This window comes from Mytilus trossulus, chromosome 4, assembly GCF_036588685.1.
Source record: "Mytilus trossulus isolate FHL-02 chromosome 4, PNRI_Mtr1.1.1.hap1, whole genome shotgun sequence".
NCBI lineage: Eukaryota > Metazoa > Mollusca > Bivalvia > Mytilida > Mytilidae > Mytilus > Mytilus trossulus.
In genome coordinates, this window is record NC_086376.1 from 49,234,582 (window position 1) to 49,306,670 (window position 72,089).

General features: G+C 32.2%; 1 protein-coding gene, 1 long non-coding RNA gene and 1 pseudogene across 2 annotated transcripts; 1 reads left to right on the forward strand and 2 right to left on the reverse strand.

The window, feature by feature from the left end:
* Positions 1–2,992: 2,992 nt before the first annotated feature.
* On the reverse strand, positions 2,993–48,680 carry LOC134716660 (cilia- and flagella-associated protein 206-like; annotated as a pseudogene).
* LOC134713987 (uncharacterized) lies at positions 28,931–30,355 on the forward strand. Its single transcript, XM_063575247.1, has 2 exons — positions 28,931–29,112; positions 29,859–30,355. Exons 1-2 carry the CDS (start codon positions 28,955–28,957, stop codon positions 30,004–30,006), a joined length of 306 nt encoding a protein of 101 aa, XP_063431317.1. The 5' UTR covers positions 28,931–28,954; the 3' UTR covers positions 30,007–30,355.
* An 11,626-nt stretch (positions 48,681–60,306) lies between the features above and the next one.
* LOC134713988 (uncharacterized) lies at positions 60,307–69,840 on the reverse strand. The gene is made up of 5 exons (XR_010106454.1): positions 69,756–69,840; positions 65,001–65,057; positions 64,189–64,494; positions 61,537–61,652; positions 60,307–60,407 (listed from the first exon to the last, which is right to left on the reverse strand). It is a non-coding gene; the product is annotated as an uncharacterized LOC134713988 (long non-coding RNA).
* Positions 69,841–72,089: the final 2,249 nt, after the last annotated feature.

The following is a 72,089-nucleotide window of genomic DNA, read 5'->3' on the forward strand; positions in this document are numbered from 1 at the left end:
TTATATTTTATAACAAGTACAACGACTTTTCAGTTTGAATTATTTGTCCAATTTTCACAATATTTCTTTTACTATTTTTTTAACTTTCTGTTTTGCAAATTTACATATTTAATACTTTGGTTTACCAATAACATCTTGGTGATGAGCCTCTCTGGAATCATGGATACCAGTAGAGTAGTACTATAATGAAACGCTTATTGTGGCTTGAACAATTTAGAACAATGACGATAAAACCTTAAAAGACCAGGACAAATACAGATATACATATTTAGAATGAGAAAAATCACGATTTGAATTAGTTTGATATTATTTGGCTCCTTGACAAGTTACATGGTATGGCACCTTGCATAAAGGATGTTAATAATAAAATAAAATCAATATTAAAAAATCAATAGTCATGGCCTTGTTTTTGTAGAAATACCTGTTCAAGGTATGAAAATAGATGATGTGACATATTTTCATGTACTATAATTAGCATCTATCGGGCTATTTAAAACATGATTTACCTATCTTATCGAATGAAACAAATTGCGGCAAATTGGCTCTACCTCTTTGTAAATTTTTTGAAATGTGTGGGATTTTCTCACGTTTTATCACCATTAACATTTGTTGAACCTAATGAAAAGAACAGAAAAGTCTGTAAGTGAAGCAAAGCATGCATTCATATTCCAATTTGAAAAAAACACCCTCTTTTTATGTATTTTTTACAAAAAAATCTATTTATGCAATTGCAGAGTGGATGTTGCTATGGATAACATGTGTTTCTGTGGTAACAATTGAAGTCAACAACACTTGATGATAGTTATTTAAAGTTTGTGTAAGCTTTTATGTATTTTCTTATCGGTTATACAACAATGCAGGACATTTAAGCTCTTAAACTGCAATATTCTGCAAATAAAAATTTCCAAGGAAAAAATCGGTTGCTTTGGTGATAAAACTCTAGAAAATCCAACGCATTTCCCTATTTAATTTGGTAAAGAAGTATCCAAACTTCATAACTACAGTGCTAACTATCCTGTACACATTTGCACTTTTCTAAAAAAACACCAGAGAAAATTTGATAATTTCGCAAAAATCCCAATTTCAGAAAAGTTGAAAATATGCATTTTTTCGCAAAATTTACAATTTTTTGACATGCAATCTTCACTAAAATGAAGCTTAAATCAAGTTCTATCAATGTTACATATGAAAATTAATGAAAAATGCATGATTCTATTCATAATCAGGCTCTGAAATGTGGTGATTGAGCTGATTTTTGAAAGATTTTACTACGCTTAACAACCAAAAAAGTGTGTCCGTTACCATGGCAACCTCTCACATTTTCCCATTCAAAATTATTTTTGGAGCAGAATTTATTTATTGTTTCTACTAGGCAAATTATAAAGAAAATCTGAAACCCCCCATGTATCACATGTATATGGCACTCTGTCTGGTTCTTATAAAGAGCGGTACTTTATTGACATATTTTGTTACAGCAAGTGCCATTTTTGTAAATATATTTTTTTCCTGATGGGTTATGTTATTTTTATGTTGAACTATACTTTTAGTACATTTTGATTTTCATTCTACTCTTTGATAGAATTGTGTAACTGTTTAACATATGGTTAAGAGCACCAATTATGAATACATCTATTTTTGTGAAAGATGTATATGTATTTCAGATTTGGTATCTTGTATTGTTTATTTCTATATATGTAAAGAAGTGAAGATAATGTTCCAGTAGTCTAATGTATTCAAATCAAATCAAATCAAATCAAATCAAATCAAGTTTATTGTACAAAAACAGGCCTCCAGCCCATGGTACATTTATAAATTCACAATTTAATATCAACTACAGTTCAATAATAACATATATTAAACAATACAACACACACATATTACCAACATATATATATATATATCTATTAATTTTCAAAAAGTTTTATAAACTTGTATTTTTAATAACTTTATTTATTTATTTATTAAGTATATTATTCATTTGATCAAGTCATAGTGACAAGACTTTTCAAAGTAATTAAATTTTCTGATCTAAAAAGACTAGTTAAAGTGTCTCTGTTACAATTACTTTGACACCATATTGGTAAAAAATTTCTCCTTATATCAGCCAAAATTGGACAAACTAGTACAAAATGGAATTCATCTTCTATTTCATTTGTATTACAAATTTTACACAACCTATTTTCCCTTGGTTGGTTTTCATGTCCACCTTGTTCAATAGCTAGTTTATGGTTTGAACATAAAATTGAAAAAAATTCATATCTAAGATTATATGACAGTTTCTGTATATTTTCATTTATACAAATATAATCCTCAACTTTTGAATAAAAAGCACACTTTGATGAGTTGCCAATATAATCTGACCAAGATTGTAAGTTTATATCTGTAAGTCTCTGTTTAAATAAATGTAAAAACAATTTTGCATCTCCAACACTTTGACCTTCCCATACAACACCAAATCCATTTGAAAATAATAGTCTTTGCACTTTAGAACACCAATTTAAACGTCCATTTTCATTCATTTTAAACATCATACGATAGCATAGTTTTGGAAGTCTGTTATCATCCATGCATTGTAAGTGTAGAAAATACTTAATAGGTTTACACACATAATTTATATATAGTTCATGACGGCCACATTCACCTCTTGCTATGTGATTATTAGTCTTTTGGCCCATTCCAAGTAGCCATTTACAAAATATATTTTGAACAGTTTCAATGTCTTTCACTTTCTCTGTTCCCCATAATTCTGCACCATAATAAAGAATTGGAGCAACAATAGAGTCAAATAACTTAAATCCAAGATTTATATCTCTAGTTCCAAGTTTACACATACAATGTTTTATCATGTTCAGAGCCTTTTCACACTGCATTCGTAATGTTTTGCAACAGTAAGTCCATTTCAGTCTATTGGAAAATATATTCCTAAATATTTATAATAACTGACAACTTTTAAAGGTTCATTATTGAAGTACCACTTCTCGTTTTTAGATAATTAACCTCCATTTTTAAATACAACAATATTTGATATGTCCATGTTTATAGTCATATTCCACTTTTCTAAATTGTTCAATCTTCTCTGTAGATCAACTGGTGTATCGGCTATAAGTGCAAGATCGTCTGCAAAGAGTAGTAGCATAACGTTATGAAAGTTCTCATGTATAAAGATGCCATTTCCACCACTGTTCTCAATTTCAGTTGCAAGTTCATTTATATATATTGCAAATAACCAAGGACTTAAAGTACAACCTTGTCTCACACCAGAATTACATGTAAAAGTTTCTGATATTCCATCAGTTGTTTTAACTTTTGCTTTGACATTGCCATAAATATTTTGCAATAGCTTTATCATTCTACCATGTAAATATTTACTTAACAATATATAAAAAAGTTTTGAACGATTGATGCCATCAAAGGCTTTGCTAAAATCAATGAATGCACAGTACAGAACACCCTTTTTCTTTGATAAATATTTCATCATAATACTACACAGTATGAAAATATTATCTATTGTGGAATAGCCACTGCGAAAACCAGCTTGTTCCTCTATTAAATGCTCGTTCAAATCTGACCATACTTTTAATCTATTACAAATAATACCCATAAAAATTTTACTTATAACACATAAAAGTGATATACCACGTTAGTTACCACAATCATTTCTATCGCCTTTTTTGAACAATGTAATAATAATAGCAGTAGACCAACATTCTGGAAAATCTCCAGTGTGAAATATTTCATTAAATAATTTTAATAACACTGGCAGTAGTGTTGAAGATAAACATTTATAAAATTCTCCTGATAAACCATCTTCACCTGGTGATTTATTATTTTTAAGCTTTTTTATTTCACTTAAAATTTCTTCACTAGTAATATCACTGTCTAAATATGAAAAATTTTCATCAATACATAAATCACATTCAGTATTATGAGCCTGTACAAAATTATCAACAAATTCAGAAAAATTTACATCTTTATCTATCATTTCAGGGTTCAAAAGGTCAGAAAAATAAGTTTTCCATTCTTCACTAGAAATATTTGACCTAGGTATATTAGATTTACTAATAACTGATTTGATCAATTTCCAAAATTTACAAGAATCTCCAGTTTTAGCAATATTACATAATTCAGTTTTCTTATTCTCTTTGTGTTGTTTTTGTTTAGTTTCACACAACTTGTTAAAATTTTGTTTCGTTTTAACATATTCTTGTAGTATGTCAGCATTGCTAGTTGCTCGAAAATCATTTAATAATTTACACTTTTTTCTTTTCATAGACACACATTCTGAGTCAAACCATTCCTGATTGTTAATAGCACGTTCACTGCTTTTATTATGACATGATAATAAACCTGCTTCTGTACAAATATTTGGCAAGTGAGATATTAATGCCTTGGCAGCGTCATTTGTATTGCTGTCTATTAAGTCTAGTTTAGTCTAATGTATTCTTAACCGTCTCTCCCAATATCTAGTAGCATTTAATTAACAGATAATGCCAAAATTACCTATTAAAATGAAATACTTGAAATTAGTAAAGCAAATTTCACGTTAACTTATGTGAACCATGAACATGCATGAAATACTTTTTAACTAGAACTTAATCAATCAAACAGCAGTCAATACCATATCCATTAATATATGGAAAGTTTTTAAATGTCAATAATATCACTCAAAGAAAAACCCACAATGTCTGGGATAGCTGTGGAACAGAGCCGTTTACTTCAACTATGACCAGTATAAAAGCTAAAATCATGTGTGGAACTTATACCTTATAGCATGACAGAGCTAAGTTTGACAGATCTGGTGGAACTAATTCATTATGTAAATTATGTGGCAAAGGAAGCGAGGACATTAAACATTTCCTTTTATATTGTGAAAAATTGAGAGACATACAGGAGCATTTCCTAAACATTAAACTAGTAAAGTTATATGACTGTGTTGATGTTGAAGTGTATAATGAAATATTATCATCAGATGACTTACTACTCAAAGTTATTATTGACTGTTCATCCTTTGAATTCCTAGACGTATTCTAATATTGAATGTGTATCTAGAGGTTATTGTTATAAACTACATCAAAGAAGAGCTTCGCTACTTCAAATAACCTTGTCTTCATTATTCAATTGACAATCTTGAAACTGTGATTAATTCTATGTGAAGAACTGTTTTGAACTGTGCTAGAAGAAGTATGAATAAGATAGGAGAGGAGTCATGTACATATTTGTTTTAAAGTATATATAGTAAAAATCCCATGATTTAAAGTATATTCAACTTCCCATTTATGGTCATTATTTGTTTATACCCAGTTAACATAAAGTTCATGATAAAACCCATAATAAATCATGTAGTTAAGGTGTGATTGAGCCCCTGTATATAGCAACACCCAAGTTACACCATATGGTGGTGCGCCTGACAGAGGTGGAAATTACAGATAAGGTAACAGGAAAGAAACAACATACCAGAAAAATAGATATATATTTTAAATAATTTGACAATTATTTTTTTTACTGAATACTACCTGGATGCTACTACATGTACCATCAAACAATAGTTGAATGCTTTTGGGAAATTCATGAGAAGATGAAAAAATTCATATGTTTTTGGATGAAGATGTCAAAACTTGTCCTGTATGTTGTCTGTCCGAGATCTTAATGACCTTAATCTCTTGGCTCTAGAAAACTGCTCTCTTGTCAACTGATCACCACCTATTTATGAGGTACATAAAGAAACCAGACATCTTTCATACTTTGTTGAAACAAATGCTCTGCAACAGATTAAGCTAAGTTGGCAAGGTAATAAAAAAAACACCTTGTCAAGTAGCTGAGTCTATTGACAGAACTGAATAAAATCCCCATAGTTTTGCATTACATGGTATAAATCTCCTCCAAATCCCATTATTGGCTATTCCTTCTCAATTACACAAACCAAAAATCTGGAAAACATAAATATTGCAGCGTTGAAATTATCTTTCTAATTAGCCATTAGTTAATCCCAGACCAATTTATGCACCAATTTCTCTTGGAAAATAATCTTTTAACTACTAAAAAATCAGCATAACATGGACAACCTGCAAAAGAAAAGAAAGAAATTAAGAAGAAACTTATTCATACTTTCTCAATAATGAGTGATTAACTAGGAATACTGTAAACATACCAATATGGAAACAATCTTCATCTTTGATGAAGTTCATCAATAACATTTTCATCATGCTCCAAAATTTTCACAACATCTTCATACTTCTGTTCATTCAAGGGTTTTGTTTCAAGTGGTTTAACTGGTTTTTTTTTGAAAAATTCGATGAAAATTAATAATAATTGCATGTATAACATACCAAAACTAGAGGCTCTCAAGAGCCTGTATCGCTCACCTGATTCTACTTGGGGTTTAGAAAATCATAAAAAAAAATATAAAATTTGGTTGAAAGTAACTACACAACCTCATAAGGAAAGGAACATTCAGGCTATGTTTGATTTCATTCAATTCAGTGGTTCTCTAGAAGAAGACTTTTGTATGCATTTCCCATAGGATTCTATTTTAAACTAAGTCCCCCCACTGGCAGCCATCTTGGATGATGGATCGGCTAAAAAGTTACAACACTTGGTCAGCACCTCAAAAAGAACATTCATGCCATGTTTGGTGTCATTCAATTCAGTGGTTCTCTAAAAGAAGACATTTGTATATATTTCCCATAGGGTCCTTTGTTAAACTAAGTCCCCTGCTGGCAGCCATCTTGGATGATGGATTGGCTATAAAGTAACAACACTTGGTCAGCACCTCATAAAGAACATTCGTGCCATGTTTGGTTTCATTCCATTCAGTGGTTCTCTAAAAGAAGTCATTTGTATGCATTTCCCATAGGGTCCTATGTTAAACTAAGTCCCCCTGCTGGCGGCCATCTCGGATGATGGATTGGCTACAAAGTTATAACACTTGGTCAGCATCTCATAAGGAACATTCATGCCATGTTTGGTTTCATTCCATTCAGTGGTTCTCTAAAAGAAGTCATTTGTATGCATTTCCCATAGGGTCCCATGTTAAACTAAGTCCCCCACTTGTGGCCATCTTGGATAATGGATCGGCTACAAAGTAAGAACACTTGGTCAGCACCTCATAAGAAACATTCATGCCATGTTTGGTTGCATTCAATTCAGTGGTTCTCTAAAAGAAGTCATTTGTATGCATTTCCCTTAGGGTCCTATGTTAAACTAAGCCCCCCACTAGCGGCCATCTTGGATGATGGATGGGCTACTTAGTAACAACACTTGGTCAGCACCTCATAAAAAACATTCATGCCATGTTTGGTTGCATTCCATTCAGTGGTTCTCTAAAAGAAGTCATTTTTATGCATTTCCCATAGGGTCCTATGTTAAACGAAGTCCCTTGCTGGCGGCCATCTTGGATGATGGATCGGCTACAAAATAACAACATTTGGTCAGCACCTCATAAGGAACATTCATAAAATGTTTTGGTTCATCCCATTCAGTGGTTCTCTAGAAGAAGTTCAAAATGTAAAAAGTTAACGACGACAACGACGGACGCCAAGTGCTGAGAAAAGCTCACTTCGCCCTTCGGGCCAGGTGAGCTAAAAATGACTTATTGTCATGATTATTTGCAACAGTTTGAATAGCTGAAATTAGTTTTTATCTGTAATGTATAATGAAAAAAATTACTAATTGAAATAAATCATAATCATGCATTGCTCATACATAATTGTTTACTAGTACTTGTAAGAAGGAGGTATTACAGAATTTAATCTCTAATTATTGTATAAAAAAAGCTGCTTTATTCTTGTTAATGCATGTAAAACTTATAAAGATTATGTTGAGATCTAAAGACAAAACATAGACTATGCCTAAGAACCATGGACAATGCCTATAGACTACACATAAGAATCAGACAATGAAATTGAGAAAGGAAATGGGGAATGTGTCAAAGCAACAACCTGACCATAGAGCAGACACCAACCCAACCATATAATGCATACCTTATAGATGACACTTTACAACCATAGACAACGCATATAGGCTATAATGGTTTACCTTTATAAATTGTTATTTGGATGCAGAGTTGTCTCATTTATGAGGCTGACTTCATGTGGAACTTCTTAGGAAGAAAGATAAGAAGTTAGCAATATTATCCTTTAACTCTACTTTCTGCTATATAGATGACGTTCTTTCACTAAACAATTCAAAATTTGGTGACTATGTGGATGCAGAGTTGTCTCATTGAAGACTTTCATAGCTAATATTTACAATTTTCAAGATAGAAATTAAAACCCTAGTTGTTTTTTTTTTTAAACTATTATAAGTGTTCAAAACAAATGTGTAACCATAAAATAGTTTAAGATTGTTTTCAACTATATTTCATTTTTTAAAATAATATATGGTTAAATGCAAATATTGCTTAGGTATTTCGGTATTCTGATTATAGTATACATGTACCAAAGACCAAATACTTCTGTCCCTAAAATGCATATTTACTAATTTACATTTGCTTTTTATTTATTTTGCTATTTTCTATTTTAAAAGTTTGTGCAATATAGAGACAGAAAGCAGTGCCCATTCAAAACAGGAGATCGCAGACAATTTGTTTGCGCTTACTTTGTACTTGTCAGACATCCATACCTGTATACACTTATAGATAAAAAGTTTTTTTCTAAATTTTTGTGTGCTGTTCTAGGATTAATGACCTTTCAGAGTCCAGATAATCCACTTTTTTCAACATTCAATACATTCTATTTTCACTCTCGACAAGTTTGACGTAATATTTCGACCAATCAACATTGATTTTCCCGGTAACTAGGATCCTCTACTTTCTTGCATTTGAATGACAAAATTTGAATAATAATTAGTTATCTCTTGTAACCAAAGACTTCCCCTTGGAACCACAGTCAATAAACATAAGACTATATCTCAGAACCACAAACATTACATAAAGATTATGTTATGATCTATAGACAAAACATAGACTATGCTTAAGAACCATGGACAATGCCTATAGACTACACATAAGAATCAGACAATGAAATTGAGAAAGGAAATGGGGAATGTGTCAAAGCAACAACCCGACCATAGAGCAGACAGCAACCCAACCATATAATGCATACCTTATAGATGACACTTTACAACCATAGACAATGCATATAGGCTATAATGGTTTACCTTTATAAATTGTTATTTGGATGCAGAGTTGTCTCATTGGCACTCATACCACATCTTCCCATATCTATGTATCTAATAAGAACCATAGAAAATACATATAGACTATACTTGAACCACAGACAATACATATAGAATATAGACTATAGACTTTATCTAACAACCACAGACAATACTTATAATGAAAATGTATGTGAAAAACACATCAATTTGCCACAGACAAGTATTACTTAACCACTTTGAAGCAGAAGTAGATAAGACAAGAAATTCTCACAACTGCTGTGACATCTGAAGGAGAACATGTCGAATTCCTTCATAGAATATCATTATTTATTTAAATTGTACATCTTAACAAAATGTGTGAAAAACACCAGAAACAAGGGGCTTCAATACTTAAAAACGCACCAGATCAAATTGTTGTTAAAAGTTTTGTAGTGGAATTTACATTAAGATCGCATAATTAAGAATCTTGTGTATGAGGTTCTTCAGCATTTCTTTTTAAAGTTCATTTTCTTCATCATAATTCTCAATCAGCTGATCCAGCGTTCCATCTAATGATCTCATTATGTCACTTCCTTCAAAAAAATAGTTCAGGCTTATTTCCCGGGGAATCTAGAACTAGAGGCTCTAAAGAGCCTGTGTCACTCACCTTGGTCTATGTGATATTAAACAAAGGAAGCAGATGGATTCATGACAAAATTGTGTTTTTGGTGATGGTGATGTGTTTGTTCAACTTACTTAACTAAACATTCTTGCTGCTTACAATTATCTCTATCTATAATGAATTTGGCCCAGGAGTTTCAGTGGAAAATGTTAGTAAAAATTTACAAATTTTATGAAAATTATTAAAAATTTACTAAAAAGGACAATAACTCCTTAGGGGGTCAATTAACCATTTTGGTCATGTTGACTTTAATTTGTAAAACTTACTTTGCTGAACATTATTGCTGTTTACAGTTTATCTCTATCTATAATAATATTCAAGATAATAACCAAAAACAGCAAAATTTCCTTAAAATTGCCAATTCAGGGGCAGCAACCCAACAACGGGTTGTCTGATTCATCTGAAAATATCAGGGCAGATAGGTCTTGACCTGATTAACAATTTTACCACATGTCAGATTTGCTCTAAAGGCTTTGGTTTTTGAGTTAAAAGCCAAAAACTGCATTTTACCCCTATGTTCTATTTTTCGCCCAGTGGCCATCTTGATTTAATGGCGGAACACCAGACACATTTTTTAAACTAAATACTCCAAAGATGATTGTGGCCAAGTTTGGATTAATTTGGCCCAGTAGTTTCAGAGGAGAAGATTTTTGTAAAAGTTAAAGACGCCAGACGCAAAGTGATGGGGGAAATATCACTTGGCCCTTTGGGCCAGGTCAGCTAATAAAAGGAGTAAGAGTTATCTACCTTATACCAGTAACTGATACAATCCAGCAGTGAATGAAAACTGGTGAAAACAGGCGACGGCAAGGATTGATTGCCGGGTTCTTGAGCTTCCGTCCTTGCTTGAAAGTTAGCTGTGGTACATTTGTGTAGGAATCTGTCTTGGTCTGTGTTGTATGATCTCTGAAAGAAGAAAATGAGGTATGTTGCCAATGATACTTTATTCCATATATTGAAACAAAATCAAATGCACGGAAATGAATGAAATACTTGAACTCAATATTTGAAAGAAATCTGCCATACTCTTTTCCATTGGTAAAGGGTTCTCAAATATATAAAAGAAAATTTAAACTCATATATCATTACAGTAAGGTATTATTTTCTCATTTTTTTCTCTCTCACTTCAATAGTAAACCTTTTTAGCTACAATTTAGCAATATATGTTACAAAATAAAGAAATAGACAAGCTTTTTTAAAATCTACAGGTTAATAATAGAACATTTTAAAATTTGCATTTGCATAGCTTTTTCAAAAACATTTAAATAATATTTTTACTTGTCTATTAGACTTCAATACTGTGAATATTACTAACTAACCACTATCAAATTTTAAATAATAAAATATTGGTTAAAAACTAATAAAGAAGCATTACTATTCTTATGTTTGCATATACATACTTTGGAGGCCAGACTTGAATGGTTGTGTCTCTTCTCATTTTACTGAGATTAGTTTGTTCTGAGTGGGTTATTCTTGTTCGCAGGTTAGCCTGATATAAAACAAACAATACATGCATAATGACATTTTTGGTGTATATTGTAATGTCCATTTTGTGGTTTTATTGGGCTATTTGATTGTCATTTTATTGGCATGTCTGCATCTCCGTTTATACATGTGTACCCAATCTTTCATATGTAAATTTTCCCCATATTGTATTACTGCTTAAACCAACAAAAAATGTACCAAAAGCTTCTAGAAATCATTTGTGCCTTTGGGAAAGACTGTATGGAACCTCTAGTGTTTGGTGGATGTGCTTGTTGGTCTACTGTCCCACTGACTTTTACCACACATGTTCTTTTTTGGGTAAATTATTTCAAGATCATACTACAAATAAAACAAAAATTGTAATATTTGGAACTCGTTCTGTTCTTAGCTCATGATTTGTTCCTCACCAGTTTAATTGCTTTCCGCCGAAGTTCCCTTCCATTCAATTCATAAGATTTGACAATATTTGTCTCCATGAAATGTGTGTCTGTGTGTCTGCATGCCACTGTCACGCTTGGTGATGGTTTCTCTATCATCCAACCAACATCTTTGCTCTATAATAGAATCAGGAATATTGCATAGTTTTAAGTTATATTTTCTTTCTTTGATTTATATGACATATGGTATAGATCTTTGTTTAGAAAAGATAAAATTTGGAATCAAGATCAATTTTTAAATCAGATTTGCTCTAATAGATACCAGAAACTTTTTCAGGAAGTCATACCTTCAAGTTTTCAACAGTCTGGTAACATTTACATTTAACTAATACTGTAGGTTTTTAATGATAAAAACTACTATGAACAAGAATGTGTCCATAGTACACGGATGCCCCACTCACTCTATCATTTTCCATGTTCAATGGACCGAGAAATTGGGTAAAAAATCTAATTTGGCATTAAAATTAGAAAGATCATATCATAGGAAACATGTGTACTAAGTTTCAGGTTGACTGGACTTCAACTTCATCAAAAAACTACCTTGACCAAAAACTTTAACCTGAAACTTGCACTTTCATTTTCAATGTTCAGTGGGGTCAAAAGTCTTATTTGGCTTTATAATTAGAAAGATCCTATCATAAGGAACATGTTTACTAAATTTCAAGTTGATTGGACTTCAGCTTCATCAAAAACAACCTTGATCAAAAACTTTAACCTCAAGCGGGACGAACAGACAGACAGAGGGACGAACAGACCAGAAAACATAATGCCCCTCTACTCTTGTAGGTGGGGCAAAAAAATATATATTTCAACTTTAATTATTTACTATAAATTTTGGTGATTGTATTCCTTAATATTTTTTTAAAGGTTTAAGGATGAAAGCTACTGAAAAATCAGATATTATTGCATACATTTATTATTGCGATTTTGTAATTTTAGACTAAAATGCGATTTTAATTTTTGCAATATTAAGGAAAATCCTGTTAAATTCATATATTTTTTTTTAATGTGAGTCTAAATTATTATAACCCTGTTGCAATTTTCACAATGATAAAAGCATTGCAATCATACCTGTCAACCTCTGAAAATGAAAAGTCAGGTCATGACCTGCATTGAGAAAAAAAATCTCAGGTCATAACGCGTACGACATTTTGCGGGCTCAATTGAAGAACAAAAATATGTTTACATATAATTTATATAGTCAATATGTATATGAAACAGTTAGAACATGTATACAAGTTTATTTCAGACTATTGTTATATTCCATAGTAGCAGACTTGGCATTCTTTAAAAGAACTGCACTTGGTTTCAGTTCATAGCAATGCAAATGTGTATTCATTTTACAAGAAAGAAGAGCACACAGTGTATCCTTATTAAGATCAGCCCTAAACTCTGTAGCTATTTTCTTTACTAAAGAAAATGCCCTCTCACTGTCTGCATTGCTGTTTGGCAAAACCAGTAATGTTTTAGCAAGTTTTGACAAAACAAAAAATCTTGGCTTGTTAAGAAAAATGTCATGCAACTTGGACATTTCTCCCCAAAATGTACCAATGTCAGTTTCAGGGGAAGTGCAAAGTGGAAGTTCATCTAATGGGGTCAACTGATAGTCACTGAACTCATCTTGTAGCTTGTTGAAAATATCGTTACGTAGCTCAGGTAAACAGTCCTACATTTTGACTTTTGGTTACATTGAAAAAGACCGATAAAACCGAAGGTCGTATTACTTCTAAATACCGGAAACAATTCCGGTCAGAAATCCCGGTGAAACGGGTAATGTTAGAAATTCCCGGGACCCGCCGGGTAAAGAAAAACTCCCGGGTGAGAGGTGAAAAAAACGGGTGTCACCCGCAAAAAACGGGTGAGTTGACAGGTATGATTGCAATAATTTCTGAATTTACAGTACTTTAATGGTTTATATGTCTTCTAACATGCATGTTACAGAATAAGTGTGACCCATTTTATCAAGCATTCATAGGAATATGAAACTTTCCTTTGAAATATGAATATTAGTTAACTATTAATTTCATTCAATATGACAAAATCTTGTGAATTATTTTTTTTATCTCAATATAAATACTTATCTTAACAAGTGTTGATGTGGTAATTTGATTATCATATAAGTATTACATGTACTATCATAACTTATACCTGTGAGCGAGGTGTTATACTGGCAAATTGTGTATGAAGTTCTAATAGCTGTATTAATTCTGGATTTCTTTTGGCACCATCAGCTATCAGACAAATAAATCTAAAACAGATATCAAACAAGTTGTTAAGATTCAATCATGGACTCGATCAAGCAATATCCTGAACATGACCATTTTACATTTGACTTCTGAAGAAATTTTAACTATGGTATTTTGATAGATAATCAGGAACTGCTAAATTCATATATAAGAAATATATATCCACAATTCTTTTTTTTCAAATAATGGCTACTGTGATGTTAAACTAGAGGCTCTCAAGAGCCTGTATCGCTCACCTGATTCTACTTGGGTTTTTGAAATCATATGAAAAATACAAAATTTGGCTAAAAGTAACAACACAACCTCATAAAGAAAGGAACATTCAGGCTATGTTTGATTTCATTCCATTCAGTGGTTCTCTAAAAGAAGTCATGTGTATGCATTTCCCATAGGGTCCTATGTTAAACTAAGTCCCCCGCTAGCGGCCATCTTGGATGATGGATCAGCTACAAAGTAACAACACTTGGTCAGCAACTCATAAGGAACATTCATGCCATGTTTGGTTTCATTCCATTCAGTGGTTCTCTAAAAGAAGTCATTTGTATGCATTTCCCATAGGGTCCTATGTTAAACTAAGTCCCCAGCTGGCGGCCATCTTGGATGATGGATCAGCTACAAAGTAACAACACTTGGTCAACACCTCATAAGGAACATTCATGCCATGTTTGGTTTCATTCCATTCAGTGGTTCTCTAAAAGAAGTCATTTGTATGCATTTCCAATAGGGTCCTATGTTAAACTAAGTCCCCCGTTGGCGGCCATCTTGGATGATGGATTGGCTACAAAGTAACAACACTTAGTCAGCACCTCATAAGGAACATTCATGCCATGTTTGGTTTCATTCCATTCAGTGGTTCTCTAAAAGAAGTCATTTGTATGCATTTCCCTTAGGGTCCTATGTTAAACTAAGTCTCCCGCTGACGGCCATCTTGGATGATGGATTGGCTACAAAGTAACAACACTTGGTCAGCACCTCATAAGGAAAATTCAAGCAATGTTTGGTTTCATTCCATTCAGTGGTTCTCTAGAAGAAGTTCAAAATGTAAAAAGTTAACGACGACGACGACGGACGCCAAGTGGTGAGAAAAGCTCACTTGGCCCTTCGGGCCAGGTGAGCTAAAAAGTAACAATCAATCCTTAATAATGTAATAATGATATATTAGCTTTGTTTCTTAATAAAAGATAATCCATTTTGTATTGTTTTACTATCTATGATTCTTGTTTTGTGATTCATGATTGAATGTTGCTAAGAATAACGGACTATAACCTTAAATGTAACATAACAAAACTTACCCATCTGGTTTTTGGGGAAATTCTGTTGCTGCTTGTTTATTTCTGAATCCATAATAACGATCTTTGTATCTAAGTACACCAATATCAGGGTTGCTAGGTAACAGTAATCTGTCAAACTTTGCTAAAGCCCAAGCACAGTAATCCTGTAAATGAAAAAACATATTAATGACCTTTGTAAACAAGAAAAATAATGTCAAGGTTCCTACGAAAATTTTTCAGTAAAGCTGCCTCATTATCCAGCTTGAATCTCAAAAATGATAGCCACTCTCTTGTTATTTTTTCAATATCACTGTCTAGTTTGTTCTAAACATGATTAGAAAAGACAACATTTTTAAAGTTTGTGATAAGTTGCATGCACTTGTTCATGTTGGAATGCTGCAAACTTACCTCTAAACTTCTAATTTGCATAAATCAAGTAACTGCTACTGCCTCAATCACCATTTATAACAAAGAAATCCTTTTAGTATATCATGGTTTAAGTAAAATTTCTGTTCCTTTTTAATTTTGTACCTATTTACTTTTTTAATATTCTAATAGCAATACCTTTCAGATGAATATGTGTGTAAAATTAAGAAATAATTCATGGCAGCTGTAGATTTGTTTGCATTTAACCATGGGTTGGGCATTTATATTCGTATTTCACCCCTCACTAACTCTCAGGGTAAAATAAACAAATATGAATGCCCAATCCATGGTTAAATGAAAACAGATCTACAGCTGCCATGAATTTTTTCGATTCAAATAGGACAAATTTGGTAATTTTGTTAGCCATGAAAGCCCTATACATACAATAATATTTTGGACGTTCTGTTTTACCCAATTTTGTTATATGAGTAATATTATATAATTCAATGTTTTTTTTTTTTTAATAGCATTTTTCACTTATATATTTTTTTTCAATGTAGTTTTATTCGTTCTGAGATACAAGAAGCTTTAAACCCTCCAGTATTTTCCTTTCGATTCTTTGTTTACGAAACCATACTTGTTACTTCACCTAGTTTCATAGCCATGCCAAGACAATAACATCATTTCGGGGAATTTTTGTTTTATGAAAATTTTACCATGAAAAATAAATAGAAATGGACTGATTTGTTTATTTTGCTGTAGAATAGAGATACATTATATTGTATCTCAATCTTCTTAGCCTTTGTAAAGATGTCGAAAATTTAGATTATCTGGCAGTACAAATAAGTTGGTCATAAAGCTGAAAAGCCGTTTTTGTGTATTACTGCGTTTTTGCTACAGGTAGATATATTGTGATTAATTATACTGGTTGATGATAATAGGCCGTCATATTAGAATAAATTTTATTTACTCTTCGACCATATCAATACAACAAGAAAAAAAACTATGAGCTTATGACATTTAAAGATCTAAGAAGATACTATTCTTGTTTATATATTTTTATTTTAATAAATCAATTATAATAATGTGAAATAACTTACCCTATATTGCATTGGTAATTTGTTAAAAATGCTTTGTTGTATCTGGAAACAACCAATCCAAATCTTTAAAATCACTGGGATTAATTTTCTCTCCCTTTGACTGAAAAAGATAGATTATCTCCCCTGTCACAATATATTCATGCTGTTGATGTGCTGCAAAATATTGTTTTGTATTCTTCTAAAAAGATATTTGGTTAGACATATTGACTGATATTTCCCCCCATTTACTTGGAAAAATAAAATTAGAAAAAAAATCTTAATTCTTTCAACTGAGCTTTGAAATGTAAAATTGTAAAAATTAAATGTGTTTATTTTGCAGTGTAATGGCCTACATTATAACAGAGACATATAAGTATAGATTATTACATGGCATTTTTCATATCAAACCCTTTATCGGCCCAAGGTTGTGATATCAGCCCAAGAGCCACAGGCTCGAGGGCTGATATCATGAACGAGGGCCGATAAAGGGTCTGATATGAAAAATGACATGTAATTATCTTTTTATCATATACTTCAGCAGAAGATATACAGACAAGAACTATTAAAATTTAATTTTGTTTGTCTTTGCACTTTCAGACAATATTTACAGACAACCAAAACAAATTCTTTACTTTTTTTTTTAATTGTTTTATTAATATAGTAAGCATTTAATTTGTTTTGACACAATAACTATCATGTTCTTGAATAATATTGCCACCTCAATTATGTCTTTCAAAACATGTTAAACTTAATTAATTTTTGCTCCTCAACTATTTTGGGAAAAGTCTTATCACTTGCCATTTTCCGCGTTCTGTTGTCGTTTTCAATCAAATTTCCGGAAATGCACGAAGTTGCATGTGATAAACGTCACGGAAATTAACGGAAAGGCATGTGATAACATTCCAGAAGCAGTCAATAAAGGTACCTTTATCAGCCCGCTATGGAAATTCTTAAGAATCTGGTCAATAAAGCTAGTAATCCTTTCATAGCCTTGTGATATTTTCAAATGTTAATGAACTGTAAAATTTTAGTAATATTTTATACAAGTATATAGAGAATAATACATGGCAAAATCCGTATCATATGTCGTATCATCCCGAGACATCAATATCAGCCAGAGGGCCTTTAGGCCCGAGGGATGATATTGGTCGAGGGTGATACGGCATGTGATACGGATTTTGCCATGTATTATACGCTTTATCATATATTTCAACAGAAGAGTATAATATTATATGAACTGTTTTCTGATCCATAGCACTGGGTTACCTTCAGTTCTGCTTTTTTCTTGTTTCAAAGCCTTAAAAAAACTGCTCAATTATTTATACGAAGCACCTGGGTTACCTTACAATCTGTTGTTTTAAATATTTTGTTTGTTATTGTATTTATTTGAGTGTTTTGTATATTTTATAGTTGCATTTAGTGTGCCAAAAAATATGTTGTAAAAACGTAATGTTCGTGACGTCACATAGAATATGAAAACTTAACGTTCGTGACGTTACATACCAAACAATGACGTCATTCAAAAAATTAACCTATTTTTTGGAAATTTTTTCTAAGCAAAAAAAAAACTAAAAAACTGACTTGATGTATAAAAAAAAAAAAAACGGGTTTAGCCATGCAATACGGGGTATGCGATACAGGGTAGGTGATACAGACTGGAAAAAAAGAACCTTTATTAGATATACAAAATAGCTGTATTTTGTACTAAATATATGATAAATGATAATACGTATTATATGTCTCTGATTATAATAAGTGGTTTATACAATCATACTTTTCTATATAAGTGACTTGAAAAAACGACTTACCAAAGACAAATTACGACAACCCAAATGTTAAATCGATATGACTGTATAAGCACATATGTTCTCTAAATGACAATCAGTAAAAGCTATTGTCTATAGTAGTTCCGATCCCTTCTTAACCTCGCATATATCTAAGACGACAAAACAACAAACATCATAATATAGCATAGTGGTATATATATTTATTATCTAGACTACTAAAAAACAAGCTATACTACTTCCATTATATAATTGCTAAAAACTACATGACAGCATATAAAAAATGTAACAATATAATCAATAAATGTATCTATGTTTTGGCTTTCTTGGGGGCTACTCACTATATAAAAATCTACCCAATCTAAACAATAATTTGAAACATTATTCTAAAAATAACCTACTAACTATAGGATGCGGTGGATACCTGCATCATTGTTTGGGCTGCGGTGGATACCAGCAGTGGGTTTTTTCGACTGCGGTGGATACCAGCAGCGTGGTTTCGGCTGCGGTGGATACCAGCAGCGGGGTATCGGCTGCGGTGGATCCGATACCAGCAGCACAATATGCAAAATAATCCCATGCTTACTTATAAAATAATAATTGGAACTGATAATTAAGAATATTTACTATACTGATGTATAATTGACTTGGGGGTAAAAAATAATTTCCCCGAAATTAACATGACAAAAAGTAAGTAGCCTCAATATTTAATTCAAATATATATATATGATTACACTAAAACATGGAATCAAAAATGTCTCCATGTTTTTTACTACTCAAATGACACATAATGTTACAAAAAAAAAAACAAAAAAAAAAACATGTTAGTAAAACTACAAAAAAAAAGAAACAATAATAATCTGTACTTTACATTTCACGCTTTAATTTACCACAAATGCATTAGTTATGAAAACACATATCATGCTGAGCTCTTTTCAATACTTTGTGTGCAACGTATGTAGCAGTCTGATGACCACCTGCCCAATGTTTGAATAATATGATCCTCGACACCACATGCTGCTGCGGATGTAGCTGCTCCTATACGAAAGGAGTGACCACTTAACTTTACTGTATTATAGCCAAGTGTGTCCAATAGTTGTCTCAATGAAGAAATAAATAATTCCCTGCTTAATGGTGATGATTGAAATTCATCCTCGACAAAAAGTGGAAATTTTGGTAAAGCGCCATTGTTATATCTTAAAGACAGATACTTATTCATTGTATCCACTGGTTTAAATGTGTCATTTTCATAAATAGTAATAATCACCCCTTGACGAAAGGGGTCACGCTTAGATGATCGCAGGCGAAAAATGATGAACTGTTTCGTTGGATCCACAGTGATATCTTGCAAAAGTACTGTACATGAATTATCATTATAAGACCGATAGGTAAATTCTCCACACCTAAGAAAACCGAAAAAATGCCATTTTAAAAGCACACTGAAACATGAGGTCTAGCACTGGTGAAAATATTTCTTTCGATAATAAAGCACAAAGCTTATTCAAAATTGATGATGTAATTGGCAATCTTTCTTGGACAACATTGTTCTGAGATTTTTTAATACCCCGAAGAATAACTGGTAATCTGAAAGTATTCGCCATAGGATCATATCCTAAAAATCTTATATAATAATGACGTACTCCGGCAAGATAGAGTTTAATAGTCTGGTGTTTAAGATTAAGTGTTTTTTGACACTAAGTTACGAAATAGACTAGAAGGTCTTCGGAGCACGGTTGACCATTCATGACCAAGAAAGTTCTGAAACATTTAAACGCGGATTTATATGTCAATATAGTGCTTTCGCTCAAAGACGCATCCCATAATTCGTCTAACTTTAAATTCAAACCATCATCAGCTCTGAGGGATGCAGACAAGGAGTTGGTATCACGTTTGCATGTGGTGCCAAGGCTCTGAACTTCATCATCTGGTAACGAGAAAGAGAATCAGCTATACAGTTTGTTATACCAGGAATGTGTTTGGCATGCACTACAAAATTATTAATTGCTGAATGATAAGTGAGCTTTCTCATTAACTTCATCAAGCTTGAAATCTTAGATCTACCCTTTTTTATAATATCAACAGTAGCTAAATTGTCACAATTGAATAATATACGTTTTCTTTTCCATCTATCTCCCCACAGTACACATGCCATTACAATCGGATACAATTCAAAAAACCCCATAGATGTTTGCTCACAAGACAATAGTTCATAAGGAAAGTCACCTTGAAACCATTCATTTTGATAAAAACCTCAAAATGAGGAAGGTGTAGCATCAGTAAACAAGTGAATGTCCGCAGCATTCATTATATTATCATTTAAAAAGAAGGAAACACCATTCCAATCTTTTAAAAATTTTGACCACATAATAAGATCTGGTTTACAGCTTTTTAAGTGTACATGGTGATGCAACTTTTTGACAGTAGTAGATAGTTTAATTAAGTGTGAAACAAATGATCTACCTGGCACTATAACTCTGCACGCAAAATTTAAATGCCCTAGTAAACTTAATAACTCTCTTTTTGTGCAAGAATTGCGCTTACTAAAATATTCTATAATTTCTTGAATTTGTAAAACCTTTTCTGAAGGGAGATAAGCCTCCATATTAATAGTATCTAAAAATATCCCTAGATATTCTAACTTATGACATGGTCCTTCAGTTTTCTTAAATGAAAGTGGCACACCTAATGACTTAAAAATACCTAAAAAAGTATTCATAGTTTGTTGGGCATTGTCTTTTTCTGGTACAATAACTAGAAAAATCATCTAACAAGTGTAAAATGTGCTCTATATTGTAATTGTTCTGAGCAATCCAATAAATTGCTTGTGAAAGAGTGTCAAAGATTTTTGGGCTAGACCTGCACCCAAACACCAATTTATTAAAAAAGTAATATCTGTCATCCCATTTGATTCCATGAAACAGCCATAACATAGGCGACAGGGGCATAACCTTGAAGGCGTCGACTATATCGGTTTTTAAAAGCCAAGACTTAAAACCTAGGCCTCTGATAGTTCTGATAGCATCATCAATTGATACATATTGCAAAGAAAATATTTTTATCGATAAGTTCGTTTAAACTAGGATTTTTTGGATCCTCATGAGGAGCTGACAAGTCTACGATCAAACGCTTCTTTTTATTGTATTTACCTTCTGCCACACCGATAGGATTAATGCGGTAATGTTTAAATGGAATAAAATCAAAGGGTCCTTCTAAAAAAACCTTTTCTACCTCCGTCTCTATTAATTTTAAAACATGTGCTGGTTGAGATAACGCTGATCTTAAGTTTTTCAATTTTTGCACTCAATAGACTTAGATGGTAATGTTGTAATACCTGTGGAAAAACCTCGACTTAACCCAGAAACTAGGTAATTCTTAAATTCCTTATTTGGATGATTTTCAAATTCATGAACTAAATTATTAATCACAATTGGTGTTGTTACTCCTAAACTTAGGGAAACTTGATCGTTTACATTCTTCTCTGCATATTGGACCCGATTTTGTTGGATCCTAGTGCCTCGTTTTTTGAACTCGTACAGACTGTTTTAGGGTGCTCTCCATAACAACTTAGACAAATATGTAAATTTCTACAATGAGATCTAAAACAACCTGTTTTCCCGTTGAAATTATTACAGATTTCCTTTCCTCCATGGTAAGAACGCTCCCTGCCGTGTATGTCTTGATCTGACCTGTTTGACCCTGTCGTATTCCTATTGTTGTTGTTTGACTGATCACAATAACTACTTGAGTGAAAAGTGCCACTGCAAATGCTACATGTGTTAGGTTTAATGTTCGCAAAAATATTGCAAAATAAAGTGTTATTTCTGATAGACCAGTCAACAGGAATATTGTTATGCCTTAAATGAGCTTGCCACATCAGCAGAAAACCGTTTATGGTACTGGTAAAATCCCTTACCCGGATACCTGGTGGCCATATCTACCAAATCACGTTCATAAAGATCCAGCTCACTTCTACGGTGAGGAAATGTTGTACACATTATGTTCTTATAAATTCCAAAAGCCTGAATAAATTTGCCCAGAGACAATGATCTTGAACTCCTAGGGTCAGATTTATTGTTTTTGTCTTCACAAGCTTATCTCGTGTGTTCCTGAACCAGAATAGTATATTGTTGTAGGGATTGTACAGTCGATGATAATTTTGAAACAATTCCAATCAAAACACAATTGTCGTTACTGGGCGTGTTTTCATTATTGTTTATATTTGGTGCATCATGGGATCCGGATCCCCATCTACACGTGTGTTTTGTTGTGGCAATGCATGATGGTATACCGCACTACCATTTAAGGGTTCTTCCCCACGTGTGTTTTCGCCTCGTACTTCCTCCCCACGTGCATTTGCTGTGTTTGATGTGATACTATTGGAATTTTCGTATCGTTTTAAAAGACGTACCAATGTAAAACGTTTTGCATTTAATGGAAAAGCGATATTCTTTCTTTCTAACTCTGCTTTTAGACTAGTGATTGTCCAATTTTCAAGTAATGTAGGATTATATATAACTGTATTATTGTTTTTCTTTTTCCTAATCGGACCCATTGCTTCCGTGCATGGGTATAAATGTAATGTCAAATGCAATATAAGTGTATAAATAAATAAACAGACCTCAGTTCTATGAATAATAAAAACTCCAAATCAAAATATAAAATAGCACATATCGTATGAATGAAGACTCTCGCCGTACAAACACGTGGATTGTTCAAAGTTTATGCTCCTTTTCCTGATATATTTAATTCACATCATACCGGATAACTTATTTGAGTTCAAATAAAGTCTGAATAAGCCAACACTTATAGTTATGCACATCAGTTTAAATACTGTAACAACTACTTTGTACTGAAACTTTTTGAATTTAAAAAAAAAAAAATGCTACAATGAACTAGCAGCTTAAAACGAGCTATTTATACTTTACTTATATCTCCTATCTGATTGGCTAACCAATCTTCTAAAATATCTCAGTTCTCTTAGGAATTTCTAAAAATATCTCTCTCTGTTATCTCAATTTGTATTCTATAAATATCCAACCTGACGTAGGCAGGAATTATTTATTGTATAAACTAAAATTTAAATCTTAAATTACCAGAATAATTATTTTGAAGGAGGAAATAAATTTCATAAAATATAATTTCATACTTTTTGAATTCTTTGTTCATCTGATTCAATGATGGCTCCATCTAAGAAGGGAGTCAGGATCTCATCTGTTAACAGTTCTCTGTGACCCTATAAATAAGAAACATTTATATTATATTTTTCTAATGTATATTATCCATTATCAATTTAACAAAGTAACAAAAAACTTGGCATACAACTAAGGTTCATTAAATGTAAACTGAATGTTTAAAAAATATATTTATTCATTATCTATTATTTTATTTTCAAATGTAACTAAATAAATTATTTCTTAAATTTTTTAAATACATACTTACTTATTGCAGAGAACTAAATAATTGAACTTCTTGACATCTTACAAAGAAACAAGTATCTTAGTAAGAACATATAATGACTTTCAAGGGAATATATATTTAAAATAAAAGACTTTTTGTTTTTGCAATAACAGAGAAAATAACAAACAAACTTCTTTTTCGCGTCAAATCATGGCAAATCACACATGACGTCACAATTTTGTCACAGTGCAGTAAACATGGAGTTCTCTTGCTCAAAGTATTGAAAAGGAATTCTTGCGTGCATGTGTTTCATTAATATTCTGCTTTAGACATGACACTAACAATGGCAAATATAATGGAAGCATACTGATAAGTCAAATTTCTTCATTTTTCACAAAGCATCAGCATAGACTAGTGATGAAAGGGGATAGGACCTTTATCCGGACTTCAGGATTTTGTGTTATTAAGCTCAGGATATGAGGTTTGATACTTTCGGGATACAGAAACTATTTTTTTTTGGGTTTCAGGATTCGGGATCTCATGCTTTTTAACCCTGGATTTCAGGATCAGGACCACTCCTACCCTCCCTAAGTGATAGTCAGTAATAAGAATGGTACGATATGAATCAGCAGATTTTTCATCAATCATCATTTTGAGTTCAACAACAAGTTATAATTATATTTTACTTAGTTTAGTGGATAAAATTACATTTATTTTGTCATTATTGTCTAGTGTTCATCATGAAAACCATTACATTGATTTCAAATAATTTTAAGAAAGCACTCAGTTAGGAGACATTTATACAGGAGGCAATGAAAGCTGACTATAAAATTATCTGACGACAAACTCATTTCCTGTCGGCTTCATAATTATTTCAAACATTTTAAAAGACATCAATAAAAAAAAAATTCTATTCACATTTTCTGTTCACATTTTCACAAAAATTTGTTTAAAAAGGCTTAACTGACTTTGTGAAAGTTTCAAACAATGTCAAGTGTTTCATTCGCCAAAAATCTCGTGTGTTTCTGCGAGAAAAAAAATCAAGCGCAATTTTGTGAATGAAAGGGGAAAGTAGATTCTTACGAGTTGCATTCGCGCACGTCATTTGCATACTAACCCAATAATTTTTATATCACAGCCAGTCCACTGATACTGACATTATCAGCGAATACACATCAAAGGAAAAATCTGCAAATTACCAATAATTCTGTGTAACTAACTCAATGTATACCTACCCTTGTAAATGGTTCCAGACTAGCAAATATATTGCTCAGAACACTGAGTTAAACCATCACATTTTGAAAACCACTCCACAACTGCGACAGATGAATGAACTGAGGCTGTAACATAAAACAAGATAAAATAAATGTCATCAATGGTCAGCTAAGTGGGAGTTTTGCATTGAGGTATTTGATGCTGCTGTCAAATTTTAAATATTTCAAAAGAAGGTACATGTATAGCATGTATGGTCAGGCAAAAAAAAACAAATTAAAACAATTGAATAATTCATGTATATTAATTTGAAGGAGCTAGACATAATTTCCACTGAGCAATCCAGTTATTAATTATAGAATAACTAATCGAAGAATTCAAATAGAGAAAAATATTCAACGAGTGACCGAACAACACATTAATTCACGAATGCATGTAGCGCATGAGTTAATTATCAGTGTTGTTTGGTCACAAGTTGAATATTTTTCGATATTTGAATTCTTTGATTAGTTATTCTTTTTATTACATTGGCAAATGTCTTTCTTTTACGAAATTTATGTAGAAAAAGTAAGGAACTATATTTTTTTCCTACGTATTCACAATTTGTTTCGTTCCCATGTCTTGACAACGCCTATTGTTGTTTGATGTCAGACAGTGAAATAACCACTGTGCTGTCTCTGTACTGTGAATTGCTTGAACATTTGGAGTTGTCTCCCATAATAAGTCCCATTTACTTACTTTCGTTTTTGTTTACAACATGGACACTGCATGGAAATTTGTTGCTATATGTCAGAACAGTGTAAGTAATACACGCCATCATACATTTATTTGATCTTCTTTTATATGGACAGCATTGGTCATATGCATAATCGTTATAAATTATGCTTCCTATGGATCAGGCTACCGAAATGCTTTCGTTCTGCAGCCGAACTACTTTGAACCTAAAAAAACTTACCAGACTATTACTGGAGCATACTTACCTTATAAACAGTTGTACACATGGATTTGTTATACTTACCTGAACTATTACTGGAGCATACTTACCTTATAAACAGTCGTACACATGGATTTGTTATACTTACCTGCAGCCGGTTGTACGAAAGTGTCATTAGCTTAATGAGTCATTGAGGCTTAATGATGCATTAAGTTGTTAATGTAACATTAGTTAATGAGTCCATTAAAATGTGTTGTACGAAGTACACTTTTGTTGCTCATTAACTAATTAACATTTAATGAAGGGTGCGTCATTAAACTATCATTAAATATTGGTTTTCCCCTAAATATTTCCCACAATTCCCTAAGTTGTAAACATCCGTCGTCTGCTATAATTAACAATGCCCAAACTATAGAGACATGGAGAAAAAGACGCAGAGAAATCGTTCAAAAAACTTCGAACCGTCTGAAATAACACTGATCACGGAACTGGTGCAACAGAACATATCCATTATCAGTGATAAATTTAATTCAAGTCAGGGCACCAGTTCCGTGACCAGTGAAAAAAAAAAGTTGATCTGGGAGCACATAACTGAAAGGGTCAACTCTTTAGGTGTGTGCCCCAGATCCACAAAAGAAATTAAAAATAAGTTGTCAAATTTGCATCAAGAGGCCAAAAAAGCCTACTCAGAGAAGGCCCGTGACCACCAGAGAACTGGCGGTGGTCCACCTCCAAAACCTTTGACAGAGGCACAGGAAAGGATTGTTGACATATACAAAGATTGCCCCAGTTTTACGGGATTGCAGGGGGTGTAGTCACCAATTGAAGATTCTAGTCTCACAACAACAGGTACAGTATGTTTTTTTTTGCTTACATTTAATCTCAAATGTACTTTATGTCTTCAATATAGATATTAGATGGGGTAGAAAGGGTCCTGATCCCATGCTTAACAAATGAAATCGAGAGGTCCTGAATTTAAAAAAATCTAAATCCCGACATCCCGAAAGCATCAATCCTGATATCCCGATAAAGGTCATGCCCCTCCCCCTAAAAAAACGACAATTTCATATGAAATGTTTTTAATTGTTTTTTTTTTCCCTTTTGAGATTTAAACTAATATAGTGTACTACTTCCATATTTGGATTATTATTCTTCAGACATACATCATTCATAATTTAAAAACCTGATATTGGGCCTTCTATAAAATTCTTATAATTTGATTCATATTAAGGTTAAGAAGCATTAATATATGTAGATGTACTATAGTATTCAATCATCACATGATGACATATTGTTTCACCATAATATAAGATCATATAAGTTCTGGAATTTACAACTCAAAGCTGTATAACTGACAAGTGCAAGTGTAAGACTGATTAAGTGAGAGATTTCACCTGCAAGAAAGTCTATCCCTGTTCCTTTTTCATTTTAGCAGAGTCAATGACACTATAAACCTGGTACTCTTTGATACATTAATGTAAATCTACCTACAGGTTTCTGCCTTACCTATATACTATTATTTCTGCTGTGTTCTTCATACAACATGTTTATGATTCATCATTGCAATGTATATACATGTACTCTTTATTGAATACTAATGATACAAACATTTAGACAAAACAGTCAAACAAATAAAAACACAATTACCATATGATATATTTTTTTCTCATCATTACATGATATCTCTGTTCATATATTATGTAACTTCAGTGTATGTGAATATTAAATTTTAAGCCAACTATCATGGTTATGTAAGCTATATCATTTAAGATATTTATGTAAAATGTTACCTTCTTACTTTTTTTATTGGTTTTAAGTTTTGAGTGAAAATTAATTATCCCCGGCTTAGTATATATCTAGGATTTTAATTGGTTAACGCACGTCGTTACAAAACCTATAGCCCCTTGGTGTTGCTAACCCATATCCACCGATGTTGTTAACCATTATCCTGGTGAACTTCACACAAGTTTTCTTTAGTTCCATGATAGCTCCTAGCTTCCAAAATAGTTTCAACAAGAACTTGATAGAGGTACAACTCAATAAAATATTATTATTTTAACATGTGGTCCGAGAACACAATTAATTCGTAGTGCATTTCTTTTAGAACATAAATGAAAATTAAAAATATTCCACCTGCACTTTCTCAATGAAATTTTTACAGTGTGTTGTACTACTTTTGGGACAAATTATATCAAAATTATAGAAAACTTCATCGCCTCGAACTCAAAATATGGACAATTTTGTGTTTAGGGTGTCTTGAAATCTTTTGACAGCTTCCGAAGTGCTAATTTTTAACCTTTTTCAGCTGGACCAAATCACTACTTTCCTGTAAAATTCTGGACCCTAATTTTTTTACAGTGTAATTTCACCCCCTACTTACAATTTGAGGCATTAAACATGGAGAAATAAATTTGGAAGGGGTATAAAAATTATTGGCAAGTAACCCACTGTTAACACTAGGGACTATATTCGTGAACAACGAAAATCAAGGGACGACAATTGTGGTCTCGGACCATGTAACTTGTCTGTTTTGTAGGCACCTGCATCCTATTACTGTATTCATATTTCATTGGGGATCACACTTTCGATTAACTTACTGGTAACTGTTATATTTTATCTGTCTTTTTCGAAATAAAATAAGAATAGTGAAGCACAATTTAAAAAAAGAAGCAACACAGGTTATTCATTGTGCACCATATTTTTGATGTTATTTCAACATAGATTTTTTTAACAGTCATTCCTTAAATACATGGTGACTTGGGGGGAGAGTTGTCTCCTTAGCTATTATACCACATCTTCTTATAAAATATATATATCAATAGACTATTTATAACTTCAAATCATTGATTTATTGTGATAAGCTTGAAAAGTTTTTTTATGTCTTTAAGGTCATGATGCAGTTGAAATTGTTGGTACGCCACAATCAATGAATTTACTATCAAAGTTTGTTGATCAATTCAAAGAAGGATCTGCTAATTCTGTATCCACAAGCCATCCCAGTCCATCAATAGAGTGTGAAGAGAGAGCACCTGCAGCATCAACAGAAGATGTGCAGATCATTGATGTGCATTTAACATCTGAAAAGTATATATTTACTTGTATTACTTTAAAATAACATCATATATGGAGACATAAGCTGTTCTAGCAAAATATTTTAAGTGAAAGCCTTTATACAAATTTACATAATAATACAAACTAGGATATTTATTTATACAGAAATAAACTATTAGTTAAATACATTGCCAATGAGAAAACTATCCACAAAAGACCAAAATGACACAAACATTAACAACTATAGGTCACCATACAGCCTTCAACATGGAGCAAAGCCCATACCGTATAGTCAGCTATAAATGGCCCTGATAAGACAATGTAAAACAATTCAAACGAGAAAACTAACGGTATTATTTATGTAAAAAAATGACCGAAAAACAAATATGTAACACATGAACAAACGATTACCACTGAATTACATCAGATAGACAAAAAATAAAAGTGGACGTAACCGAGTACTTATACATTCCGACACAATAGACACAAGGAACAGATCTGAGAGTACTCACAGCTAGTTCAAAGCCATTAACAACTTATAAAAAAATCATGCCTCTAAGACTCAACAAATATTTGTTTTTTTCTTCAATTAATTATTTGGGTAAAAACAATCCTGACAAACACTTTGAACAGGGAGAAATTAATAGTAGAGATAAAGGTCTTTTTCTAAAAGCAATAAATAACACTCAGCGACTTATCTTCAACCTCGGAAACAAAATTAAATGTACTGTATGACTGCTCAAATAAAATGCTTTTAATAAACTTTTCTATGCTTTCAGAACCAAGAAGAGGAAAATAAAACCTGAAGATGTGACAAGAATGCAATATGAGGTGCTGGTTGAACAAAAGAAAAAATTAATTCAGCAAACACTATATTATGAACTAATGAATAAGAAGCTTAAAATACATCTAGACATTGAAGATTGATTTAATTATTTGATTATTGTGATTACATATACCGACTTTGGTTTTAAGAAAATATTTGTTTGTTATCTTAACATAATTTTCACACTGGTTAGATGCATAATATTGTTTTAACCATTAGTTTCAGTATATTTTTTTAGCATACATGGCCTGAATATCAATTTAAAAGATGTAGATTTAGTATTCATGACTGCTTATGGGACAGCCCGTCATCCAAGACACAATGAAGTTGAATTAAGGTGGCTCAGGACTTTTCGACTGTGCATAATTTCACGCATGAATTACAAAAGTATTTGTTGTAAATTCAATATGATTTTTTTGAATATTTTGATTGATTAGAAATGTTGAATCATTGTAGCTATGTGACTAATAGAATATTTTCGTTATTATCCGTACATTGTATTTGTTAAAGGGTCAAAATGATGTTTCAATTTCACCATTTTCCCGCCAAAACTTGGGTTTTTAAGGCAAAATATTTGTTTCACTTATCGGTGACCTATTTTTTTTATTGGCTCATTCTTTGAAGCTATATTCTAGCTTTTCATATAATAGTTTTGGAGCAATTATCAGAGAATGTTTTTTTGATATTCTGATAAAAATATGTCAACACCTCTATTTTCCCGATCATTTCATTGAAAAATGGTCCTTTTACATACCTGTTTAAAAGTAAAATTTTGAGCTTAAATGGTTCGTGACCCCCTATTTTTTTCAACCTGATCGATTTTCTGTAAAGAGTAAAATAACCAAAAATACGGCACTTCTGATAGAAACTTCGATTAGGCCCGAGCCACCTTAAGCAATTAAAGGTTGCAGTTTGTTCTGGTCTTATACAGAATATGATCAAACAAGGACCCTTTTCACTTTAATTATATCTAAAAATTTTGGTATTTTTCACTAGGGGTCATTTTATATCATTTATATGTCCAAAAATTCTCATTGCTTAATAACTTGTTTACTTAGTGTGAATTTCATGATTTTGAATGCTAAAATTGTTTATACTGTGAAGCAACTTACCTGCATATATATATTTAATTATTGGCTAAAAAAGGTTCTTGTAATGTAGTTTCTTACACCATGTCCATCTTCGTGGCCATTGTTTTGTCCATTAATCTCCCCAATGTCAACATCTTGGTCCTGGTCCAATTGTGGCTCTCTTAAAAGAATTGCCAAATTGTGCAAGACTGCACAAGCACTCATTTCAATAAAAAATAAAGCAATAGTGAGCTATATACATTGTTTTATTTCAATGTATTGATCCTGAAAAAAAATAAACTACAGGCTGTTCAATTCTGCAAATATAAACTAATATTACGGATTACAAATGTGTCAAGGTTTGTGATTAGATAACAACACAGAGATGTTGGTATATATTCAGGAAAACCAGGGGGTGTCATCATATCACCAGTTACTATGTGAGGTACTAGTAGTCAAAAGCTATACAGAACACTAAGGAATGTCAGAGGCTCACAGAGGGAAAACAATGACATGCATCAATCCATTATACATTTTCATTACAAAATCATCAAATTTACAGGTCCAAGGACACAGTTATTGTCCTTTGGTTTTCGTTGTCTACGAATATAGTCCCTAGTGTAAACAGTGTATAACTTGCATGTTTTATTTGATACACTTTCCCAATTAAGTTCTTGCTATTAAATGCATGAAATATTAAGAAGGGGTGTGTAATTACATGTCAAAAAAATTTTGATGCTGAATCTTTATGTTAAGTAGTGAATTGGTCCAGTTCTAAAAGGTCAAATTGTATCACGTCTGAAGCTGTCAAACTGAATTTTACACCCCCTTAACACAGAATTGTCAATATTTTGAGTTAGAGCTGGTAGAATTTTCTATAATTTTGATATTATTTGTCTCACTGGTAGTACACTACACTGTAAAAATCTCTTTGAGAAAGAGCAGGTGCGATTTTTTTAATTTGAATTTATTGTCTAAAAGAAATGCACTACGAAATAACTGTGTTCTCGGGCCTAAGATTACACTTGGAATACTTAAATTTAATGTTAAAAGTGTTATTATCAATTATTACATACATGTACACGATACAAAAAATTCACAGCAAATCATGAATGTATGCCGAACATATCAGGTTGAGTTTTTCAATATATGTATTCTGCTCAAGGGATATAAACTCAAGCCAGGAATGTCTGAGACCTGAATAACATATAATGTGAAATCAAATAGATGAATTTAAGGTGGAAAATAAGTGACATGCAAATTCAACAGTCAATCATGCTAACTCAGACAAAGCATTAAAAGATGATTTGTGTTATATCTGGAGGATGGTAAAGGCTTATTTTCCTTCAACAACATGAATTTTGACCATAAATGTCTAGTTGTTAAACCTGAGACTTTCATTGCAATTAACTTGAAATAGGGAAAGTGATCTGGCTGCAATGTTGGCTAACTTCTTAAAAGCTTAATTTAAAAGGTCCAAGACCTGGATGCTTCATACATTTGTACTTTGTATTTACATGTAGACCTTTAATGTTACTTAGTTTCTATCATAAGTTAATGCATAAATCAACTATAATTTGGTTTATGGAATGATTGTTTTTTCGTTGTTTCTTGTCAGTACTCTCTATATTTCTTGTGCTTATCCTTACAAGCATGTGCTTGTCCTGCATTTGATTTCAACCGTAAACTTTATTTATTGAAAGTTGGCACAGATATTGTATGTGTACATGTAGGAGATAAAGTCCATGAAATTAATTATAGGCAGTGTCTAATGCTATTTTGCCTGCAATAATTAAAATGTTGGATTGATGTGCTTGGTAGAGAATAAAAAAATAATAATTTAATATCATTTTTTTCAATTCAGATGCAACTTATATGGTTGCTAAAATATGCAACTATTTTGTAATTTTTATTTCATATTTTTCAGTTTTCAGAACCCCCTTTGACCACCCTCTATTTTATAGAAAAATGTTTATGTATTATAATTGTCATCTTTAATAACGAATACAAAATCGTACAGAAATAAAAAAAAAAAAATAGGGAGCATCACTCAATCGTCTGCATAGTCATAGATGTTCCGAGCTCTGAGGGTCCGAGTTGTCTCAAAATGTTTTATGGGTCGAGTCGGCTGGCACAATATTATACTTGACAACGGATAACTTGGAATTAATTACTTTTTTATGAGCCTGGCAGATGTCCCTGGGGATAAAAGTTGACAAGCTTTGTTTTCTTCCTACCTTTAAAGCAATGTAGTGCATCATTGTGTTCAAGCTGTTGTCCGATAGACTATATTTCAATGTTAACGGGCACCTGTTGTTCGGCATTCCATTGTAGATGTGTATTCAACAATCACATATGCGCATGTCTATAAAGAAGCCCTATTGAGGCTTACAAAGGGTAATCTGGCCTCTTGATACATCTTTATCCCAATAATACCATTTATTTAACGGGGTTCAGATATTTGTGATTTCAGAGACATATTAAACAATTGTATTTTATGTCTCTGGTTTCATGAGAAAGAAAATGTAAGAAGGCAGTTTACAATGTATACACTAACATATGGAATAAAAGGGGGCGGCGCTGTTGTCATGTTTGAATAATCTCTTCCGATATCATCAACCAAATTTTTAAAAATATATTAAAAGGGAGCGACACCACTCTCTCCTGCATTCACAAATCAAATGTTAAATGAATATATGTGGTACGATTGCCAATTAGACAAACGTCCACAGGAGCCAAAAATTACACAGAAATTAACAACTACAGGTCACAACAATGAGCACAGCCCATATTGCATAGTCAGCTATAAATGTTGTGATTAACTTGTTTAGCAATACAATTAAAAAAAATATGGTCCAGTATACAGGAAATCTGAAAAAAAGTCAGAAAAAAGTTCAAAGTACTGGCTTGCCGATCTATCAACTAATATTCTTGGAAGAGCCGTATTTCAAGGCAAGATATGGTTTTGGACTCAATCCACTGAGGATATTTATTGTTTGCAATATTTTTGTGAACAAAATTTTGGTATGTTTAATAGGCAACGATAGAGGGGGATCAAATAAAAAAAAGTTAAATATTATAGGGGGGTCAAGAAAACTAAATGTGTTTGATTTCAAAATGACCAGCCCCTTTCCCAGGTAAAAAATAGTAAGTCCCTAAATGAATACAGTATTTCACTGTCAGTCGAAAATATTGATTAATGAAAAAAATTCCCGTATATTATATTTTATTTATATTTTAGACACTATACTTATCAGGTTTTAAAGATATCATACCAATTATTGTGCAGACTCTCTCAGGGTGCATCCTAAGTTCTCCATGTAGACAGTGGAAACGTCTTTTCCACCAACCAAAAGCTCTTTCTATTGTTACTCTGGTTCTGCAATGTGAACCATTGTATCTTTCTTGGCTCTGGTCAGATGGTCTTAAGTATGGTGTGACTAAATATGGTTTACAGGCATAACCACTGTCACCAAGAAGAATACCATTTTGTAAACCGTTGTTGTCCCTCTCTAAAATGGTTCTTAGGTTGCTGGTCCTTAACATATGGCTGTCGTGGGTACTGCCTGGCCATCTTGCTACTAGATTTGTGAACCTTCCTAGAATAAAGAGATTTTACTATATGAATTAAACCAAATATAACTTCAACTAAATTAAATTATATTCGAGTATCATGCGATGTTTTTTCTCTTTTTTTTTAAAAGGGGAAGCGATTTAAAATTTTAACAGAGTCGTTTCCGCATGTTTTTTAAGCTCTGACTACAGAATTAAGTCTTCAGTTTATACTTGAATTGTGATTCGGCTACCAACCCAGCTTTTTATTAGTACCGTGACAAGCGATTGAATGGCATGCACTCTTGATTTGACAGAAAGATTTATTTTATACTTGCAGTACATACCTTTGCTGTCACAAACAGCCTGTACATTGATGGAAGGGTACCCTTTTCTGTTTATAAAGGCAGGTTCATTTTCAGACGGGCGTTGTATCCGAACATGTGTCCCATCGATACAGCCAATTACTCCAGGGAAGCCAGCCATTTTGTAGAAATCATTTTTTATTTCTCTCTTCTCGTCCTCGGAAGGCCATTTTACATAAACTGGGAGGAGCTCTGACAAGGCAAGGGATACCTTTCTTACTACCCGAGATGCAGTTCCCTTATCTATTTCAACAGTATCTCCCAACACTTGCAGAAAGTTTCCAGTAGCATAGAAACGTAATGCTATCAAGACCTATATTTAAAAGAAATGTTTTAAATGTCATACAGACTTGTACATTAACAGATTTAATTTTTCATCTTTATTACATCTTTGTTTGCGTAAAGTCAATTTATAATTATACACTTAAAGTCATTTCAATTTTCACCTGTCTTTGATAATATTCATAGTTATCAAGAATTATACTACCCCTCCCCCTCCCCAAGGCTCCCCTAAATTCATTCTGGATAGCGTAAACAAATCCAGCCACTTTTTATTCACTTTGTTATTTTTAGAGCGTACCCGAACCAAGTTTTATCCAAGTATTCATGTGTTCTCTTTTAGATATAGTTAAGCGGACCCTCCTAAAAATGTGTCACATAATAAATACCGATTTCGAGATAGAAAAGAACAACACAAGGACAATTATGATTTTGCTTTGGAGTGCTTTTTATTCCCGTGGCAATTCCATAAAAGGGCATTCAAACGTCAAAGCAATCTCGGACTAACAATTGTAATATACAGATTTGTGTTATACCTGGAATTTGATTAAATATGTTTATTTACTTTTTTAATCGGGTACAGGTGTAACATATTAGGTTTACTATTTGATTGAAGAAACCGGATCGGGAACAAAAATAGTGCCCGTTATCGCTCCCAATGTTATAGATATATGACATCATTTAGTAAACAGTATTTTGACAGGTGGAAATGGGTTTGTATGCGAAAACTGTTTCATAATTTACCTGGAGCTCTACAGAGAGAGCCTGTGATCTCTTAGTGGGTTGCTGCAGTTTGTCTCTAAGTAAGTTACAAATGAACCTTATACTTTCTTTGTTGAATCTGTATCTTTTCCGAACTTCCTCGTTGCGCATTTGATCATAAGTGATCAATTCTTTCCCTGTACACACGGTCATTTCGCTGGCGTCCGAGTTGGTCAAATAAAACATTGGCTGCCATCTTTAATTGCTAATGAACTCTTAATGATGCCCCATGGGCATCATTAAATAATCTGATTTTTAATGACAGTTTAATGAACTTTTACTTCATTAAAATATTTGTACAACAGATTTAATGACACATTAGTTAATGATGCGCTAATGACATTTTAATGAGCCGTTAACTTTAATGAAACGTTCGTACAACCGGCTGCTGAACTATTACTGGAGCATACTTACCTTATAAACAGTCATACACATGGATTTGTTATACTTACCTTATAAACAGTCATACACATGGATTTGTTATACTTACCTGAACTATTTACCCAATTTTTTGTGAAATATTGTGACACAATGGAACTCTGTTGAAAAAACAATCTATGGAACGCCAATTTAACACGAACAGTTTACAAAATATAGACATTTGCTTAATTGTGTGTTTTATAAATGAAAACGAGTCTTTTATGTTTACTTATGATGTTCTTTTTATATTTTGTAGCTTTTTACTATAAAGTTTGAGGAATAAAGTATTTAAACTCAACTGGTTAACTTACTGTTATTGCAAGCGACTTGTGACAGACAGTACAGCCACGTTTATTTCACATGTGAAATTATCGATTTTTATCTAACTGGGAAATCAATGTAATTCATTTCAACCAATGTAATAATGATGTTTATTACCATGTAATTCATACAGGATAAATGCAAGTCACATTCAAAGAAATTCAAGAAACTTTTTTTCAAAATATGATTTTTGTACCATTCTAGTTAAAGTATGTAAAAGTTTGCTGTATTTTCATGACATCACTTGACTTGATGTTATCAGGACATATTAGTTAATTAATATGCTGACTTTTATTTCCCACATTTCTAGCCAGATTTATATCTTAATTCCTATTCTTTTAACTTAACAATGTTTTGTTTGTTTTTTGTTCAATAAAAATACATTTTATTGTGGACTACATATTTGTTTAGGGGCAAGCTGAAGGACGCCTCCGGGTGCGGGAATTTCTCGCTACATTGAAGACCTGTTGGTGACCTTCTGCTGTTGTTTTTTATTTGGTCGGGTTGTTGTCTCTTTGACACATTCCCCATTTCCATTCTCAATTTTACATGTGTGTTTGTGGATGAATACTTACATAAACTTGGGCTGTAGGGACAGCGGTTTTTGATTGAACTGTTGCTTGTAGCTACTCCATTCTAGTTGCCAATTGCTTTTCTAGTGATTCAAAATGATGAGCACAGCTAATAACATTATTCTAAAATTACAAATAAATCATTTAAATTGCAATAACTCTTTGACAAATATCAAGAGAAAATCAGTCTAATCTTAGTATTTCTTATACAGATTGCGTACAAATATACCAATTTAAATGTGAAGTTTGTAACCTGAAAAGTCTTTGTTATTTCAGTGTGAAATGATATGCTATTATGATTGCTAATCAGTTACTACAATACTGACTCTGTCGCTGTCCCTGTTTTAAAATTTACTTGTATTCAATATTATCTTACAAATACAGATCATAAAGCATTTGAGGACCAAGAAAACTGATTAAGTATAATCAACATCAATCATGCATCAACTCAAGCTTATTATTATAGTATTAATGTATGGACATATTGGCCCTGTAACATGCCCAAGGTGTTAATAATGCCCAAGGATGGTTGTAATGGCCCTGAGGCAACGCCGAGGGCCATTACAACTGTCCGAGGCCATTATTAATATCAAGGGCATGTTACAGGGCCAATATGAAAAAGTCCATATATTGATACTTTTATTAACCAACTATAACATGTATAAAGGCAACTTCATTCAAGAACAGTCTTCGAGTCTCGGATCCAAAATTATACAGCTATCCACAAACTACAACAGGACCAATACAGAAAAGCCCGTTTCATAACATTTTTATTAAATGGTTTTTATTCTTCCATTAAACAAAGAGTAAAAAACTTACCGTGAAGAAGATACAGGAATTTCATAGCTGAACTTCAACTTGTCTTTTCGCATTCAATTTCGCATGGAATTTTAGTCAACATTGTGACTGTCAGATGTAATTTCTGATTTCTCATCCAAGTACTTAATTTTAAGCTATTAAAATTCATTTCATCTAGCAAATAAAAAGTAGCTGGGAAGAATTAATCAGACAGTTTAACTATTCTAAAGTCTGCATTCTGAGGATTGAACAACGGAAATGAAACAGTGATAATAATCGAAAATCGTTCTCAAAAAAGGCTGTGAAATATTTCCGTTTCAAGTTGTTACAAAACAATGTTAATGAACATCATTTAAACTTATTTTTATGATATTAAGTTTAAAAAAGAATAAAAAAATGTCACACTTATTTAAAGAAATAAACGTCATTTTGTTTTAATCAATGTCCCGTTTCATCTGTTCATAATGCATGACTGAGTCTGTGATTTCGTAATGCATGGGTGTGGTTTCGTAATGCATGACTGAGATTTTGTAATGCATGACTGAGATCTCGTAATGACTGGCTGTAGCAATTTCTCCGTTCATAATGACCAGATGTCGAAATTTTCCTTTTATAAAAGCATGGGCATTTCTATACATATTGTAGTAAGTTGGTTAATAACTACTGATATAGACTGATTTATAGTATGATTAATACATTTTCTTGTCTATAAGGCACAGCATACTATTATGTCAATGTAATCTTTGTTATTTCCTGTAATATTTTTTTTATATTAACATATTTTAGATCATAAACTAATTGATATTCTCACAGCACAATAAAAGCGTTGATTTTCTCAAAAAAATATTTATCCTACAGGGTATTGAATTATATTTAAGCAGTCAACCTTCGTTTTTTCCCTTCCAACATAACAGAATCAGATGTCTTGATGTGATATATATAGAATAATACATGGCAAAATCCGTATCGCATGCTGTATCACCACAAGAAACCAATATCAGTCCCGAGGGCTGATATTGGTCGAGTGGCGATACAGTATGCGATACAGATTTTGCCATAAATTATTCTGTTTATCATATATTTTAATAGAATCAGATTCATGGGATATCCATTGGTTTTTTTTATTGTCTGAAATTATAAGCTAGAAAAGAACCTTATCATTTTCCTGTATATTTCCAGCTGACTTTTTTATAGACTTCCTTATCAACCACATCATAATGTCCCCTATAATAAAACTGACAAAGGAAATGGGGAATGTGTCAAATTATTACATTATTACATTCTTAAAATATGTTAAAGACCATGTATTAATATGCATGCACTAACAATACTGTCCTATTATTTCAACTAATCAATATTAATCAAATAAGTATCATAAGATGTAGAAATGTTTGAAGTTTTATTATTTATTTGGAGATTATATTTTTTATGATCATTTTAATTTTCTGACGAGGTGAACATCATGCAGCAAGAACATTTTTCTTGAAAAGTTTGCTATCTATTCTAACCAAACTAAAATCGTAAAAATTTGCATTTGTGTTTAATCCATCAGGTAATGAAAACAAACTTCACACGAAAACTATGAAAAAAATTAAAAATAAAACTTTAAATATTAATACATCTTATTATCCTGCATTCATCAGTCATCTATTGTTCAAATAACAGGTATACAAATACATTTTTGCTTTATTTGTACAGTAAGTAAGTAAATTATTTATTATAGTGACATGTGTAAATATGTACAGATTATAAATATACAATATATGATAAATATCAATACACCCGGCCCAATGGACCTATAAGTCACCTCAAATGAAATTAAGTAATTTTAAAACAATATATCACGTTCTTCAAAATAACAAATTATTCATGAAATTATCTTTTTGTTGACGAAAGTTAACCTTTAATTAATTTTAAAATAAAAATATATAAATATTAAGCTATTTGTAAACAAAATTTCGTCTTTTAGAATATGCCTGTACAATGTATTTGGCTAGTTTTCGAGTATGGCTAATATTTAAAAAAATAAGTTTTTCATTAATGTTCATAGAAATAAAGGAAGTAGTTAACAAAAGTTCACCAAAAACATGTTCTCGTATATCAGAATAGAATGTACAGTCTAGTAAAAAATGAGTTTCAGTTTCTGACACGTCTGCAGTGCAAAATTTGCAAAGTCTTTCTTCTGGTCTTTCACCTATATATCGTCCTGTTTCTATCCTCAGAGGTAATATTCCACACCTGAATTGTGCTAAATGTGAGCGTTCGACTTTGGTTAAATTTAATTTTACATACTGTTCCTGATTAAAGGCAGATTTGAAAGTTACATAGGTACGAAGTTTTGGTACTTGTTGTATATTGTCATTCCATATGTTTGAATAAAGTCGCTGAATGTTCATTTCTACAGTTTTCAAATTAACAGCTGTTTTTGAATCAAAATAATGTTCTAGATGAAGTTTACAGAAAATGTCCTTCAATTCGCTACACCAATTGTCGGTGCATCGGTTATAGTCTGCATTAAAAGCGATCTTCGTTATACGATCATCTTCAAACTTGACTAGTCTGTTCCAATACCTCACCATGTTTGTCCATCTTCGAAACTGGCTAGGGACCCATCCAACATCACCATGTAAGGCGAGAGTAGGCGCAAAACGGTGAACACCAAGAAAATATCGTATTGTACGGTTTTGAATATTGTCTATTGTTTGAAATTTTCGGTATCCCCAGACACTTGAGGCGTAATCTAAGATTGGAACTACACACGAGTAATACAGTTTTTCGTAGGCATTGAATCCGAAGTCTTTATTGTTGTGAATTTTAGATATGATTGTTCCTAGTGCTCTTCCACCGCCTTTCGACAAATTTTCGACATTGGTTTTGAAATTTCCGTTATGACTGAATGTAATCCCTAAATATTTGTAATTTTCAACCTTCTCCAATTTGTTTTTACCAATTGTAAATTCGAAATTAGTTTCTTTGGTTTTTGGTTTTCTGAAATGAATACACTTGGATTTATCTGTATTGATTAACACCCTCCAACGTTTACACCATTGGTGCAGTGTATTCAGCATACACTGAAGATCCTCAGCCGACTTTGCAACTAACGCTATATCATCCGCATACAATAATAATGATAACTTCGTTTCAAGTAAGTCAACCCCAAGATTAAGGTTATTAATTTCTTGTACAAGATCGTTTATAAATATGGAGAACAAAGTCGGTGATAAATTATCTCCCTGTTTCACACCAGTTTTACAGCAGAACCACGATGTTAGTTTACCGTTTATACGAACACAGGACTCAGAACTTTGGTATATACTTTTGACAGAGTTGTATAACTTCCCATCAATTTTGTTCAGCAAAAGTTTGTATAACATCATATCCCTGTCAATAAAATCAAAACATTTCTTCAGATCGATGAATGCAACAAATACTGATTTCTTATTTCTTATAACACTATTCAAAGTAAATATATGGTCTTCACACGATCTGTTCTTTCTAAACCCATTTTGTTCGTCGGCAAGAATATCATTGTTATCAAGATGACTGACGAGCCGTTGATTAATAAAAGAACTATACAATTTGCTAGTGCACGACAATAGACTTATACCTCTGTAGTTCATTGGTACTCGGAGATCTGATGACGGGTCCTTCAAGATTGGACATATGATGGCTTTTCTCCATATGGTTGGAATTATACTGGTGTCAAATATTAGTTGGAAGAGCTGTTGTAATGTTTGAATGATTATTGGGTACTTTAAAACGCCGTATGGAATTTGGTCGGGTCCACTTGCTGACTTTGATTTTGCATGCATTACAATTTTAGTTATTTCGTCAATCGTAATATTAGAGTTTAAATCTTCATTCGGCATAAATAACGGATCTTCCATTTCAGATTCCAATAACTGTTTGTGAACTTTTGACTGATTATAATGATCGTTTTCAAATTCTATGTTGTTTTTCCCGTTGTAAAGATTTTCAAAATCAATACGCCATTTGTTAAGTACGTCCTCCTCGTTTGTTAAGATTTCCCCAGATTCATCAACGACTTCCATCGGAATATCCTTTACTTTTCGAGGACCAAGCTTTCTGATCTTTTCCCAGAATTCATTAGGATTCGTTGTTACCATTGTTTCAATATCGACTGCCATAGCTTTCTTGTATGTCCGTTCAGATCGTCTAAGATTTTTATCAAAAACATCTCTCGCTTGACTGTACTCGCGTCTGATAGCTGATATAACACTTCGATTTCCGTTACACTGTATAAATTCATTTTCTTTATGTCGCATATCATTCCATAAATTCGTTAGGTTATCATTCCAATATGGTTTCCGGTTTTTAAGTCTTTTGTTAGCTCTATCATATCCAGTTTTAGGTATATTTTCGTTCATTTCGGTTAAAATTACAGTGCACAAATTGTCATAAATTTTGTCTACATTATCTTGGGTTTCCCTACATCGCTCAATTGTTTCAATTACCTCAAATAGTGCGGACCTTCTAATATCACTTGACATGAAATCTAACGGAATGCGATCAAGCCTGAAACGCGGTTGACAGTTAGTTTGGTCTTTAATCCTATACGATAGTCCATGATGCGTAACATTAAATTCACACATAATAACCGAATGGTCAGGTAATTTTGATTTGTCACCAATTAGATCTAGCAACATATTGTCGTTAATAATTGACTGAATAGTTAACACCTTGAAGTAATTCAAATAATCGTATATATCCTGCGGGACGCATATATAATCTACTACGGCTTTCCCTTTTTTCGATATTGAGGTAAAATTGTCGTTAGGGAATCTTCCGTTGAGTACACAAAATTTGGCTTCATTCAGAAAATCTAATAGTTCGTGTCCGTGCTGGTTAATACTTTTGTCTATCGGGTGTCTTTTTGGTAGATTATCGATATCATACAATGTTTCCGAAAGAGTTCCAATTCGTGAATTAAAGTCTCCTATCAAATATATTCCATCATTCTCGTTATTCATGTATATTTGCGATAATAGATGTGCATAAAAACTTTGAGCATCACGGCCTCTACTTGAGTTCTCGGGAGGCAAATAACAAGCAAATACAAGAAATTCAAATTCTGTTGAACGGCCGGTAAACTTAATTCCAAGAATTCCATCAAATGACTTATCAACCACGGAGACATTAAAAAGTTCAAGCAGCCAGTTTTTTACAAGTACCCCGACTCCACCAGATGCTTTAGGTGCCTTTTTGTGTATTTTCGATCTATTAAAGCCAAACCATGTATACCCAGGGACACAAATTTTATCTTCGTTAGTAAGATGAGTTTCACATAGGGACATTATATCACAATTAGTTGCTTTAATAATTTCAATTCTCAATGTACTGTTTTCATTAGTCCATCCACAAACATTTAAATGACAGAGTTTAATGGAGTCAATAGGCCGGGTGGGCTGTTACCGGTGATCATTTTCTTGGGTTTCAGGTTGTGTAGTTGGTTGAAGATTTCTCGATTTAATGCGTCCGTTTGCATCAACATGTAGACTTCTTGCTTGAGCATTAGGTAGATTACGCAACACTGCATGGGCATTCATTTCGATCAAGCGTTCTATTCGAGATTTACTGCTTTTTATGTAGACTTTATTGTATATGGCATTGTCTTTTAGTTTCATTTTGTTTCTCAGAACTTGTACCTTTTCATGCGTGTTTCGAAAGCTTATTTTCACGATTCCTGGTCTGTTGGTGGATCTTGTTGGTAAGCGTACCGCACCAGTTACTCGAACGTTCTGGGTAACCTCATCTCCAAGAGCGGAAATTAAGCTCTCGGCTTTTTGTATCAAATTCTCACCTTCAGTAACCGGAATACCACTGGCTGTTATTGTTATTTCATTGTTATCTAACGGGTTTAAAGGTTGAACTGTAGATAATATACCGTTATCATTACTGTTTAATAAGTGAGAGTTGATCTGTTTTCCTTGTTCTTCGACATTGTCTATACGTGATTGAATTGACTGAATGGTATTAATTATTTGATCGGTTCGGTTAGTTTCTCTAGCAAGATCTAGTGATATTTCATCACGAAGTGTTCTAATTTTGTTATCAACACTAGCAATGAGATCAGTTTTCAGTTTGTCAAGTTTAGACTCAAACATGCGTTTCATACCCTCTTGACCAACTTTCAAATCTTGAACAACTTTTATTAATGTATCTAGTTTATCGGAAACGGGGGAATCGACGTCTGCTTGTTTTTGTGGGTTGCTGCTTGATGCCATTTTTGTTTCTTTCGTGTTCGACTTTGGTGTCTTTGTTTTCTTTGGTGGTTTGGGTGTTGATGGATTTAATTTATCAGAATATAAATCAGCGAATACACTGTTATCAAGTTCATCAAATTTCTCACTCGAGTCGTATAATATAGAGTTAGTTTGATTCAACAATTCACTCACCGATATACTGGTATCGTGATTACTACTCGTGGGGTCCTCGGGTTTGAAATGTTTTGGTTTACAGTCTTGTTGTGAATCACTACCACTACTGCCCCTGTTCCCTTTTTTTCGTTTCTTCTGTTTCTCTTTATCCTTTGTCATTTATGAGTATTTGACAGTGTTTTTGTTCACAATAAAAGGTCCATATAATCACATTTTAGAATTTCATGAGAGTGAAAAATTTACACGTCCATTTTACATAAGTCACGTGATAATGTACATGTACTAATAAAGTCTCCTGTTACCTTGCTTTATGTTGAGCGTGGGGTTATGGGGATTTTTACTTTTGTGAACCAGTTCATTTTTGATGTCCTTATCCCGGTCTGTGTTCAAATTTTCGATTTCTTTGAAACAGTAGATGATTTACATTTGACAACGAAAGTTTTGAGTGTTGGGTGTAAATTTCAGGATAAAAACAGTTTATGGAGCCTCGCTTTTCGTCCTGTTTCTAAAGCTCAAACAAATAAAGTTTATATTTTCGTACAATGTTCTTATATTGTATATGTATTTTGTCTTTTTTATATTCAAAAATCACTCATAAAGTTACTGTGTAGTAATTTTTTTAAAAACATATCAATTTTAGTTGAAATGATAGGACAGTTTTTAAGTGGGGACTCATTTTTATATCATCTGTTCATCTGTTCATAATGCATGACTGAGTCTGTGATTTCGTAATGCACGGGTGTGGTTTCGTAATGCATGACTGAGATTTTGTAATGCATGACTGAGATCTCGTAATGACTGGCTGTAGCAATTTCTCCGTTCATAATGACCAGATGTCGAAATTTTCCTTTTATAAAAGCATGGGCATTTCTATACATATTGTAGTAAGTTGGTTAATAACTACTGATATAGACTGATTTATAGTATGATTAATACATTTTCTTGTCTATAAGGCACAGCATACTATTATGTCAATGTAATCTTTGTTATTTCCTGTAATATTTTTTTTATATTAACATATTTTAGATCATAAACTAATTGATATTCTCACAGCACAATAAAAGCGTTGATTTTCTCAAAAAAATATTTATCCTACAGGGTATTGAATTATATTTAAGCAGTCAACCTTCGTTTTTTCCCTTCCAACATAACAGAATCAGATGTCTTGATGTGATATATATAGAATAATACATGGCAAAATCCGTATCGCATGCTGTATCACCACAAGAAACCAATATCAGTCCCGAGGGCTGATATTGGTCGAGTGGCGATACAGTATGCGATACAGATTTTGCCATAAATTATTCTGTTTATCATATATTTTAATAGAATCAGATTCATGGGATATCCATTGGTTTTTTTTATTGTCTGAAATTATAAGCTAGAAAAGAACCTTATCATTTTCCTGTATATTTCCAGCTGACTTTTTTATAGACTTCCTTATCAACCACATCATAATGTCCCCTATAATAAAACTGACAAAGGAAATGGGGAATGTGTCAAATTATTACATTATTACATTCTTAAAATATGTTAAAGACCATGTATTAATATGCATGCACTAACAATACTGTCCTATTATTTCAACTAATCAATATTAATCAAATAAGTATCATAAGATGTAGAAATGTTTGAAGTTTTATTATTTATTTGGAGATTATATTTTATATGATCATTTTAATTTTCTGACGAGGTGAACATCATGCAGCAAGAACATTTTTCTTGAAAAGTTTGCTATCTATTCTAACTAAACTAAAATCGTAAAAATTTACATTTGTGTTTAATCCATCAGGTAATGAAAACAAACTTCACACGAAAACTATGAAAAAAATTAACAATAAAACTTTAAATATTAATACATCTTATTATCCTGCATTCATCAGTCATCTATTGTACAAATAACAGGTATACAAATACATTTATGCTTTATTTGTACATGTACTAATAAAGTCTCCTGTTACCTTGCTTTATGTTGAGCGTGGGGTTATGGGGATTTTTACTTTTGTGAACCAGTTCATTTTTGATGTCCTCATCCCGGTCTGTGTTTAAATTTTCGATTTCTTTGAAACAGTAGATGATTTACATTTGACAACGAAAGTTTTGAGTGTTGGGTGTAAATTTCAGGATAAAAACAATTTATGGAGCCTCGCTTTTCGTCCCGTTTCTAAAGCTCAAACAAATAAAGTTTATATTTTCGTACAATGTACTTATTTTGTATATGTATTGTGTCTTTTTTATATTTAAAAATCACTCATAAAGTTACTGTGTAGTAATTTTTTTAAAACATATCAATTTTAGTTGAAATGATAGGACAGTTTTTATGTGTGGACTCATTTTTATCGTATCCAGGAAATACATCAATTAGACGTCAATGAACAATCGTATTGAAGTCTTTCAAATTATGACGTCATGCTAGGTATGTAATACGGGTTTTGCCATGCAATACAGGTTTTTCTATGCGATACAGGGTAGGTGATACAGACTTGAAAAAAGAACATTTATTAGATATACAAAATTGCTGTATTTTGTACTAAATATATGATAAAGATGATAAAGTATCAATTCAAATCTACTTACTTATATAACTCTAAGGAAAGCCTCATGTTGTCTTGTATTTATCAGTGATTCCTTTAACAGCTGAGTGGATGGACCTTCACTTGATTCACCAGAATGCATCTATCAAATCTACAAAAATGCAGAAACATTAGTTGAAGCTGTAACTGTATCTATGTATCAAGCGGAATAATAATAATTTTATATTTACATTTTTTAAACAATAAACATAAAACTTTCAAATATTCTAGACAATTGTCTGATTAGAAGGCTTAGATAAGAGAAAATCGATGGTAGTAGAAATTGATGTCTGCTTTCATTCATAAGGTGTCCCATCTTCAAAGCAGCCATATCTAGAAGGACAATGTTAACTTTTAACCTAAACTTTCAAATGAAAACAATGTCATATAAGATAACCATGAGTTATCTCCCATGTTTATTTGTCTATGATCAATTCTCTATATGTAGCTAATACAGTGCTGAAACAAGAATTCATCAAAACACAGTTACCTGTATATTTATTGGCAGCACACAATGTGGGCGGATTTCTGAATCTACATTCTCTGTTGTGGCAGGTACGGCTTCATTTAAAATGGCTGGTACTATAGAAAGAAAAAACATGCCATGTCAGTTAAAAACTAATGAAAGTGTGATGAACCATATCAATGCTGTACAGATACTACTATCATTTTAGAATAAGACTTACTGTTTATAATTTCATGAAAATTCAGTAACCTGATTCAACATCTCTTTTAAAATGGTGCTAAATGTTGCTTTTTAAACATGATCAGACAAAAATACTCTATAAGTTATTTACATTACTTGTAATTGATCATGTTTTGTCTCCATTTTCTTGAATTCAGAATTTCAAACTACATTTTTCGAACTTTTACATTTATTGTCTAAAATCTTGTGAAATTTACTGAAATAATATGAACATCAAACTTACTATCATCAATTCCTTCTCCTCCTTAACCACATTCTTTATTGAACAGTCTAATACCAGTCACAATCATTGTCAATTCCAGGAGTTGTCTTTTTTGTCATGCTTTGTCAGAGACATAAAAGTTCCCAATTCTGTTTGAGGGAAGACACTCTTAAGAGCTGCAGTTGCCTCCCTTACTACAGCTATATATGTAGGACTACCAAGACCAGATCTTAATAAAACAACTGAGACAATTTTATGATACAAGCTTTCTAATGCTTCTCTTGTTCTTGCCCTATTGTCTATGATTTCACAGATTGCTGGTTGTAACCTAGATTCTAAAACTCTTCTGTGTTCTTCTAAAAAGTCAGCTTAAAATTAAATAATAATTTCATAAACATTGGATAGGTAATGACCTTCTTCTTTCATATTTCTCATTTCCTCTGCAGCTCTAAAAGGATCTACCTTACTGCCAGTTCTTTCCTGCATAGAACCTATCGTGCATGTATTTCCGCTGAGCCTCACTGAAAATTACTCTTTTTTTCTTGGTTTTAAATGCCCAACTCTGACGCAGCCCACTTTCTCCTACAATTGATGGTATTGACACTAACTGGGTATCAATGAAATTTACTTTTGTGTCATACATAATTTTAGCCTTGTCGTGAACAAATGCAAGTTGTGACTTGTACATAGTTACAATGTCCCAGCAGAAGGTGGTTATCCAATGTCTCATTAGAGCTAAATGATTTGATGCAGCCATCTTTAGGACAATCATACTATGCCTTAGTTCTAGGGTCATGTTACAAATTTAATAAAGTAGAAAAATGCACTGAAGTTTCATTTTCAATCATGACATCTATCTAAAATTTAGCTATTGACATTCAGTATAATAATATTATGCTCATTTCATCCAGTTTGAAATATTTTCCTTATATAATTTAACATTTTCTTAATCATATTATAAACAGCTGAATGAATCATTATTATTTAGGGTTCCTTTCCTTCAGTATTCAAAGATCTGCTGACAGTTTCCTCATTTGTCTAGATCAGTTTCACAAGAAGTTCAGCTGGCTTTGGTGAAGACCCAAGTGATTTCCAAGGAATAAGATAAAATAAAATAAAATATATAAATTAATTATTTTTTCTACAAATAGGAGCTAAATGATGACGTACCCTTAGTTATGAATGAAACACTTATCAAAGTCATCAAGTCATGCAGAAAATATTGGTCATACTATATATGCTTACAGTTATCACTTTAATGACTTGTAATGGCTTAGTGAGGGACAGATGAATGGACAATATATTGCTGCAAAAGCTTGAGTTGTTTCAAGGTTAAAGTGATCAAATTATTGAATTGAATTATGAATACTTCTTAAAACATCTACTGATAAAGCATGATATACTTTGACAGGTCTATAATTGTTAACTTTTTATACATTGGGACTTAGATGAATAGTTGTCTCATTGACACTCATACCATATCTTCTTATTTATACTGGTATATGAGAAAGTATCTTTATGTAATTCACAAAACCCTTCATCTTTTCCTATTGTATAAGCTTTCCAAACTCTCAATCCATCAGACTCAAACTGGAAGTTATGAAGTTGGGTAATTCCTGGAATTGATTTCATATTGTTCTTTTCACCATCGATAACAGTTACTGTGTCCACAACTAAAACTATAAATTGACCAATTTGTCTTGCATCTATGGCCTAAAAAAATACATTGTTGATACATGTATTATAATGTATGTGTCTGAAAACACATTTATATAAGACACAAAATACATTCGTAGGGTTTTTATTTTATGATATTTAAATTTCATAACAAAGTCAGCATCCACTTGTGTCTGTACAGTACCATATAAAGTATATGTCTAAACAGACACAAATACAGAAAAAGAGAAATCACAAAACTATTTAACACTGTTTTGTCACTGAAGTTTGTCTATCAATTCATGGTTTAAAGGACTTATGAAGCCTGTTTACTTTAAAAAAAATCTTTTTGCATGCTAAAATTTATCACACTACACAATTTCTTTTTGCATGCTAAAATTTATCACACTACACAATTTCTTTTTGCATGCAAAAAATTATCATACAAAAAAAATTCATTTTAAATGCTAATAAAATGCTTCGCTGAGCACAGCCTGAACCGGCTGCAGAGATTGAATTTTAAACATTTGGGGCAAATTTGGACACAAAATACAAGCTTGATACTGTGAATTTGGATTGTGATCAAATTGTTGATATATTATAGGTTTCTGACACAAAATAAATGTGGAAAAGATTTAACAAATCTATTGTGCAATAACTGTGCAATTGAAGATTTGTTCTTGAAACTTTTAAAATATATGAAATTCGAAAAAAATATAAACTTGGTAAAATAGAACCTTGTAGTACAATTTTAGAGAGCACCATACACTTAAGGATGTATTCTTCTGACTTTTCAGTCTCGTTCAGTCTCGTTGAAATCTCGTTCTTAAATTATTTCCAAAACATATGATAGAAGTGGAAAATATCAATGAATTTTAAAAATATTATAATCAAACATAACTCTGTGAAAAAATTGTGTATTTACCATGAACGGTTGTTGAATAATCCAGTTTTAAAATTTTACGACCATTCAAGTCAGTATTTTTAGTCAAAATTTTGAGAAATGGGTGAGGGATACAAAAAATGATTTTACAAGAATAATATACATCCCATCTCATTTTGGTCTTTTCAAATTTCTTAGATATGTATTTTTTCAATCATTTATAACAAAAAAATTGAATTAATATGCATTTTGTTCTTTAAAATGAGAAAAATCATAAAAATACAAAATTGGCAGTATGGTAAATTTTACCCAAAAAAGCATCAAAATATGATAAAACTTTCTTATATTAACACCTACCTATAGTTTTTGTAAGTTAAATTTATTCAGATTGGTCCACTTCATCTTTATGGAAAGTATGAAAAAAAGTTTAATTGTGGAACTGTGATTTTTTTCACGATAATAGCCCAAAAATAGGTAAAAATCGATGAAAAGTGAGAAAATCATCAAAATCGGGCATTTTCAAAGGGCCGTAGCAAAAAAAGAAGCACACCACCATATGATGTTTTCTTCACCAATTGTTTTGTTACAGTCTTGTAAACCTAAAAATCAGGTTAAGAAAAAAAGTTTAATTCTAGAAATTTTTGGCTCCTCAGAGGTGTACATCCTTAAACACAAGTTATTGTCTAGAATGTAGAGAAATCCATACCCTTAAACTTAAGTTATTGTCTGGAAACCAAATGTCTTTGGAATATAAGAATTGTAACAACAAAGTGATACCTATATACTACTGGAAATAACTATTAAGTTGTTTTGCAGTCACAAGATTACTGGATATATTTGCAAATTTACTATATATACATACTACTTTCATTTCTTCATCTGAAGTAACATCATGGCCTTCATTTATGTATTGCTTAATAACTGACTTAATATTGGAGGTTCTACGATCAAATGGCCCTAAAATAAAGAAACAAAATATGCAACTATTAAGAAAAGTAATTTAGTATCTGCACAAAAAATTGTAGTTTACCACTAAGAAGACATGAAATCATCTTTTTTCTTTCTCTCATCAGTGATCTCTAATTTTTCTATAATGTTTTCCAGGTCTAGGAAGATCTCCGCCAACCCCCCCCCCCCCCACTCAGCCAAATAGTAGTCTAATCCCTCTATACATTTTCATACAGATGCAGAACAATCATTTAAAATCTTATATACTATTGAGGTAAAAATGAAGTGTAAATTATGAATCTTATAGATCCAATTTTAAGTTGGAGGAAGATAAAACAAGTAAACTGCGAGCTACTGCTCACTGATGATACCCCCGCCGCAAGTGGATAATATTAATAGTGTAAAAATATGCAAGTGTTCAGTTAACAGGAAGTTGTCAAGTGATCAATCTGAAAACGCATCACACGGTATAGCTGACTTATATAAATCCTGAAACAAAATTTCAGAAATCCATGTATTGTAGTTTCTGAGAAAAATGTGACGAAAATTTTCAACTTGGCTATCATGTGTAAAATCATACAAGTGTTCGGTAAACAGGAAGTTGTCAAGTGATCAATCTGAAAACGCATCACACCGTATAGCTGACTTAGATAAACCCTGAAACTAAATTTCAGAAATCCTTGTATTGTAGTTCCTGAGAAAAATGTGACGAAAATTTTCAACTTGGCTATCATGTGTAAAATCATACAAGTGTTCGGTAAACAGGAAGTAGTCAAGTGATCAATCTGAAAACGCATCACACGGTATAGCTGACTTAGATAAACCATGAAACCAAATTTCAGAAATCCTTGTATTGTAGTTCCTGAGAAAAATGTGACGAAAGTTTCATGGGACGGACTGACTGACGGACGGACTGAAGGACTGATGGACGGACTGAAGGACGGACTGAAGGAGGGACTGACGGACAGACAGAGGTAAAACAGTATACCCCCCCTTTTTTAAAGCGGGGGTATTTTAAAGAGGGGGTATAATTAGTGTTCATGTGGTTACAATATAGAGGTCATCTTGTGTTGTTATATCTCTGATTAGTAAAATTCAAACATTTGCAAAATTCAAACAAAAATATGGTCTAAATTATCAAATTTTCAGGGGTAATCACCATGCATGATTCTGACTCTTCATATTGTCTTGTATTCATTAAAGAATTATAGTATTCCATTTTAGTAAACAAAATATATTTTTTACAAGTAGAAGTTCAAATAATATTTTTTCCCCTGTTAAGACCAATTGTAACATTTAATATTTTTTTATACCTAATGGTTTAATATCTTCTGTTTCACAATATTTTATGAACTGAAATTAATTGATAGATTTTCATCCCTACCCACTCCGATTTTTTTATTTTGAAAAATTTACGATTTCTGGATTTTTTCCATGTCCATTACCAGTAACCATTGATACGTTCGTTTCATTCAAACCTTCCTGTGTCAATTTCAGTGTTGTATTTCTTCGAGTAATCTTACGAAAATGATTAAGTTGACATATTCTGCTGGTTAAAGATGACAACATCAACTATTGAGAATAGAGATTGATCACGAGAGGGTCATGAAATATTTGGGTTACAAGTAAAAGGCTGTGTCCAAGAAGGCAATTTGAGGTATGTGACAAATGATTAGATTATTCTCCTTATTTATACAATGACTTTATGTCAGGAAATTTGGACTATGTCTGATATCCAAAGCACAAATTCGTGGAACATATTGGTCAAAAAAGCATGACTGGATTAAAGAAATTGACCCAAGCACGAACTTGATTTATGACTGTATATTGAGCCTGAGACTACTATGCTCCCCCTTACTATAACAGTCTCAGATTGAGCTACAAAAAAGTTGACAAACATTGTTATCATAGCAAGCCCTTAGATTTACACATGGCTGTTGTTTTTTGTTGACAGCAATCGTCCTTTGTCTCAATACTCTAAATATAACTTCTTTTTATTAAGTTTATGTTTAACGTCATAATCATATTTGCATCTTGCTTTAATTTAAAACACAAACAGTGTGGAAAGTAATAGGGTTTGTGTTTCAATTTTATTCTGTACTATAACACTTGTGTTGCATACATTTGCATCAATTAATACAAGTTTATGGTGACTACAAACCATCGCTTAGAAAACAAAATAAATTATAAGTAGGTATAGTCCAACTGTTTTTATCTGCACTGGCACCTGTACATATGATTTTAAAAGAGCACATTTTGGATGACAACTTTAATTTAAACACATTCCTGTTATGAGTCAACTGACTCTTTACAGATTACCCATCCGGCCATGTAGATGTAGAACTGAAGACAGTATTTCTCCACTTTTTTACATGACTTTAAATAGTTTTCTAATGTGTATAACAGTAAACTGTGGTTGCAAATCAGAGATATTTATTCAAAAGTTTGAAAATCCTGTACTATTCCTTATACATGTTAAAGAAAATTGAGAATGGAAATGGGGAATGTGTCAAAGAGACAACAACCGGACCATAGAGTAGAAGGTCACCAAAAGGTCTTACATGCAGCGAGAAATTCCTGCATCCGGAGGTGTCCTGCAGCTGGCCCCTTAACAAATATATATACTAGTTCAGTGATAATGAACGCCATACTAGATCACACTAAACTCCAAATTGTACACAAGAAACTAAAAGTTAAAATAATACAAGATTAACAAAGGCCAGAGGCTCCTGACTTGGGACAGGCGCAAAACATGACATGCATGATGCAAGCTTATTTTACACTTGTTTATGCCCTCGTGGTATGAAGTATATATGGTTAAGTACAATAGTTACACAAGTATTAGCCTTTCAAAAAAGGGCTAGCCGTCTCTTAGCTGATGAAAATGGATAGTTTTCTCGCTTTATAGATTAGTTCATTTAGAATAGCCACGTGCATCAATCAACACATTTTACCACACATGTTATGAAGTAGTATATATTGCTTCACGTTGTTGTTTACTCCAGAAGAATCGACTATATATAGATAAAAGTTACCTGTGTAACAATATCATGAATATGCATGATTAATGACCATGCAAATCTAATTGCTAAAATAGAGAGGACAAATCCAATACTCTATGGGACTGATGGACATTTACTAGGTTTGGATTGTCCTAACCAATCAATAAACTTTGATTATTCACGTCTTGTAATATCTTCCAATCAGGTAGTAAGAAGCATTCATGCACTGACTGTCCATTGTTCAATTCTTAATATCGTCTCCGAGGAGATGATAGGATATTTTCATTTGACCAAATAGGTCAGAATTCCAAACTTTTCCATCCAGGTAAAACATTTATCATTGCAGACGACTCAAATTTTTCCATTGCAGTTACCACCCCTAAAGTTAAGAATCAACTAAGCTCGATGAAATATTTATACTCCATCATTAAATCTCCAACAGGGAATTTTTATCAAATAGTGTTACTCTCCACTTCAGTGTATGTATCATATGATTAATGATATGATTTTTGTAATTTTTCTGAATATCAATTCAACTGTTAACTCCGACCCTGGGTTCAACTGAGGTTAAACCGATTCACTCAAATGTAATTCTTAGAGAAAGATACTGGCAACGTCTTTTACAGTTAAATAAACATTTTTTATCATTAATGTATTGTCATATGCTTCTGCATATTTACTTTTATTTATGCTGAACATTGGTTAAATTTAATTCTATACAAATTTTGGAATATTATATTGCTATACAATAATATGTTTTCCTATGTACCATATTGATATTTGTCTGCCATAATTACTGCAATACTGGACATCACAAAGGTTCCAATAAGATTTTGACATAACAATACAAATTATCTGATGCCATAGGTTTGTTTTGGATTCAGTGTCGAGTTAATGAATATCACTTAGAGTGGTCTGAAAAAGGAACAAATTCAAAACCAATCTTAATATAGTTAACATAAATAATTTATTTAACTGTTTAACTTCACAACATCAACCTAAATTATATTTGGTCTATCCTGTTAAACACATGACATTTCCGCAGGAAAAGCAATAAGGAAATTTGGGTTATTGTAGAAATTGATAATGCAAATAGAAAGGTCACACCGATCCAAGAGTGAAGCATAATCATATATGATGTGCAATGCAATTTATGTGAAACTTTTCATTCGGATGTCAAATATTTGGAAATTTATCAGATTCAAATTAGTTATTGTGAATCAAATTCAAATTACAGCAATATATTGATTGTAGACCCCATAAAGATGTGCAATGTTTATTATGCTGCTAACTTAAACAACCTACTGCAACTGATTTATCATAGAACTGTTGAGCAGAAATATATATATATTTGATCTTATTTCAGTCTTTATCGATTGTACCACTATCATGACTATCAATCTTGTGAAAATAATCACAATGTCTTTTTTTAAAAAGATCTTATCAATATAAATTATATCGCATTGTGAACAGGTTACATAAATGTACATATAAAAAAGGAGACACAATATGATTACCAATGAGACAACTCTCCACAAGAGACCAAATGACAGAGAAACTAACAACCAAAGGTCACTGTACAGCCTTGAACTATGAGCAAAGCCAATATCTCACACATAGTAAGCTATAAATGTTTGTTTACAGTCGATTATGCAGTATGCCTCTCTGGGGTTTTCTCATTGTAGGAGGTTGTATGGTTGTCTATAATTGCTTACATCTACTTTATTTGAACTTTGGTGAATAGCTGTTACTTACATTCCAAATTGTCAGATATTACATGTACAGCAAACAGTCCAATGCAAAACTGAATGTACAAGTAACAGTACAACCAAAGGTCACTGTACAGTCTTCAACTATGAGCAAAGCCAATATCTCACACATAGTAAGCTATAAATGTTTGTTTAGTCGATTATGCAGTATGCCTCTCTGGGGTTTTCTCATTGTAGGAGGTTGTATGGTTGTCTATAATTGCTTACATCTACTTTATTTGAACTTTGGCGAATAGCTGTTACTTACATTTCACATTGTCATATATTACATGTATAACAATCAGTCCAATGCAAAACTGAATGTAACAACCAAAGGTCACTGTACAGCCTTCAACTATAGCAAAGCCAATATTTCACACATAGTAAGCTATAAAATTAATGTTCATTTACAGTCGATTATGCAGTATGCCGCTTTCTGATGTTCTCATTGTATGAGGCTGTATGGTTGTCTTTACATCCACTATATTTGAACTTTGGCTAATAACTGTTACTTACATTCCACATTGTCAGATATTACATGTACAGCAATCAGTCCAATGCAAAAACTGAATGTAATTGAAAGACATCTGGAGGTCAGTATAAGTCTCAAATAATAGAAAAATATGAAATTTATATAGAGTAAGTTATTCAAAAAATAATTATTAGTAAAGACGGGATCTTGGATGTCAATATGAGTCTTAAATAGTCTTATATATATACTAGAACACACCCGTGATATCACGGGCCCGTGACTGAATTAAAGTATATTACTGTGCGCAAGCCTTATTTTAGTATAAGTATTGTCATCTGATAAAGTCATGCCGATTATAAGATACACAGTTTTTCTCTGCTTTCAAATCTTTCTGTTTGAACCCGTCGAACTGGAACTTATCAATTATTGGTGATATTTAAAATTATTTGGAAAACAAAAGGTCCTGGAATGGATTATTTTTTATTCAACAGCATTGTCCTATATTAGTTATAAATAAAGTTGAATTCTTTGATTCGCTATTTACGTCATGCCCACTAACAAATTAAAACTGTCCTTATACGCCTTATTTTTAATCCAGATTTTTAGTATTCGATTATGACCCGTGTATATAGCATACTTATATTAATCTTGAATACACCGTTTGGTGGTGCGCCTGTCAGATGCGGAACGTACAGATAAGGTAATAGGTAACAGGTGAATATACTATTGGTATCGGTATCGGACTCGATCCGGAACTTCTTAATTATTGGCAATATTAATTACGTGGAAAACAAAAGGGCCTGGCGTAGTGTAATTTTTAATCTACACCTTTGTACTATATAAGTTATATATAAAGTTGAATTCTGTGATTCGTCGTTTTAACGTGATGACGGCTGACAAATTGGACCTCGTAATTTTAGTATTATAGATGAATATGTATAAAAGTTCCATTTTTTTACATCTTGTTATCAATTTGATTTTGCAATTGCCAATGGCAGTCAGCAGGGTTAAAGAACATTAGTTGTTCAACCTGTTAGTGAAATGCATTTTGTTTAAATATTTATATACACAATACGAACATCCTTCAACAATCAGTTTCAGTGATCAAGGATAAAGTTTATAACTAGAGTTATTAATTGAAATGAGGTCGTTGCGCAATGAACGTGATCAAGATTTATTCAGATGACTTTGAGTCTTGAAGTGATTATTTTATGACAAAAATGGAATTAAATACACAACCTAATACACATTAAAAAAAAGATGTGGTATGATTGCCAATGAGACAAATGTCCACAAGAGACCAAATTAAAATGACACACATTAAAACAACTATAGGTCAACGTACGCCCTTCAACAATGAGCAAAGGCCATGCCACATAGTCAGCTATAAAAGACCCTGATATGACAATGTAAAATAATTCAAACAAGAAAACTAACGGCCTTATTTATATAAAAAAAATGAACTAAAAAAAATTGTAATACATCAACTAACGACAACCACTGAATTAAAGACTCCTGACTTGGGACAGTTTCTTACAGATAAATTCAAACAATGGTATATTCAATCAAATTCCTTTCCATTACAGTACCTTTAATATCAATGTAAAAGTGCCCTAAAAGTGAATTGTAGTCCTCAGCATAGCTAGGGTGCCCTTACAGGTTGCATTTCTGTAAATATTGACAATGCAATTTCCCATATAACTCCTTTTACGGCTAAAATTGTACCACTTTTACTATGAAGTTTTGAAAAAAATCTTACCCTAGAATTGAAAGTTCATATGCACCACAATTTTTTTCAAAGGTCAAAATATAGGGCTGTGCGGCATATTTTCAACGTTTATATGCCCTGAACGTCTTAGAGTTTAAACTAACACTAATTTTCTTAACTACCCTTACCTCCAATGAAAGGTTACCACAGATTTCAATGTAAGCAATATGCACGTGTTTATTTACTAGTAACATTCCCAAGTTCTGTCTCTGCGATATGGAACATAGAAAGCGTAACTGGGAACCAGTATGTAAACAAAATTAATTTTCTATGAATATTCAATTACTCCCCAAAAGAGGCGTGTTTTGAGCAACAGCTGTATTTACAAAGTGCAACCTACAGTCTGTATTCAATCGCACTAAGTGTGCCCCCTGAGAATAAAATCACTGTGCCCTTTTCATAAGCTGCGGGAAACAATCATATCACAACAAAAGTAGCTCACTGTACAGGTATCACATGCATTTGTATCTGTATAACAAAATTATCTTGAAACAAGAATATTTTTGCAGTACCTTCCCTGACCTTTTCATTTTGAATACTAGATCTTTTAAGATAATTACAACACTTAAAGAATATGTTCATATCCACAAGAAATCTCATCAGTTGAATTTGCAGCAATTACAAGTATCTGAAGCATGCTCACATAGGATCTTTTGTTCATATCATTTGCATATTGGTAAAAAAAATATTTTGACCATGGCTTTAGAGAAGACATTTTTTAAGAACTTATAAAAAATTACACAGAAGTTTACTTTCTAGCTCATCTACATCCAAGCATAATGTAAGGAATTGTCATTACTTAAAACCAATTAATATTTTATAATTTGAGAAACAGTTTCGACATTTAAATGAACCATTTTAGTAATGGTACTTTGAATTCGAAGATCAACCACAAAGACACATAATTAAGTAGTCCATGCATGCATGTTCTCTGGATACCATATTCCATATAAAAAATGCAGAATGACACATATTGGGTTCCTCTTCCAGCTACAAATGTATCCAAAAGAAAAGACAAAATGAAAGATGTGGAAAATATTTTATCATGATATTATGGATATCAATATAATTAGGTTCTCCTCAATGACAGTCTTGAACATTAAAACTGAATATTAAATTAAATAACACTTCTAATGTTTACTGTTTGGTTCAGGATGTCTGTCATTGTGCAACACATCTAATGTAGAAACCTGTGGAAAATACCTCTCTTTGTCCGAAAAAAACTTTCAAACATTCAGACATACATGTACTATCCACACTGATCTGAGTCCACACTTGTTTCGTATAAGATAAAATTTTACAAATGAAATACTTGCCCACCCCATTATTTTGTTTAATCTGGATGAAAATCTATTAATTAATTTTAATTGGCCATATCAGTGAAGATGGTGTTAAGCTTCTAATGAGGTTTGGGACTTCAACAATCTCTCCTAGAGAAAGTTTTATGGTCTTTGTACGGTAAGGCAAATCCTTTATACTGTTTAGATGACAGTATGTAATCAATAAATGTTCCAGTTTTGGATTTTCTACCTTGTTCCTAGATTTTTTCTCCTGTACAACTGCCTTACCACATCCAACACTAGATATCAACGTACATCTGTCTAATTTAAATTCTAAATTTTAAAATTTTCAAGATTATCTGATGAAATTCATTTGGATTCTTTCATCTGAAGATTTGTTTGTTACTTCAAACTTATCTTATCTATTGCATTCCCTTTTTGAAGAACAAAAGAAATTCATAGAATATATCATTGTTGTATGAAAAAAAAATAGAAAAAGAAAAATATATATAGATATATAGGTTATAAAATCTATCAGGAGTTGTCTTCCATAGACCTAGAACTATAAAGATTATGTAAATTATGTGAAATTATCTTATCTTATCTTATTCAACATCATTTGTATTGTGCTTGGCCTTATTGAACTTTCAGGCTGACACCATCATCCAACATCATTTGTATGGTGCTTGGCCTTCCTCAACTTCCAGGCTGACACATTAGGTAATAACTGAAAAGTAATAAAGTAAAATATTTTTATCATTTTGTCCACAAGGAAATTTATGTTTTAATATTTATAACTAAGTCTAGAAAGTAAATTATTTCCTGTCAATAATATAATAGCTGAATTACGATCTGATAACAACAAAAAAGATCTATTCTTTGATTATTATTAAACCCATTAAAATGAATTATTTTTGGAAATTAAATAAACTGTTAAAAGTTTTTATAGAAACCAAAAAGACTATTGGAGCACTGAATCATTACCTCTAAATATTTGAGAAAATAAAAAGCGTTTTATGGCATACACATAAATGTAGTAATAGATGTCTATACTTAGACTAATTAACATATGATTTTACTCTATTTCATTCACGTAAAATCCATATTTTTCAAATTGGCGCTTAGTTGGCTGATATGAAGAGTTTATCACATGCTTTGTCTTATATCACATGCCTAAAAATTCCGCAAAGTTATTGCATGGTATTCTGGTGATGCTCTGCAAATTCCGGAAAATACACCTCAATGGTACATTTTCAGTAAAAAACATCACAAAATAGGGTAAAAAATAGTTATTTGGATACTGGAAAGTATAAATTGTGTAAATTGAAAAAAAACACAAAAAAAAAAAAACTTGTGATAAAATAAATGCATTTTTAAAAATTTCAAACATAATGTAGAATGTTGACTTTTTCAGATGTGTTCATTATGTATATTGTTTAATTATTTTTGGTATCTTCCATAACAAAATATTTCCTACTGCAGTTTTTCTTTTCTGTTGATGCATATGATAGAATATGATTCAAGATTTCATATCAAATGTACTACATTTCAGGTGAACTTTTCACTCTTTGAACTCCTTTAGTATTTTAAAAGAACCATGTAAAAGGACCAATATGCTAATCTGTTATTTTTCTCCATTATTGAGTACATGTGATAAAAAGATCATTACATGTCATTTCATTTCACATGTATTAATGATCAGCCCTCAAGCCATGTGGCTCTTGGGCTGATATTGAACCTAGGGCTGATAATAATACATGCGATATGAAAAATGCCATGAAATATTTTGATAACATTTCACAGAAAGCTGCTACATGTAGTATCAATTTTTTTTTTCTATAATAAAAATATCTTACTTCCTTAATCTCTCCAAAAGTCCTTGCAAATAATAGACAGTGTTTGCCTCTATAAAGTCCAAGACTTGTAAATATACTCCCTTAAGGATAAAGCTAGTTTGATCTAATGTTGTAATCTGTAATATTTACATTAGAAAAAATTTAGACATGTGAGTTAATATAATATACATGTACATTCATCTATGTTGAGATTCCCCATAAAGAACCAACACTGACTGAGACTGAGCCTAGGTCAATAAAGGCAATATCAACACTAAATCTATGACACATGATCAAAACTCAATAATTATTTATTACAGATGCATTTAGATATATAATAAAGAGTTCTATAGACAAACAATATATTAATTGTACACATATATACTTATCATCAGAGTAATGTGGTCATAAACAAGGGTCCAGAAACAGTCATATATGCCAGTCATGACTGATATGGAAACTCAAAAGTCCTAAATAAATTGTTGGGATTTCTGTCTCCTTTTTTTTTTTTTACAGAAATGATATCGGTCATTTTGTTGAGATCGGTTTTCTCGGCGTTTTACGTTTCAGCAAATTGGCATTACTTTTCCGCATAAAAAGGTGACGTTTCCGGGAAAAAAGTTTACGTTTCCGCAAATAAATATCTTACTTTTCCGGAAAAAAAGTAACTATTCCGGAAAAAATAAATCATTACTTTTCCCCAAATTATTAAGGAATACCTAATGATTGAAAGCAAAGCTATGATAAAAAATAAATATGTATTAAGTTAAAGGTCATCATAACATCTAAGTAAAATACATCATTAAAATATATGAAAACGTATGTTCAAAAATATCTTGATATGAGTTCATAAGTCAGTTCTGGCAGAATATTTGTAGCCAACACGTGATGTCGTACAAAGTCCATAGTAGCACATTCACCTTTTAAATTTGGTATTTTGTTCAGGAAGGAAGTCCATCTTCTCCTTTTCATATTTCCGAACCAGTGCTTTTACAGTTAGAGTCCTTATCTTTATGTTAGATGTTGTCTTCAGTTTCAATAACACACATATTTAATTATTTTTCAGCTAGGACAATGTCAATTTTGATTTAAAATTAAATTAAAACTTGATTTAATTTACGTTGAAAAAGTATTTTTTCACTAGGCCAGGATTTTTGAATTTGTTGGTTTACTGATCTGCCAACCAATTACACAATAAGTTCGTTTTCCATTATTTGTCACCAGTCTGTAAGATGCATGTTCTCATAGAAATAGACTTGCCCAAATGTGGACAGGTGGAAGTTAAAGACATCAAGTTAAAGTACTGAATTTTAACAAATCATTTGAAATTTTCTTGTTTCATAGATAATAAAAAAATATCATCCATTTGGATAAAAAACGAGAATGCATGACAACAGATAATTTAACCTGATATTCTCGTTTTTCCAGTGGATGAGTCTATTATGTTTTTGACACGTGTGTTGAAACTTATTTTCGTACGAGGTTTTTACATTTTTTTTCTTTATCAGTTTTCATGCTTATTATTATTCATCAAGTTTTGATTAAGAGATACTGATGTGAATCTGTTTTTCTTGTTTGAGAAATGACGATTTAATTTCGTCTTTGTCCGTGTACCCCCTTTTTTTTACAGGAAATTATTAGACAATGTCATGCGATGTTTACAGCTGAGCAATAATATTTTATCGAACTAAAATTTAAGAATGATGACAAAATAGTATGACAAACATTTTATTAGAAAGGTGAAATATATTTTTATTTTGCATATATATCAGTTTTCTGTCTTGAAAGATCTTTTTTTTTCTTTTTTTTCCCGACCGACCGACCTTACTTTTTCATGGAGAAAATCAGTAAACCAACAAATTAAAAAACCATGGCCCTACTAACACACATGTTTATTAAACTATGTTATACGCATGCTTGAAATTCTCTTCCGCTGATTAGACACAAAATTGTAAATTTAAAATGATTTCATGCAAAATGAAGCAAGTGCAACTATTTTCATTAATATTTTTAGACTATTTAAGGCAATATATAAAAATGCCGATGATTTCATGTGAATTTGATAAACAAAACTAATCCTGGAAATGAGTCCGGAATTGTTCATTATAGTATTGTCGCATTACATCCGGTTTGAATTTCGACTTCAGAATCGAAAGAAACTTAAGCGATGACTGAGAAAATTATTGTTTTGAGTAATTAAAATCATTTCAATTTTAAACAGTTACCTTCCCTTAATTGATCTTCATCAATTTTAGGAAAATGGAAGGATAAATCAAGAAGTAAATGCGATATACATTGTAACAGTGAAACGAGTTAGTTGATGCTACGAATATGAGCATACTGATGCAGTAATGAGATTTTGACAATCTTTTATTGAAAAGGGGCACCAACTTTTAAGTTATATGAAAATGACCGAAATTAGGTGAACAAATTTCCGTATCCTTGGTCATACATCAAGTACAGTTCATTTATAAATATAAAAAAAAACATGTGGTATAATTGCCAATTAAAAAACTATCCACCAAATTTCAAATTTAGTAGATGTAAGCAATTATAGGTAACTTTTAGGAGGCTAATTTCCATTGGATTTGTTCTATATTCAGGAACAAATGTTTTAACTATAGATTTTAGTTTATCTTGTAAAACTGCCATATTTGCAATTTAAATTCTTACCTTTTTATTAAAAAGAGGTTTTTTTGCCTGTAAAACCATGGTTTCCAATTCTTTCCTTCACCTGGGCATATTGTTCTGTAAATATCAGTATAAAGGCACTCCAATGCTTTGGATACACTTTTTTTTCTTGCTTTCTCAAAGGAAGTACTAAATGGTGTTGTCTTTTCTTTTATTGGAGAAACATTTGTTATTTCAATATAAGCATTAAGCTTCTCAAGTTTCCCAATTCCACACACAGATGCCTCAGAGTCTTGGCTGTATATTGGCTGGTTTTCACTATCTGACAACATCAGAAAAACAATTTACCTGTAAAAGTGAAAGAAAACTTGACAACTTGTCTATATGAAAGAAATGGATGTCTTAATCAATTATGTTAAATTAAAAGAAGCTCACTAATATTTAAGTTAGGTCACTATTTACCTTTATATTGGTTTTCTGTGTCTTTAAGACTTTTTGTCAAATATCCTAACAAATAAATAGAAACTTATTGCATTGTGGGCACATACAGTTACTTAGGTCAGTGCTATTTTTTTATAGGTGAAAAAGATCAATCTATATATATAAGAGTTGATATTTCTACATAAATTCATTGCAGTATGGTCTTGCTCATTGTTGAAGGCCATACAGTGACCTATAGTTGTTAATTTTGGTCTCTTGTTGAGTGTTGGTGGAGAGTTGCCTCATTGACAATCATACCACATCATCTTTTAAAAATGTACATGAATATACATGTACATAAGTCCCAATTGCAAGCATTATTTACTGTTCAGGCTGTGATTCAATTGCTTATTTGAAGCTAAATTTATATTGACCTCAACAATAGTGTGTCGTTCTCCTTTTTCCTCAGCTATGCATGATGCGGCACACTCCTACAAAAATAAACTAGAGGCTCTAAAGAGCCTGTGTCGCTCACCTTGGTCTATGTTAATATTAAACATTGTACACAGATGGATTCATGACAAAATTGTGTTTTGGTGATGGTGATGTGTTTGTAGATCTTACTTTACTAAACATTTTTGCTGCTTACAATTATCTCTATCTATAACAGTAGTTTCTGTGGAAAATGTTAGTGAAAATCTACAAATTTTGTGAAAATTATTAAAAATTGACTTTGAAGGGCAATAACTCCTGAGGGGGGTCAATTGACTATTTTGGTCATGTTGACTTATTTTTAGTTCTTACTTTGCTGTACATTATTGCTGTTTACAGTTTATCCCTATCTATAATAATATTCAAGATAAAAACAAAAAAAACAGCAAAATTTCCTCAAAATTACCATTTAGGGGCAGCAACCTAACAACCGATGATCCAATTCATCTGAAAATTCCAGGGCAGATAGAGCTTGACCTGATCAACAATTTTACTTCGTGTCAGATTTACTCTTAATGCTTTGGTTTTTGAGTTATAAGCCAAAAACTGCATTTTACCCCTATGTTCTATTTTTAGACGTGGTGGCCATCTTGGTTCGTTGGCTGGGTCATCGGACACAATTTTTAAACTAGATACCCCAATGATGATTGTGGCCAAGTTTCAATTAATTTGGCTGCGTAGTTTCAGAGGAGAAGATTTTTCTAAAAGATTACTAAGATTTACGAAAAATGGTTAAAAATTGACTATAAAGGGCAATAACTCCTAAAGTGGTCAACTGACCATTTTGGTCACGTTGACTTATTTGTAGCTCTTACTTTGCTGAACATTATTGCTGTTTACAGTTTATCTCTGTCTGAAATAATATTCAAGATTATAACCAAAAACAACAAAATTTCCTTAAAATTACCAATTCAGGGGCAGCAACCTAACAACGGAATGTCAGATTCATCTGAAAATTTCAGGGCAGATAGATCTTAACCTGTTTAACAATTTTATCCCATGTCAGATTTGCTCTAAATGCTTTGGTTTTTTAGTATAATAATATTCAAGATAAAAACAAAAAAAACAGCAAAATTTCCTCAAAATTACCAATTCAGGGGCAGCAACCTAACAACCGATGATCCAATTCATCTGAAAATTCCAGGGCAGATAGAGCTTGACCTGATCAACAATTTTACTTCGTGTCAGATTTACTCTTAATGCTTTGGTTTTTGGGTTATAAGCCAAAAACTGCATTTTACCCCTATGTTCTATTTTTAGACGTGGCGGGCATCTTGGTTGGTTGGCCGGGTCATCGGACACAATTTTTAAACTAGATACCCCAATGATGATTGTGGCCAAGTTTCAATTAATTTGGCCGCGTAGTTTCAGAGGAGAAGATTTTTCTAAAAGATTACTAAGATTTACGAAAAATGGTTAAAAATTGACTATAAAGGGCAATAACTCCTAAAGTGGTCAACTGACCATTTTGGTCACGTTGACTTATTTGTAGATCTTACTTTGCTGAACATTATTGCTGTTTACAGTTTATCTCTGTCTGAAATAATATTCAAGATAATAACCAAAAACAACAAAATTTCCTTAAAATTACCAATTCAGGGGCAGCAACCTAACAACGGAATGTCAGATTCATCTGAAAATTTCAGGGCAGATAGATCTTAACCTGTTAAACAATTTTACCCCATGTCAGATTTGCTCTAAATGCTTTGGTTTTTGAGTTATAAGCCAAAAACTGCATTTTACCCCTATGTTCTATTTTTAGCCATGGCGGCCATCTTGGTTGGTTGGCGGGGTCACCGGACACAATTTTTAAACTAGATACCCCAATGATGATTATGGCCAAGTTTGGTTAAATTTGGCCCAGTAGTTTCAGAGGAGAAGATTTTTGTAAAAGTTAACGCCGGACGCAGGACGACGACGACGACGGACGACGACGACGGACAACGGACGCCAAGTGATGAGAAAAGCTCACTTGGCCCTTCGGGCCAGGTGAGCTAATAAAAAAATATTTAGAAAAAATGGCCCAAATACAGCTATGTACTAGTATCCAACAACAATGTGTCCATAGTACACAGATGCCCCACTATCATTTTACATGTTCAGTGGACCATGAAATTGGGGACAATACTTTAATTTGCCAAATTTAATTAGAAAGATCATATCATAACATGTGTACTAAGTTTCAAGTTGATTGGACTTCAACTTCATCAAAAACTACATTGACCAAAAACTTTAACCTGAAGTGGGACGAACAGATGCATGGAGGAACAAACGGACGAATGAACGAACAGAGGCACAGACCAGAAAACATAATGCTCCTCTAGATCTACTATCGTAGGTGGGGCATAAAAATAAATGAACAGTTTTTTATTTCACATTTGTTTATGATTGTATAAGTTTTATTATCCCCAGTATTCATGCAATAATAAAATTGAGAATGGAAATGGGGAATGTGTCAAAGAGACAACAACCCGACCAAATAAAAAAAAAACAACAGCAGAAGGTCACCAACAGGTCTTCAATGTAGAGAGAATAACCCTATATTATCATATACTTAGAGAAAATAATGTATATTTTTACAGTATGATAAAAGCATTAAACTATCATGATTTCCATATTTTTTTCCAAAATGGTGTTTAGCAGGCTGATATGAAAAATTTATCATATGCTTCGATCGTTATCACATGCCTTTCCGTAACGTTATCACATGGCATTCACTTCAAGTGACGCTCTGCAAATTCTCAATACACCTCAATGCTATGTTTTCAGTGAAAAACATTACAAAGTAGTGTACAAAACAATTATTTGGATACTGGAAAGTATATTGTGTAAATTGTATTAAAACAAAAAAAACAAATTAAATAAATGCATTTTTAAGTTTCAAACATAATTTAAAAAGTTACTTGGAAAAGGTTGACTTCTCCAAACAGTGTTCATTATGTATATTTCTGTTGATTTGTCAATATCAAAATATTTTTCTTCTCTGTTGAGGCATATGATAGAAAGATTTCATATCGAATGTACCAAATTTGGTGTACGATGTCCGTGAACTTTTCACTCTTTGAACTTCTATTTGGGAACCACGTAAAAGGATCAATATATGAATCTGCTATTTTTCTCCATTGTTGAAGCATACATGTATGAGTAAGGGACAACATCAAAAGTTCAATGAAGGATAAAAAACCTAATTCAAATAGTTTTTTCACTGACCCCCCTATTCACTTAATTTGGGAAAAATTTATTGACCCATATGGATATATGTAAAATTCAATGTCAGATAACCAAAACTTTTTCTTTGAGAGTGTCAGTCAACTGTTTTTCTGGCTGTTGTATTGTTTTAACAGTTTAAGAGATTTAAAACATGTATCACATATATACACATAAGTGCATGTCTCAATTTTCTCCAACATACTTTCTCAACAGATTTTCCTCCAACTGGTAACAATTTGCTATAGTTTCAATTAGATCAACAACAAAAAGACAATTCTACCTACCTACCTGGATTCTACCTGGATTATTGCGGCGATCATTAAGTTGAAAACTTCTTTTGCCGCCTCATAATTTACTTGATATTAAATTACTTATTTTAACTGTGAGCTGTGCGCATAAATAGAACGAATAATTTTTCTGTACTTCTATACATGTTGTACGATGGTTTCCACAATATTTTAAATACTTGTCGCATACATTTATCTACTGCTGCATTTATATTAAAATGTTATGTAGGATTTAACTTCTTCCCATTCCAATGTTCATCATTAATATGATTTTTTTAAATATTGACAGATTCTGCACAAACTTTTACTGTTGAAAGCTGTATAATATTAAGACTATTCCATTATGTAGGATTAAACTTCTTCCCATTCCAAAATGTTCATCATTAATATGATTTTTTTAAAATATTGACAGATTCTGCACAAACTTTTACTGTTGAAATCTATATAATATTAAGACTATTCCATTATATAGGATTAAACTTCTTCCTATTCCAATGTTCATCATTAATATGATTTTTAAAAATATTGACAGATTCTGCACAAACTGTTACGGTTGAAAGACTATTCCATTGATCAATGATCCTTTGTGAAAATGAATGGAGACGCTGAGTTGAATTACACCTCTTTTTACTTAATTTCCAAGGATGTCCTCTAGTAGAATTTGTAGATAACTCAAACATATTTTGCCATTTAATAGCTATCCCATGTAAAGCTTTATAAACTTGTATCATATCATAACGATCTCTTCTGTATTCAAGTGTTGGAAGGCCCAAGGCTCTCAATCTTTCAACATAACATAACATTTTTATACTAGGCACTAATTTGGTAGCTCGACGCTGGATCTTTTCAATTCTCCTTATATCTTTCTTCAAATATGGTGACCACACTGTAGTGGAGTATTCCAACAAAGGACGTATAATTGACTTGTATAAAATAATAAACATATCTTTTTCCAAATAGTCGAAGGAAATACGGATTAATGCCAAGACTCTCTGGGCTTTATTCACACAGTTAGTAATATGTTTATCAAACTTTAGGTTAGGCTCAAAAGTTATTCCTAAGTCCTTTTCTTCAGTAACAGGATTAACCTGGACAACCTGGACAACATCACTATGTTTCATATAAGTTTACGCCTTCGCTCCGTTTTTGTTGACAATGCAAACACGTGTTGTCAAATTCCATTGTTATTAAGGTGTTTACTTTTAATCATGCTCCGCCTTCTTTTCCAGCTATTTGAAAACAGGTAAGGTGGTACTTATATCATCTGTTTATGCTCCGCCTTTTTTTCCCGCCTAATCTGTTATTGTAAACAATTGCCCATAATTCACCGCGTCAATCAATTTCCGCTTTGGCGCGTTCAAACTCAACTTCCGAAGCAAGGTTGCCGGCTCTCCGGACATTCCCGAAGTCCTGCGTTTAACATTGATGAGGGGGGGGGGGGGGGGGGGGGGGGGGCAAGGGGTTTAGCTGTTATGCTGTTATTTTAATTCTTTGTTTTCTGTTATTCTGAAAATATATTTGCTGTTAGCTGTTATTGTCTTATTCTTTGTTAGCTGTTATTGGGCTTTTAGTTTTTTTGTTATCTGTTATTGTGATAATGTATTTGCTGTTAACTGTTATTGAAAATTGGAATGTTAGCATTTTTTTGACAGCCAAATTTTCGGTAGAAATTGAAAATCATTCATTGGACATAAGAGTCTACTACTACTAATATGTTTGTCCCGTATTCGGAGAAGGATTCCATTAACAGTTACCTATCACAGATCGAAGTGAGGTCCAGGACAATTCCAGTATATCTTATGATTATCCTTTGTAATACATTCCATTTTTTTAGACCATTTATTTAGAAGTATCTTATTTTTTGTACGAGGATAATGTTCCTTGTTTCCCGTACGAACATATTAAATTATATTAATAATAAAAAAAAAAACATATTAAATTACGGAACAATTTTTAATATGACAAAAAGGAAAACATATGGCTAGGAATATCTGACAAAACCAGTTAACCTTTTATATTATATGGTTCATAGACTCAGCTCTTTTCAAAGCCGGCACAGCCAAATAAATGGTACAATGAAAGTTCCCACCATGTACGGGTTCCGAAGCTGCACATAACTCATTACAAACAAAGATTTATTTCGTCTTCAAGCCATTATCCCCTACTAAACTATGTATTCTACATACTTGTAGACTTGGTACAAAAAAAAGTGTTTAAATAAGATCTTTGAAAATAGTGGAATAAAGTACTTTTGGAGTGTCAAAATTGGTTCGAGGTACTTGATAAATTGCATGCTTGACATGCTTATAATTGGTGCTTTTGATTTTTTCTACCCTATATTTAACTTTGCCTCATAGTCTTATTCAGAAAAATTCACACACCTCATTAAATGGGCATTTGAAAAAGTCACAATGCGAATATACTAGCATATATTCAAACTCTTTTGTGTCATTTTTCAGTACCAAAAAACACAAGAACTATGTCAATTGGACCTACTTTGATACCATGGCTGCCCTTGAATTTTTACTAGATATCACGTTTGTCTCTTCGACATATTCCTCATTACCATTTTATTACACCTTTTTTAAATTACCAGCATGTGTGAGTTTCTATAACTGTACAAAAATAAATGCTGAAAAAGTATTATATAACAAATAAACAGCTACGCCATGAGCGCATGATACGCCCGTCGCCTTTTTAGAATATTCGATAACTTCTCAATGTCATATCAGATATTTATAAAAACTGAAAGGGAGCTTCAGTCAATATATATCATGTATATAAACAATACATCAAAGTATCATGAGAACTGCTGGAAAAAATTTGAGTTATTGTCCGAAAACTAAAAATACCATCTTTTAATGAATAAACCCCTTAACTGAATAACATGAAATCAAATTAATAAAAATCGAGAGAGCGCTTACAACAATAGACATAAATAATTCAGCAAAGTTTCATGAGAACTGCTGAAAACAATTTTGTGTTAATGTCCGAAAACTAGGAAAATCCGCCCTTTTTAATTAATAAAACCCCATTACTCAGAAACTTAAAATCCAAAATTTATAAAAAAAAAAAAAAAACGATAGGGAGCTCACGTCAATAGACATATCAATTTCCTGAAGTTTTATGTAAATTGCTTAAAGAGTGTTTGAGCTAATGTCCGACATGTTGACGCCGAAATGACTAGACTATATCAAATTCATATCTAGATACATAATTCTAAAAACCATGTTCATAGAAAATGAAATTCATTACAAAGGATCATACCCGTAATAAGAAATACTGGATTTGTCAAGGACCCGACTTATTTTAATATTTCATTTACTGTTATCTGTTTTTGTCCATTTTAATTCCTTGTTATCTGTTATAAGCCAAATCAATTTGCTGTTTTGCTGTTATTGGGACCCCCCTTGCCTCCTCCCCCCCTCCCCCCTCATTGATTGCTGAGTTTATGAGCTTCGGACCTTAACAACATTTACACACAAATTTAAGAAGCTTATTTCATTCAAGTGTGGACATCACAATGTAGCAACT

Coding starts and splice junctions, on each gene's coding strand:
- LOC134713987 (XM_063575247.1), top strand. CDS start 28,955: ATGAATTTACTATCAAAGTTTGTTGATCAATTCAAAGAAGGATCTGCT. Junction 29,113..29,858: donor GTGCATTTAACATCTGAAAA/GTATATATTTAC, acceptor CTATGCTTTCAG/AACCAAGAAGAGGAAAATAA.